Below are 71,546 nucleotides of genomic sequence, written 5' to 3'. Positions count from 1 at the left end.
AGCAGTGGTATCAACGCAGAGTACTAATCTATGATCCGTAATCACTGAATGCGTAGACGTATTGCGTTTAATGTGATTCCGATGTTCCTTCATTCTAGTTTGTAATTGTCTACCAGTCTGGCCGATATACGATGCATCGCAATTATTACACTCAATCTTATAAACAATATTATTATGTGATGACATGGTTGTTGAATCTTTACCAACTTTTATATAACGATGCAATTTATTCAGACTACAATAAGAAAGTTTGACATCCAGATTATCAATTATCCTATTAAAGCTTTCTGAAATAGAAGGAACGTATGGGATTGTGAAAAACTTTTTTCCCCCGTCATTACTAGTCTCATTATCCTTCTGAGTATTATGTGTATTGTTAATGCGATTGTTAAATAAATATTTAAGTCGATTATTATTAAGATCGAATTTTTTAGATGTTACTTTAATACGAATGAATAATAGATTGATTTTTGACTGGTATCACAAGTCTACGTTTTCAGGTAGATACCTTAATTTCCTATCTCAACATCCGCTATCACAAAAGAAAGGTACTATTATGGGTCTAACTGATAGAGCCATTTTACTTTCTCACCCGACTTTTCAACAAAAAAACTTGAGTCTAATTATTGACATCTTATTGAATAATAATTATCCGTTAGATTTAATTTTTGTAACCATCTATAATCGACTTAAATATTTATTTAACAATCGCATTAACAATACACATAATACTCAGAAGGATAATGAGACTAGTAATGACGGGGGAAAAAAGTTTTTCACAATCCCATACGTTCCTTCTATTTCAGAAAGCTTTAATAGGATAATTGATAATCTGGATGTCAAACTTTCTTATTGTAGTCTGAATAAATTGCATCGTTATATAAAAGTTGGTAAAGATTCAACAACCATGTCATCACATAATAATATTGTTTATAAGATTGAGTGTAATTATTGCGATGCATCGTATATCGGCCAGACTGGTAGACAATTACAAACTAGAATGAAGGAACATCGGAATCACATTAAACGCAATACGTCTACGCATTCAGTGATTACGGATCATAGATTAGAATTTAATCATGAATTTAATTGGAATGATATAAAAATATTAGATAGTGAGCCGAATTATAACAAACGATTAATTTCTGAAATGCTTTTTATAAAAAGACAAAACAATGGATTGAATTTACAAACAGATACAGATGGCTTACATGAAGCATATGTAAATACAATAGATAGGTTGTCTAAGATTTAAAAATAGATACTAGTCATGTTTATTTACATTTAAATAAATTCACCTCTATTATTATTTGCGGTTAAGTGGAAGTAATAACTGTCCGATATATCGATCTCATTTGGAACGAATCATTGTATAGTTAAACATGTACTGTGTCATACGATTTAATTTATTGAGTCCGTGAGATTGCACATCATAATTACCATGTGAGTTTTTACCTTGTAATTCTTAATTAATTTTTTAATTTTATGTTAATCAGACGTATGATATATATTATTTATAGAGGTATGCTCTTAACCACGACATACATAATGGTAATATATAAAAGATGGTTGACAGCTTAGCAACAATAAGACTCGATGGATTGATGACTTTGACATTACTTTGTAGAACATCGTTTTTAACTAATTGACTAATGTTTTAATTTTCTATGTAATTAAATATTATTGATGATAGTTACGCGCTGAAGAGAGTCCTAATAAGGACAGAAACGTTCGCGATGTTATTAATGTAATTGAGATTTAATAAACTTATTTTTTGCGCTTTACTAACGGCGTTGGTTCCTTTGCTCATTTATACTGTTAATTATTATTTTAATATATAATTTGCAATAAATATACACACCGATCGCAGATATATTTCTTGTGACCATTTTTGCTCAATTGCGTGTTCACAAGGCGGGATAGATTCTTGATCCAAATGTCTTGAGCGAAATGTCCAACGCTGTTGCTGTCTTGCACATATAGCAAGTTGACATGCTTGTCTTTCTTTTGCTCCGAAAGACGAATCGATGTCATTCTCAATACTATATACATTGATGGAAATATTATTTGCTAGTTCAAACTTTTTAATTTGATTTATGGTCACTGAAAACTCAATGTCTTGGAGATTCAGCACTGTCGTGTAATGAGGATATGACGATGTTCTCTCACTATATTTTGCAACTGGATGCAGAGCGGCCACCACTGACCACGCGAAACATGCATTGTCCGTTGATCGCACGTTCACCACTGCTCTCTTCGTCACAATTTGTCGCGGTAAGTTTAGATAACACCCTGCGCGCATTGAATTATACTTGTTTATATTTATAGTCAAGTTAATTATTTGTGACAACGCCCAACCGCTATCGCGTTCTTGAAACTCTTCTAGCGATGCTAGCGTGGGCTCGATAACGCGGCGCTCGTACCACTCGTGTAAATCGGACGTGCGAAAGAGTTCATAGTTTTTTGTATTGACACTTTTATTGGCGCGTTTATCACCGGATACAAACTCGCCATTAAACACGGTGTTCACTTTTACATTAATGTGTTTTTGCATCACTTTCTGCACGTGTTCGATCACAATGTCTTTGGCATCCTCGAGAAATTGACGAGGTTCGATGTAATTATTGTTTATTACCGCACCGGTCAAGATGCGGCTCTCGAACGCCGTATCAATCTCTCGCCAAACGAGTCTTTCCGCGTTATTATCGCCACTGTAATTACCACCACTGGTTATAAACTGTCTCTGCAATCGAGTCTTTGCACCCTCGAGTCGCGCGATTCTAGCCACCAAAGATTGTCTATTTCCAATCGAGAGTCGCGGACGCTTGACACGACTGCGTTCTTCAAGCAGTTTGATAAAGTCCTCGCAGCGCAGCGCCCATTCAAAATATTCGCCCAAAGTGGTGACTTGGCGGGACCGCTCCAACAGGTCGCGTTCGTTCTGCTCGATGTTTTCCATTAGTTCTTTTATTCACTATTATACCACTAACACTTCTAATACAAGAAAGTAACCACTAAACTTTTTTCACTGCTGCATCTATACGCTTTCAAATCGTACTATGGTTTGATGCGCTCTCATCCTCCTTATATATTTCACCTAACTCTGTCTCCTTTTCTAACATTTGGCGTATCTCAAAAGATAGTTTCCCGAGATATCGGTTTTATGGATAGAGGAGTAAGGACACAAGCTGCCGAACGTTGGCGCCGATACGTTGCATTCTTCCTTAAAAAATATTAAGAAAAAATGTTTCGCTCTCGTTTTTATGGGAGATTTTCCGCGAGGGTACAAAGCTGCCGAACGTCAGCGCTTTTGCACCTAATCACGTTTCAACATGTTCGTCGCAGCGTTGGCCCTAAAATCTTCATTTCTTTCCTAATGATAAAATGTCCATAAAATGAAAAACATAGTTTTATGGATTCTAGAACGCTCCGTAATAAAATTATACTAATGAGGATACAAAATTGTCGATCATCGGCGCTTGTTCTATACCTTTTTGGGAAAATGTCTAGATCCCTCATAAAAAAAAAAAGTCGTAAAGATATCCATCTACAAATATTGCACTCATATAATAAAATTCCCCCTCCTTTGTCGAAACATCCCCTCCACCCGCGTGACGTCAGCCCCCGCGCCTACGAGATACCCCCGCCCCGCGTGACGTCATACTCCTCGCCAACGAGATACCCCCGCGCCCCGCACCCCCCCTCGGAGCCCAATGGGTTAGAATTGGCATAGTATATCTACTAGGCTGTTTACAAATACAGCGCGCCGGGAGCAAGATCCCGAGTTACAGACCTCGAGCCGTGTTCTTAAAAAATGCGCGATCAGCTGACAGCTCGTCTACCGGTGCGAGATCCGAAAAATACGCCGCGCGCGCATCAAAATAAAGAACTTAAAAGGAGCTTAAATAGAGCCTCCGAGACAACGAAGGGCAGAAATCGTTTCTAGCATCTTATCAGTCAAGTCTCGATTATCTTTGCAGCCGATCTTGTCGCTCGCAGAACGCGCTTGCATTCGCTAATTATTTCGAAGTCGCTCTCTTCGACACTTGTCTCACGACGGGATCGAAGGTCACGGAAGTCTCTCGCTCCGCGACCCGCTGCACCGCGTTAGTGTGACGACCGAACTTTAATGTAAATAAATAAATTGTGTGATTTGTGTGTTGAAATAACTCCAGTCTTTTTTTTCGTCGTGATTTTGCCCGCTGCACATCCGTTCCAATCGCTCTCTCAATTCTTCATCGCGGTTCACGAAACATACTAAAATTCTTTAATTTTAGTATATAAGATACTAAAATAAAACACTATAAAATTTATAATTTAAAAACAGAAAAAAAATTAAAATTAATAAAATTAATATAGCTACATTATTTATTTATTTATAAGTTTATGGAATTTTATAGCTAAAAAGATTTTTTTAATAAAATGAGTGTTGTTATTGTTGCTCAAAAAAAGATTTGTTAATTTAGTTACTTTCACGATAAATAATTATTTAATTAAATGTAAAAATATTTAATTAAATGTAAAATATATAAAAATATAGTAAAAAGTTAAAAAAGCAATTTCTTTTACAACGTATGTCTGGCGAATTGAATGTACCTCAAAATTATTTTGTGATCAGGATATCACTCACGTTCGGGAAGGAAATTTTAGGATAAACGTTACTGAACTTTTATTCGTTCATTTGTTTTTAACAGCGCTCATTTGTTACTTATTTTATCTCTAGTTTGTTACTTGTTGCTTTACACTGCTTTACACCGCTTTACACCGCACGTATCGCGCATCCGACGTGTTTCTGAAAATCGAATTAGAAGAAAATGGCATATACTGCATCAGAATACACCGCATGATTATCATGTACGGAGTAGCCGGAGAAAATGCTCAAGCCGCGGCTCGAATTTACGCGGAGCGATTCCCCGACCGGGAGCGACATCCCGACCATAAAACAATTTTGAAGTGCATACAACATGCTAGAGAATCGGGAAATCTTTTATTTGATCGGCGAAACACTGGTGCACCAGTGCACGTACGTGTGGATCAATTGGAAAGAATTCTACGAGCTTTCGAAGAGAATCCTGGAAACAGCGTACGCCGTGTAGCTCAGATGCTTGGTTTCTCAAGATACGTGGTGCACCGTACTTTACGCCAGAACGGATTGCACCCGTATCATTATCAACGGGTACAACAGCTTTTGCCGAGAGACCAAGAGCCGCGAATATATTTTTGCGAAGGTAATTTTATTATCTTTAATGTTGTTTTTTTACAAATATTAACAATCGGCCAAACACACAGAATTTCTCGCGCAGTGTCGGCGAAATAATTTTTTCCCCGATCAGATTCTATGGACGGACGAAGCAACGTTCACACCAAACGGCGTCTTTAATAGTCATAATTTTATATTATGGGCGGATAAAAATCCGCACGCCGTTCGCGAGCGCGTTTTTCAATATCGCTGGGCGATAAATGTATGGGCAGGACTAATAGGAAACCGTATTGTATGTAAAAAATTTACTTAGTAAGTTTAAAGAATTTTCTTTCGCAGCTTTAATAAATTTTTTTTTTTCGGCGATTTTTAGATCGGACCTTATTTCTTATCGCCCCGTCTAAATGGTGAAACTTATCATAATTTTCTTCGTAATACATTACCTGTTCTTCTTGAAGATATTCCTCTTCAAGTAAGAACAGATTTGATTTTTCAACATGACGGGACTCCTGCACATTTTTCCCGTCAGGTACAGGAATTTTTAAACGCGCATTATCCGGACAGATGGATGGGTCGAGATGGCCCAATCATTTGGCCGGCGTGATTGCCAGATCTTAATGTGCTCGATTATTTCTTATGGGGCCATCTCAAAGATTTAGTCGAGTACAGGCGTGATGGTACAGAAGCTGAAGTACGAGAAGCAATTCTCGCAGCTTTTAATACCATCGTGCCGGAAATGGTGTATTGCGCCACGCGCAACATTACTCGAGGGCCGAACTATGCTTACGAGAAAGAGGAAGGCACTTCGAACAGTTTTTATATTAAAATATGAGAGTGGATTAGACCTACTGGGGATACCACTATAAAAAAAATGCGCCGTGCTATTTACCGCAAGGTGGTGTGGAAACGATAGCATAATATGTCGTTTGTCCCATACAGAGAGAATTTTTTCTTACAATTTACCCTGAAAATCATGGTAATCGTGGAACAATTTGATAAGGAAAGATTATTATGAAAATTTCTCTGATCAATATTTATCACAATAAAAAATAATATCTATCACAAAAATATAAAATATGTTTAATTTTACTAAAAGTATAGTAAAATTTATTAAAAGTATAGTAAAATGAATGAAACATATTTTACATTTTATTGTGATAGATATTATTACTTTTTATTGTGATAAATATTAATCAAAGAAATTCTCATAAAATTTTTTCCATACCATATTGTCCCACAATTACCAAAGGCTTTCAGGGTAAATTGTAAGATAAAATTCTGTCCGTGCACAAAAGAGAGAGAATGTAAAAAAATTTTTTAAAATTTTTATTAATTATTATTTAATCGTTTATACGTATTTTTTGTCCATTGTCATTTGTAAAGCGCTTCTGCCAACGCTCCGTCGCGCGCTTAGCAACGATATAACATTACGGTTTCTCTTATCGTCCGGCGCGCCTAGTGACCACGCCACAGTGGGCCGTCTCTTCTCGCCGCGCGCTTGTATTTCCCGATCTTTATTAATTAATTTCTCTCTTATTATTGAGAATATCGCAAAACGGTAAAGAACTTTTTCACTCGGTTTAACCCACTCTACCTGCTCCTGACGGGTGGGGCGCGAATTACCGGACACCCTGTATATATAAATGTGTTTGTCTGAAGATATTTTATAAAAATTAAATTTTAATATATATATTAAATGAAAACACAATATTACAACATGTTTCGAGAATAATTTTCAACTTTGACGAGAATAGAAATTTTGAATCCAAGTGTATTGAAAATAAATGTGTATATATAACCAATATTCCTTAACAAAGATATTTTTTAAAGATTAAATTTTAATATATTAAATAAAAACACAATATTACAACATGTTTCGAGAATAACTTTCAACTTTGACGAGAATAGAAATTTTGAATCCAAGTGTATTGAAAATAAATGTGTAACCAATATTCCTTAACATGTTTAGAGAATAACTTTTACTTCGACGAGAATAGAAATTTTGTACCGAAGTGTGTTAAAAATAAATGTGTAACCAATATTTCTCTTAAAAAGCCTTGAACATCAAGACATCAGATAATTAGTTTCATCGCCTTATATACTTTCTTTGACTGTTTTCTTCTACGGAAAGACTGTTCGCCGAGAAGCCACCTCGCGGCACAATGGCGGTACTAACTGTATCAGCGTAAAGCACTCGCGAGAAACTCACTTTAAATACTTGACAATACTTTAAACTCGATTAATATTTTTGACAGTCATCAGCTGATTTCAAAAAATATTAATCAAGAATAAGATATTATAACATATTATTTACAATATATTACTATTTTAATTTTTAAACATATTATTATTTTAAAATTTAATTAGCAAATTAACACTTTAATCAGCTAATTTCTGTAAAAAAAATATTAATCAAGTTTAAACAAACTTTATATTATTTTTTTTTAAATATCATCTTTTTAACATAAAACCGAAGAATGGCACGCGCGTATTGCGCACTTGTGTTATTCTAGTTATTTAAAAAATACATTTACGTGCTAAATAAAATGTAATATTTTTTCTGAAAACAGTTGATATATTTATATAGATTATTTTATTATTACAATTTTAGAAAAGTTAATTATAAAATATTAATTTTATTTTATATAATTAAGTTTAAAATTTGAAAAAATACATAGTTGCACAATCAAAGATAAAATGCTAAGAAATTTTATTGTTATTATTATAATATTAATTTAACTTTTTTAAAAATTTGTATAGCTGATTATATTGATATATATTTTTTAAAACTTTATATTTATATTTACATATATCTACATAAATTCTTTATAAAAAAGTTATTCCATTAAATAGAATTGTAATCCATATTGTAATCAATATTGTCAGTATTAACAATTCATTATTATAAATAAACTTATGCATGGTATACAGATAATTTGGCGATGTTTCGGATTTAAAATAAAAGATTGCATGTTAATTTAATGTACTTTATGCTGGCACTACTTTATGCTGGATTACAAAGCAAATGCGTCACATTAAATTTATGATTAACATTACCGCGAACAGAGAGAGAGAAACGTATCGTATATTTGAGTTAAAAATGGTAAAAGAAGCGAAATGAAAAATATACATACACATAGTAAATATAATAAATTAATGAGTAAGATAAAATGTCTTCTTATACATATCATCTACATAATATAATAGATATGCATGCTTTATTAAAGTCTTGATAATTAAGAGAGAGTTTGTTTTTTTTAAACACCATAAGTATTGAGACATTAAAAATTTCTCGAAAAAAATAAAAATTATGAACTTCAATATAAAAAAAAAAATGCGCATTTAATATATATACTTTAATAGGATTTCCAAAAATACTATATCAAAATAAATAATTTATTTTATGACATCGACTTAAACAATCTCTATGTTAAACGGAATGTATTTATAATAATGACGATTTTATGAATTTTGGGGCGAAAATTATTCAGAAAATTATTATTTTATATAAATTCTTCTAGATTATGCTGAACGTTTCCTGTGAATCGTCGTAAAATGATAGATATAATACAAATGTTTGTAAAAAATTAATATAAGAAGCTTAAGTATTACTTGTAATAAGCTTAAACAATAAATTAAATAAATAATACGATTATGCATATATAGTAGAAGATAATTGTTGTTTACAATACACATACATAAAATATATTTTTGTACTTGTGATACTTTTTCGAATAGAATTTGTGGTTGTAAACGCTTTGCAGGATTGTTTATCATATATTGTATTAATTAATAAAAAATATCATATTTTACAAATTCGTATCTTTGTATACAAAATATACTCGTACGTCACAATTATAATATTTTTTGAAAATATATATAAGTAGTATATGGGCCACTATAGTGAGTCAAAACAAACCCCCACCACTCGGCCACTGGCGCCAGAGGGGCGTGGCTAGACAGGGCTTTTCGATCCGTGATTGGTCGATCCACTAATAGGGGTCATTTGGCCCGGGGCTCTGATAGGCCTAACTATAGTGGCCCAGCACTCTGATTGGTTGGTTTTTGGGAAGAGAGTGGGAGAGTAGGCAGGGTTTTTGAAAAAAGCCGACAAAATGGCGATAAAATATCGTGGTATAGCGTAGCAGGCGTGAGGATTATGACACCCCACCCCGTCTATGATAGGCTCTAACTATAGTGGCCCAGCACTCTGATTGGTTGATTTTTTTTTTTTTGGAAGGGTAGGGGGTGAGCAGACAGCGTTTCTGAAAAAAGCCGAGAAAATGTCGATAAAAAAACGCGGTATAACAAAGCCGTCATAGAGCGGTTGGTCCCCGGTGATCGTGTATAGCGCTGAAAAAAGATAAATAAAAAACGCACTAATTTCGGCTGACCGTCGGCATCGTCGCTAATAAAGAAAACAAAAAGATATACAAAAAGTACATGCGGCTAGCCTCCGCTTTCAATTTATGCTAATTATCGTCACCTCGGGTAACAAAAAGAGGCCTAATAGAAAACACGTGCATTCGAGTTCGCATTCTAGTGACGCTACGTAAAGGTTTTATTGCTGAAAAGAATAAAATTATTTCGAGGTAAAGGAAGAATAGAGAATGAAAATGTAAGACAATTTAAGGTACAAAATTTTACTTTATGGTAATATTTTTAAATAAAATCGATATTATTACATAAACATGATACATAAAAATATATTTCTTTATAGCATATTACATTTAAAATAACAGGAATATGACATTTTATTTTTAAATTTATTGTTACAATTGCAGAGAATTATTACTAATACTATATATATATATATATATATATATATACTTTTTACAAAAATTTACATTGCTTTCTTAATAAATGTATAAAATACTTATATAAAATATTGAAGAAAATACGCGAGAAAAGAATTATTTCGGTGATAAATATCCGTACGGAATCGAGCAACGGCTATTAATAAATCTACGTTTCACCAACACTGGTGCGCATATTTTCGACTCGTCCCGCGTTACAATTTCATGAAACGCAGTGCGTCGAATTGCGCTAAAACGTAAATTTATTGTAGTTTCATCTTCTTCTTCCTTATCTTCTTGTTCTTTTTCTAGATTCTTTTCTCGCGCTAATAATAATTTTTTAATGCTATTAAAATTAACGCGCCGTGAGTTCTCGTAATTGAGGGTTATTCCCTTAACTTTACAGGTTTTATATACTCGACCCTCGGGTGTTCGCACGATGTAGGCGTAAAATTTTGGCCACTGGACACGAACTCTTCGATGTAGCTACCGCGTCCGTAGCTCTCGAGTTCGTCGGTCATATCGCCTAGAAAATTACCCGTGTGAGGTTCATATTCAGTCGGATCACCGGTGCTCGCATAAATACAGGAATCGGTATCGTAATATAACACGCGACGATCTAAACGCTCTAAATATTCGTATAATTTTAAACGTGCTTGCGCTGTCGTATATGCGGCTATCACTACGTTGGTTATCGGCGAGGGTACGACAGCCTCTTGTCGCAACCGCCACGAAACATATATTACCTCACCTGTTAGAAGTTAGCCCCCCACTTTTAGAATTAACATATTTTCACGGTTGTGCTGAATTGTGCTAGGTTTGTGCTATATTGTGCTCGAATATTATAACCATAATATGAAAAATACGAAAGAAAATGGAAAAAAAGAATTTTTAGGTCAGCCCCCCACTTCGTTTTTTTCAATTTTTGCGATTGTGCTGAATTGTGCTAAATTGTGCTAACATTGTGCTAAAATATTATTTTTAAAAAATAATAACAAAAAAAGTTATGATAATTATATTCAATATTATCCAAAATGATTTTTTTATACATATATTTAATATTTTTATTTTAAAGAAACAGTTTTACCCATATAATTTAATATATAAGATGTTTACTCGACACGTTTTCGAGATCTAAAAGTGTTTCTCAATTACAGATGGAAGTTTTGCCTGGAAGACAGAAAAATACAAAGATTTATCTATATGATGATTATTTATATCATAGAGACAGTCGCTATGACAATATTTTTCGGTGAAGTGGTCGTCGGACATATAACTGTCGTGGTTCAGTTATGCTTTTGGATAATAATAATGTACACGTTTTACATGAACATAAGCATCCAAAGTCAAAATGTCTTAAAGAACGAATGGAAATGAAAGAAGAAATTCTAAGGCTTTCTCGTGATACTTATCTTGGATTTAAAGAAATTTTTGATTCAGTTTGCAGAAGGTAAAATTATTTTTGATTATATTTTATGTAATATTTATCTATTTATTAATATTTTATGTAACATTCATATTGCACAATTTTCAGTGTTAAAAAAGTTTTTATATCATGAATATATAAAGAGATTTGTTTTGCGATTGGATTAATTAAATTTATATAATAATTTATATAAATGATTTTTCCTTGAATTATTAAAAAAAATGCATTTGAATCTTTACAGATTACAAGTAAATATTATTTGTGGTATAAGTTTATAAACATTTAATAAATTTTTGGCATGATAATAAATATTAAAATTATTGTCTTCAATTTCCGAATAATAAGACGATTAAAACGTAATAATTCTATTATAGGAAGGTTTTTTGAAACATTTCTGTTTATTTATCTCATTTAAACAAGTATATTAATGTTGTAAATACTATCTTTATAATGACAATTAAAGTAATCAATTTAATGAATTCTTAATAATTGTAATAAATTATTTCGAATATATCTCTTTTCAGAATATGTCTATATATCTACCTTTAGAATATATCTCTCTTCATCTTCTCTTTTTCTGAAATATAAAACTGTTGTTTTTTTTAATAAAATCATTTCAAAAAACTTTTCTAAAAAAGGAAAAAACATGCCAAGTATAAAAATACAATAAATATAAATTAAGTATACAATAAATATAGATTTTGAAAAATGTTACTATTAACAGAATGATAAATCGTTTAGAAAAAGAAATGAGATCAATATAATTTGCCAAATATTTGTTATCTGCTATATCAATTTATAATCGATGTTGAATTCGAGTAGAAATCCTTCCAAAATATATCTTAGAGAATGTATCATTTGAAAAAAAATTTCTCATAAACATTAAATCATATAAAACAAAATTACCAAAGCAAAATTAGCGCGATCAAGAGAGTCACATTACGGTACATTTTATAAATATATTAAATATTTTGATACTTTTTCTAAAATATTTGTATAATATCTTTAAAAAATATAATAGAAATCTTAATTTAAAACTATTTTTTACTATTTTCGTACTATCTTTGGTACTACTTACGTAGTATCTTAAATTAAATATTTTTTACTATCTGATATGTTGATAGTACTTATATATGTTGATAAGAATATATGCATGATGTGATGTATTAATGACAATATATGTATATTATATGTACATAATATATAGAAGTGTATATATATCTAGAAATTGAAATTTTAATGAGTACTCTTTGAATACTTTATAAATCATATATTCTTCTATATATTCTTTTTTAACATGCATTATATTTTTACATAAAACTAACATTTTGTATACTGTTAATAAATGTTAATGATAATTTTAATATTATATAATTTTAATGTATATAAATATATGATATAAGAACAATTTATATACAATATATACATATATATAAAATAATTAAGCAACACAAATTTGTAACAATGTTTTAATGCGACCTGGGCATACCAACTTTGCTTTTGTAAGTTTGTTTTATACGACTTACATATAGTTTATGAGAAATTTTCTTTCAAATTAAATATTCTATAATATATATGATATACTTTGCAAATTAAATGACTTCTAATCGCACACTCAACATCGATTATTATAAATTGATATAGCACGCATATAACAAATACTTGATTAGTTATATTACTCGCACATCTATTTGTAAGCAGTTTAGTAATTAGTGTAATATTTTTAAAATTAATATTTATTGCATATAAATTTGAATATTTTTTAATATGCTTGGTGTATTTTTTCTTTTTAGCAAGATTTTTTGCCAGATATCACTATCAAATTTAAATTTATTTTTAAACATTTCTGTTACGTTCTTATTCGAATCTTTTTTCATGTACTTGACGTATGTTTTTATTTTTGTAAGGTTTGTTTTCTATAGAATTTCACTATTTTTTGTGGAGTTTGTCTTAGCTAAAAGCATATATGTTATTACACTTGCTGTACAAATAATATATATGCATTTTCAACATTTCAAGGTCAATTGCAATTTTTAAATCATTTATGGATATTCATTCTATACTTTTAAAACGTTATATATTTGTGTAGTATTCATCAGTTTTACCGTGAATTGCACAGATATTTTTATGTGTACCAATACATATTTATTGTGAATATACTTTTAATATTTATTATCCTTATAGTTTTCATATTGCTAACTTTAAATAATTAAAAAATATATCGGTCAATATATATAGAAGATGACATTACTATCTCAACATTATAAAATTAAATACTTGATTAAATACTAAATATATTTATGGTAATGAATAAATTTGTATTTTTGTATGTTTTTCAACAGAATTTCTGTTTTTTATATTTATAATATGTACTTTTTCTTACTAGCAATCCAGATGCAGGACAATATTTGAGTTTTCCATCTATAAGATGTAGCATGCAACGTGAACGTATGAAGAGCCGACCACCTGTACCTGATACATTAGCATCATTACGCAATATTCTTGAAAACTGTGATATAATGAAAAATGTTTATAAAAAAAGCGTAACTACAAATGATGGAAAACTTGCAATAATTTTATCAACTAAATATTTACTAGAAGCTTTATCATCTGCTACTGAAATCTACGTAGATGGAACATTTTCTGTAAGTACAATTGTTTCCATATATATATAATTTTAATAAAAAATTGTAATAGTATCCATACAATAGAAAGATGCAGAAACATTGTACAGATCTTACATTGAAACATTGTAATTGTTCAAGATCGAACGTATTTGCGTCGCGTTATTCGTTAGCTTTAGTTCTCATGTCAAACGGCCGTGAAATTCCTGCGTGTTTACTTGTCGCGGTATCGCGGAAGGACGAGAGAGAGAGAGAGCCTAGCGTGTTCGTATGTCTTCGTTCGCTCTCTTTCTCGTATGGTTCGGATGTTTCCTGTCGCGTTCTTTCCTTCCTGTCACTCTCCGGCTAAGTGCGTGATCATGCTCTACGAGAGTGACCGGAAGGAATGTCAGTTTTTATAATTTAGTTCGTAGTTGCCGATCCTATTCGGGATCATCTACCTTTCAGTTCCTCTTGGGAGGCCGCACGCGACACATCGCATCTCAATAGCCGTGTCGCGAACGCAAGTTTCGCGTCTTTCGCCAGCAGCAGCGACATTACGAATCGCTTGCCCTGCACCAGTGCGGAAACCAAATCAACCGCGATATCATCATCATTCTCACCGATCGTGAATTTCTGAAGGCTCGCTGGCGGAGCACTTCGCGTGCGCTCGCGCGCCACGATCGACCGAACTGGGACATCGCGGGTCCGGGTGTATTGCTCGATCACCCAGTCAAAGAACTCAAACGAAAAGTGCGTGCGATTGTATCGTGCCGAGTGCACCGCCGCCGCGCTTGACTTTATATCGTCGGCCCTGCCCCGCGCTCGCGGCTCAGGGCGCGTCTCTATCTTCGGGACTCTGTGTCGCGCTCCATTAAGAGCCCATATTATTGTGAAGACCGACGGGAAAACTCGCGTCTGAAGTGCGTAACCGCGCTCGCGCTGGCCATCCCGCGCCCCGACAAGATTTCCGTTCTCGCGTTACCGCTCGGTTACCGAGCCGGACATTACGTCGCAACATCATTCGCGCGTCAAGATCTCCGTCAATCGTCGGAGTCACGCCTCAGCGTACCGTCAGTTTCAATTCCCGTCGGCCTCCTCATGTAACTGTCTGTGCAATAAATTCTTCTGTCAGTGCCTGTGATACTGTGTGTCTCGTCATTCTCGCCTCCTCTTCGTATCCGATAGCGATTCATATCGCGCAACGTTCCCGATCGCGTGCCTCTCTCGAGGCTTGTGCCGGTGTTCGCATTCGCATTCTCGCGGTGCGGGATATTCCTCCGCTCACGAACATATTGCTGGTCCTTCGAGCCGGATCGCCGGGACGTGTCGGATCGCGGGAGTTTAGTGACAAAAATCGCAAGCTATTTCGGCAATCATGCAGGATCTCCTGCAAAAGCAAGGCAGTGTGCAGCACTCGATCGAGCGCTCGCTCTCAAACTTCAAGAAGATGGGAAAGTCGAACGTGACTGCTCCCACGATTCGGAGCAGACTCTCCCACTTCCAAGAAAGCTGGATGCTGTTCCAGGACGGGCACGCTCAACTACTCAAGGCCGTTCCTCTAGCGACTCGCCCTACTGTGAGCTACTTCAAGGACAACGTCCGCGATGTGGTGGAGGACATCTATCAACAGACGAGAGACTTCATGACGAATTGGCTCGAGGAACTCGAGCCAATCGGAAGTGAAAATCAATCTCTTAATGCGAGTGTTGTCGGGCTTACGGATGCGTCCGCGTTAAATCTTTCTTATTTACCTCCCATTAAACTTCCGCCGTTCGATGGCACATACTCAGACTGGGAGAATTTCCGCGATCGCTTTCTCACACTCATCGTAAAAAACAAGTCGCTGACTGACTTCGCGCGTATGCACTATCTTTCTTCGTCGTTGAAAGGTCGCGCTCTCGACGCGATAAGCAATATTCCGGTTACCGCGGATAACTTCTCAAGTGCATGGGACGCGCTTAGTCGGCGATTTGAAAATCCGCGTCGGCTCTTGGCGCATCACTTCACTACGTTGCTCGGATTGCCGGTGTCAAATAAAGAGTCGGCCTCGGATCTTCAATCGTTAATTGATAAAATTAATATTTCCGTCGCTTCCATGAAGCAGCTCAAACGCACGCCGAGTGAGTTATGGGACGACTTTCTCGTCCACCTCGCCGTGCATCGGCTTGATCCCGCGACGAGAAAAGCATGGACAATTCGAGCGACTGACTCCGACACTCCGCCAACGTATGAAGCTCTGTGCGCATTTGTGAGAAACAGAATTCGAGCTCTTGATGAATGCACTCTTCAAGTGCATTCGAAATCCGGAAACGATCAAAAGGCCGCCGGCCATCAACGCGTTTCCGCCTCAACCGCGTCCGCGTCCTCGCCGATAACCTGCCCGCTGTGTAAATCTAAGCATCTTGTAAATAAATGTTCGAAGTTTATCGCTCAGACTCCGATCCAGCGCCGCGAGACCGTGAAATCTCTCAAACGGTGTTTCAATTGTCTAAGTTCTCTGCATTCAGTTCAAGAATGTAAAAGCCGATTTTCTTGTCGGTCGTGCAACAAACGGCATCACTCGATGCTGCACACTGGATCGGATTCTGAGCCAGGAATTTCCGTGTCTCCGACGAAAGACACTCCGCCGCCGGTTCCGTCTCAATTGCCGTCGGCTACGGTCCCGGCAGTCAATTCGCTTTCGGCATCCGCGGTTCTGTGCTCGCGACCGCGGGTCCTTCTCGCTACCGCGCGTGTTCACGTCGCGTCGGCCTCAGGCCGTTCAGTGGTGGTCCGAGCTATGTTGGATCAAGGCTCGGAAGCCACCTTCATTTCTGAAGCGCTCGCTCAGACTCTTCGTTTACAGCGCACTCGCATGCTTACGTCTATCTCGGGCGTCGGCGGATGCGCTGCCGGCACGGCTCGGCAAGCCGCTTACATTAAAATTTCTCCTCTCATTCCTTCCTCGGCGTATTTATCCGCCACCGCTCTCATACTTCCTTCGCTCACGGCTTATGCTCCTCAACGTGTCGTCGATAAATCCGCGCTTTCTCATCTCTACCATTTAGCGTGGGCCGATCCCGATCCGACCAGCACCGAATCAATCGATTTGCTCATCGGCGCTGATCTGTGTAGCGAGGCTATCCTCGAGGGGGTTCGTAAAGGACAGCCCGGATATCCCGTTGCGCAACAGACGATCTTTGGGTGGGTTATTTCCGGTCCCGTTCCGGATTCGGCGACGCGCTCCTCTCACGCAGTTTCAGTGCATCATTGCACATCATTAACGTCCCTCTCGGAGGACATACAAAAGTTTTGGGAGATCGAGGAGCTCCCTTCGTCGCGCATCTACTCTCCTCAAGACGAGCAATGTGAAGCTCACTTTAAGGAGACTCACTCACGCGACGCAAGCGGGCGATATATTGTCCGCTTGCCGTTCAAATCTCCGCCGCCTTTAGCTATAGGCGACTCAAAACGCTCCGCTGAGCGTCTTCTACAATGCCTTCTCCGCCGCTTCAAGTCTCAGCCCGATCTTTACCACAACTATCTCGCGTTCATGACCGAATACGAGACGCTCGGACACATGCGTCGTGTCGCGGATGACACCTTTTCGTCACACTCAGTTTATATTCCGCATCATCCCGTGACTCGCGCGGACAGTGCAACCACGAGGTTGCGCGTGGTTTTCAATGCATCGTACATTACTTCCAACGGGTCTAGTCTAAATGATCACCTACTCGTTGGCCCGAAGCTACAAACTGATTTGCGATCAATTATCGTCAACTGGCGGCAATTTCGGTATGTTTATATCGCGGACATTGCCAAAATGTACCGCCAAATTCTATTAGATTCTCGCGATGTAAATTTTCAGCGAATAAAGTGGCATCCGGCTCAAGGTAACGCCCCGTGCGATTTTCAACTCCTTACGGTCACTTACGGCATGGCGTGCGCTCCGTTTCTCGCGTTACGCGTGCTCAAATGTTTGGCCGACGACGAGGGTAATCGATTTCCTCTTGCTGCCTCAATTCTAAAAACGCAGATTTACGTCGACGATGTCATTTTCGGTGACAATCAGATCGAGGCGCTACGCGATAAGCGTGATCAACTCATTGCTTTACTTCGCTGCGGTCAATTTGAGCTTCGTAAATGGGCCAACAACTCATCGGTCTTACTGGCGGATCTCGATCCTTCGGATCACGGTTTAGCCTGTCATAAAGATCTCTCTGAGGGTGAGAGTGTCAAAGTGCTCGGTATCATTTGGAATCCCGCGAACGATGCATTTCAATTCAAAGTGTCAACGGAGCCTACAGCTCCAAATACTAAACGGTCAATTCTGTCGGTAATCGCTCGATTGTACGACCCGCTCGGATGGGTCACTCCCGCGACCGTCGCGGCGAAACTAGTTATGCAACAGTTGTGGCGCGCAAGGATCGGCTGGGACGAGGCGATCCCTGATGCGATCATGGCGAGATGGCAAATTCTTTATTCTACGTTACCTAATCTCAATCGTATAGTGCTGTCGCGGTGGACTAATTCTCTCTCAGATTCCTCGGCGGAGTTGCACGGCTTTGCAGATGCCTCCACCCATGCATATGCCGCCGTCGTTTATCTGCGCGTGACGAATTCCGACGGTCGGGTTTTCGTCTCATTAATCGCTGGCAAATCTAAAGTCGCTCCGATTTCGCCTATGACCGTGCCGCGCTTGGAGCTTTCCGCCGCGCTTCTTCTTTCCCGGTTGATCACGTTCGTTCGCGACGCGCTCAATTTGCATTCTGTTCCCTGTTTCGGATGGACCGACTCGACTATCGTGCTCGCGTGGCTTCGGTCTCATCCATCGCGATGGAAAACCTTCGTAGCAAATCGCATTGCGAATATTAAGACTACATCACCATATGTGGTGTGGCGTCATGTGCCCACGGCGACGAATTCAGCTGATTGTGCCTCGCGGGGCCTTTCCAGCGCCGAACTCTTAAATCATCATCTATGGTGGGACGGCCCCCCATGGTTGAGACTGCCCTCAGATGATTGGCCCGCGGCGCCGGAGCCTCTCAGTGACGATTCTCCCGGAGAGGAGAAACTTCGCGTCTGTCACGCCGCTACTCCGACCATTCCGTGGGACCTCGCATCCCGTTTCTCGTCGTGGCCGAGATTGATTCGTGTGACGGCTTACTTATTTCGCTTCATTCATTGCTGTCGGCGTCTTTCGCGCAATTCTGCTCAGTTTCCTGGGGGCAGCGCGCTTTCTGCCGCTGAATTCTCCAAAGCAAAAGTTTATTGGCTCAAGCAAATTCAATTCGAGTCATTCCCGGCGGAACTCCGCGCGCTGCGTTCAGGAAACCCCGTATCTGTCAAAAGCTCGCTCGCGCCACTGACTCCGTTTCTTGATCGCGACGGGTTGTTGAGAGTCGGCGGACGCCTTCGTTGCGCTCCGCTTCCGTACGACTCGCGTCATCCCATTGCTTTGGCCAGCCACCCCCTCGTTCGGCTCATCGCGTCACACGCGCACCTCCGCTCGCTACACGGCGGGACTCAGCTGACACTCAGTGTTCTCCGGAAGGAATATTGGATCCTTCGCGCAAGAACGCTAGTCAAGTCTATTATTCATGCGTGCGTGCCGTGTGTCCGCGAACGCGCTGCGGTTCCGCAGCAATTAATGGGCAATCTCCCGGCCGTGCGGGTGTCCCCTCCGCCTAGGAGCTTTGCTCATTGCGGGGTGGATTACGCTGGGCCTATCAAAGTTCGTTCGGCTGCCGGTCGCGGAATTAAGTCCCACAAATCGTATGTCGCGCTTTTCATTTGCCTCGCTACTCGCGCCATCCACCTAGAACTGGTCGGGGACTATTCTACCGCCGCGTTTATACAAGCTCTCAATCGCTTTAGCTCTCGCCGCGGACTTCCCCAGGCCATCTACTCGGACAACGGTACGACGTTTGTTGGCGCAGATCGCGAGCTTTCTAAAGCATATGGCGCGACGCTTCGGGATCCCCAGCTGCTCAACATCACCGCCGGGGATAACATAAGCTGGCACTTTATTCCGCCCTCCGCTCCTCATTTCGGAGGACTGTGGGAGGCCGGAATAAAGAGTGTTAAATATCATCTCCATCGCGTGGTCGGGGATCACACTCTTTCTTTCGAGGAGCTTACTACGCTCTTATGCCAAGTCGAGGCATGCTTAAATTCCCGTCCGATCGCGCCGCTGTCTGACGAATTCGACGACTTTCAGTTTCTGACCCCCGGTCCCTTTCTGATTGGAGCCTCGATAACGGTCCCTCCGGAGCCGTCGGTTCTGGAATTGAAGGAAAATCGACTCTCGCGGTGGCAAACCGTTCGGCAACTCGCGGAGCGCTTTTGGAAATTGTGGTCCGCAGACTACATAAATACTCTACAGCAGCGAAATAAATGGCGCAAACCGCACCTTCCTCTGTCCATTGGCAAAATCGTTCTCATTCGCAATCCTCTATTTCCTCCATGTAAATGGGAAATCGGCCGCGTCACTTGCGTTCATCCTGGTCCGGATGGCCTTCCGCGCGTGGCCACCGTCAAAACCACGTCGTCGGAGTTTGTTCGCCCTATCGGTAAATTATGTCTGCTCCCGATAGACTTACCAGATGATTCAGATCTTCGGGCGGACAAGGTCTGACCTCCGGTTTTCGCGTAAATTCTAAGTCTCATCGCCCGAAGGACCCGCGCTCGCGATCGCTCTCGGCGTCGTAAAGCTGGTACTTATAGTTTAACTTAAGGTTCTTCGCGATTTCTTTCGTTCTCGCTCTGCGTCTTTCATTTTCTATGCGTTTATTCGTTGCGATTACTCTTAAGTAATGCGATAATCTCGTAGGCTAAGTTCAATTCATAACTCGCGGTCATGTCATATTTCGATGTCAGTGCACCGCCTCTTTCTTTTCGCGCTCTCATTTGCGTTCATTTGCGATTCTATTGTGTTGTATTCGCAGTCACAATCGCGCGTTCTCGCGTTTCTAGTTTAAGGTTCTATTCGTTCAATTCTGCGTTATCTCGCGTTTCTAGTTTTATTTGGCGTTCTTAGCGTTAGTTCGTCAAGTGTTATTCGAAATTTATTCTTTGCGTTTGGCGTTTTCTTCACGTACTTCGCCGCGTCTTTATCTAAGTTATTTCGTCAAGGCGGGCGGCTCTTCAAAACCATGTATCTGTTGCTATCCTTCGGGGACACCTCATGTAAGCTCTCTCGTCCTTCTAGATTCGGGGATCTAACAACGCGCCTAATTAACGTGTCTTCCATTTTGAAGCTAATATTGGAACGACGTTCCAAGGCGGGCGGTATGTTCAAGATCGAACGTATTTGCGTCGCGTTATTCGTTAGCTTTAGTTCTCATGTCAAACGGCCGTGAAATTCCTGCGTGTTTACTTGTCGCGGTATCGCGGAAGGACGAGAGAGAGAGAGAGCCTAGCGTGTTCGTATGTCTTCGTTCGCTCTCTTTCTCGTATGGTTCGGATGTTTCCTGTCGCGTTCTTTCCTTCCTGTCGCTCTCCGGCTAAGTGCGTGATCATGCTCTACGAGAGTGACCGGAAGGAATGTCAGTTTTTATAATTTAGTTCGTAGTTGCCGATCCTATTCGGGATCATCTACCTTTCAGTTCCTCTTGGGAGGCCGCACGCGACACATCGCATCTCAATAGCCGTGTCGCGAACGCAAGTTTCGCGTCTTTCGCCAGCAGCAGCGACATTACGAATCGCTTGCCCTGCACCAGTGCGGAAACCAAATCAACCGCGATATCATCATCATTCTCACCGATCGTGAATTTCTGAAGGCTCGCTGGCGGAGCACTTCGCGTGCGCTCGCGCGCCACGATCGACCGAACTGGGACATCGCGGGTCCGGGTGTATTGCTCGATCACCCAGTCAAAGAACTCAAACGAAAAGTGCGTGCGATTGTATCGTGCCGAGTGCACCGCCGCCGCGCTTGACTTTATATCGTCGGCCCTGCCCCGCGCTCGCGGCTCAGGGCGCGTCTCTATCTTCGGGACTCTGTGTCGCGCTCCATTAAGAGCCCATATTATTGTGAAGACCGACGGGAAGACTCGCGTCTGAAGTGCGTAACCGCGCTCGCGCTGGCCATCCCGCGCCCCGACAAGATTTCTGTTCTCGCGTTACCGCTCGGTTACCGAGCCGGACATTACGTCGCAACATCATTCGCGCGTCAAGATCTCCGTCAATCGTCGGAGTCACGCCTCAGCGTACCGTCAGTTTCAATTCCCGTCGGCCTCCTCATGTAACTGTCTGTGCAATAAATTCTTCTGTCAGTGCCTGTGATACTGTGTGTCTCGTCATTCTCGCCTCCTCTTCCTATCCGATAGCGATTCATATCGCGCAACGTTCCCGATCGCGTGCCTCTCTCGAGGCTTGTGCCGGTGTTCGCATTCGCATTCTCGCGGTGCGGGATATTCCTCCGCTCACGAACAGTAATATAGTGTTGCATTTCAACTTACAAGATTGTAACATTGCTGTAATGTAATTGAAATATTCTCTACTGTATGGGATTTACAATGGCAAACAAATAACAGTATTTATAATAGTAAATTATTATAGTATATAATGTAATTTTGAGTCAAATTATGAAGAATGTTTTGTACATATCTTTCTTAAGGTTCTTCCACGCAAGCCTCATATTGCGCAACTCTACTCTGTACATATACGATACATGGATACGGTAAGATATTTAATTGAAATTTTTGAAACCTTATTAAGATTTTTGAAACATCAGACAAATTTATTTTTCCAGGGCATTGCAGTATTATTTATATTGTGTGATACACGTACAACTTCTATGTATGATGTTTTGTGGGATAAAATTATACAGATGGTACCACAACTTGAACAAAACATTAATTTTATAATGAGTGATTTTGAAACGGCTGCAGTAAAATCGCTTAGTACGAAGTTTCCCAGAGCAAATTTAACTGGATGTTGGTTTCATTTTAATCAGGTACATAATTGTTAAGAAAAGATAATATTTTGTGTCGTTTTTTATAGTTTTTTCGCACATGACAAGAAAATTTCTAATTTCTCGATTACATTCATAACAAATATAATCTAAATTACATTATTTAAATTTAACTACATTGTTTTTATTTTGTATAGGCTGTATTGCGTAAATGGCGCAAACTACACCTTTCAAATGTTCCAAAAACTATACTTTCCATGACAGTGGCATTGCCTTTATTACCACCAGATAGGTTTCAAGAAGCTTTAACCATTATTCAAGCTGAAGCCGATCTACTTTCTTGTGAATATCCAGATATTTTACAATTCACATCCTATCTGAGACTTACCTGGTTAAATATGGCATCAAGAATTAGTACTTATAGTTGTCCTGTACGTACTAATAACATAGTAGAAAGTTTCCATAATATTGCAGTGGATAAACTAGGTACAAGGAATATTAATATTGTTATAGCCCGAACTATAACCAGTAGTTATTAGAAATTAGAATTTACTGAATATCTTTATAGAATACTGTAAAACATTTTTGCTTATAAAAGAGCGCTCTCGACAAACGCTCGTCGCGTGAAAACGCTAACGCAGCGAGACACGCGCGAAGCACCGGAAACCGCGAGATGCAAGCGAAGACCTGCGACTTCAACCTGCTTCGCTTGCAGTTAGAACAAAAACGCGTGAATATTACTAACCAATCAGAGACCTGTTTCCAAGGACCTTTCCCGAAAGAAATCCAAGAAACAAAGAGGATATAGGACGCAGAGCCCGCCCGCGAAGGCAGTCTCGAATAAAACTCCTAAACATCAAGACGGAGTCGCTAATAAGAATCCGGAACATCAGGAAGAGACTCACTAATAAAAATCTGAATCATTAAGAAGAATTACTAATAAACGCTCGCTAGCCAAACCTCGAATGTTACGCGAATATTTAATTAAAGAAATAACGAGAAATAAAGTGAAACCAAATTTAATCAGAAATAAAAGTGTATTTTAAGAGAAAGAAAAGAGTACAACACTCCTAACTTCCTACGAAGTCCTGCACGACCCGAGGATCCTCATCCTTAATTCGGCGCAACCCCAGTGCCTTGCTCGAGGCACACAACAATATTTGGACATTTTTAGGTATATAATATTTGTATTAATATACTTTTATTGAATGTCTTATTACAAATATTAATTATAAAAGTCTTTGTTTTATTAATAACAATTATTTTATTAATATTACATTATATATAAATTTTAATTAATGTCAATCTTATGTAGAAAAATTCTCAAATTTAATTGCCGATCAAGAATTGGACTTTCGCCGCTTAACAAATGGTATTAAACCTCGACGAAGCCGCAAACGAATAAATAGAGAACGTGATACCAACATTTTTAATGCGCAAAAAGACCTAGTTAATGAAAGGTATTATTTTTTAAATTTTGTTACTTTAATGTGTTGAATCTAATAATTATTTGTATTAGTATATAATACATAAAAATTATATTTAAAGTTTTAATTGTTTTAAGGTTGCCACTAAAAGAATTTTTGTTAATGTTTACCACGAATAATCATATCTCTGAAATGAAACATCTGACATCTTTAGAAGGTAAATATCCTTCATTTAATATAATATATAAATATACTTACGAATAGATGTCTGTATAATGCATGTAATCTTATAATTTTCATTACATTTAAATATAAACTAGAGAATCATAAAGTATAATAAATTACAATAACTGTTTCTTCTTTTTAGATGCTGAATCGTTAAATGATATTATTATACAAGCTACAGACGTACAGTTGTTCACAGATAATTTGAACGAAACATTTCAAACAAGTAAATTTATTGCTTTTTTGTATCTATTTATTTATTGTATGAATTGACAACGATTTTAAATTAATTTGTTTCTTAATCTCTAATTATTTATGATGAAAGATTTTCAGTTTGTTAATTTCTATAATTTATTGCTATTTTAAATTTTATTACAATAATATTAAAAATTATATATTTAAAAATATTAATAATGTTATTTATTCAAAGAAATTAGCTCAAAATTACTTATTTATATTTATATTTTCATAAATCATCTTTTTTAACTTCAGGAGGAAAAAATATCATTAGACGAAGATCTCGACATGTACATACAAGTACATCTAACCCTAGAGATGTATCCGAAAGAAGTGCAGGTATAAATCATTTTCTCATATTTTACATCTTTAATGCCATTTTTCAGCTGTTTTTTTATCGTAATGTTAATTATGCTTGTATATCTTTATATATTTATACCAATATGTCTAAATATTTAAATAAAAATGTATAAAAATAATCTTTTATTTCCAAACTAAGGTACAGAAGATTCTTCCGATACACAAAGAACAATTACACTAGCAATAGAGGAAACATCGCATATGACGCAAAATGAAGAATCTCAAGCAGTCCATGTTATTTCTGATTCGGAAAATGAATTCACAAATACGCAAGGTAATGTTATTATTTAGCAACTCTAATTACTTTAAGATAAGAAATTCAATTCATCAAATATTTTCTCATACTTTACAAGTCTTTAATGCCACTTTTCAGCTGGTTTTTTTATCATAATGTTAATTATGTTTGCATGTCTTCACAAGTTTGTACTTTTACCAGTATATATTAAATATTTAAAAATGTATAAACATCTTTTTCCAGACCAAGGTACAGAAAATTCTTCCGATACACAAAGAACAATTACACAAGCAATAGAGCAAACATCGCATATGACGCAAAATGAAGAATCTCAAGCAGTCCATGTTACTTCTGATTCGGAAAATGAATTTACAAATACGCAAGGTAATGTTATTATTTAGCAACTCTAATTGCTTTAAGATAAGATATTCAAGTTACTCTTATATTAACATAAGAGTATATAATGATTCATAGACTATGTATTCTTAAACTTCTTTCACCCTTCTATTTCCTTACAGATGACGTATCAATATATAATGTTCCAGAAGATGATTACGGATATTTGTACTCGTCCACAAACGCAAATCAGAGAAATGAATCTACAGATCTTCCATTTCATACCGTGGACTGGACTCTGCAAAATAGCCAAAGTACATCCAAAGAAAAATCTTCCTCAGACATTTGTACAGTGTGCTACACTGACGAACGAACACACATTTTCGTACCCTGTGGTCACCGCGCTTGTTGTTTCCAATGCATTCAACGTTTAGAAGCTAATCGATGTCCGATATGTAATGTGACTTATGAAAACTATATTCGAATTATTAATCCATAAGATTTGTTCCAAGCAATACATTTTTTTGTAAAAGACTGTTCTTCATAAGTTTTACATATAAAAATGCAGTATTACTTGATACGATAAAATTATTTTATGTTAGAATGAATATCATACTTGTGCAATATGTTACTTTTTAAAAGCTCTCTTAAATATTCTTTTATGTAATTTGATTACGTTCTTGCGGACAAACTTATGAATTGTGTTCTGCCAAAATAAGTTTAAGTTCGTTAAATACATATTTATTTAAAGATTACATAAAGATAAAAAGTGATAAAAAGCAGATAGCGGTATTAAGCAGTATTATTTGAATTTACTGTCTAAAAAACTGTCGTTGCTAAAAAAAACTGTCGTTCTTAAATAATTGTCGTTGTAAAAGTGATGTGCATTATTTGTTTTATCAAATTAATTCTAAAACTTAGCTATAAGTTTATTTTCTAAAGTAGACATTGTTACTTTTCAAAAGATTATAAATATCGAAGTTCTTAAAGAAAATTTTCTCTATCAATATAAATACATAATTTGTTATTATATAGAGATTTTATTTTGTTTAAATGTATGTAGCGCCAAAGAGTGTTTGATTACCTTTTTATTGTTACATGTAGTGTACCAGGAACTGCGGTTATATTTTAGCTTTGAAGAAAGTTTTATGATGTTAAGATTTTGAAAAAGTAAATATTTTTATTTCAGTTAATAAATACTATACATAACAGGAGATAACAATTTAAGACAAGTGTTGTTTTATACTTTTACATATAACACAGATGCAAAATAAATTATACCAGGAATAATACACGTAACATAAATAAAACTTTTGTATATAATTTCCGTTTATGAGATTCAATAAAACGTTTCCCAAACTTTACTCTAATTACATCATTTTCTATTTGCCTAAAAGAATTAAATATAAAATTATATAAAATTATATACATAATTTGTTATTATATAGAAATGTTACTTTGTACAAATGTATGTCAAAAAGATTATTTGATTACTTATTTTTATATTATTATACGAAAATTTTCAAATATAATGCATTTTATTAAATAAAACTTTCGTATCGCTTCTGTTTATAAGTTTCAATAAAACGTTTTCTGAACGTATGTCCTTATTCTAATTACACCATCTTTCATTTACCTTAGCAGTGTATAAAATTAGGATAAATGCTACGTAAGAAATTCATAACATTAGTACCTTATTTATTATTTAAGAATTGACAATATTTACAATCATGAATTGCGATTAGATAGCTGATTATATTTTTCGTGTAAACGTTTACACCTGTAACATATTCAAGCAAACGATGTGCAAATTATAGCGGTGTACAATTTTTACGTATCCTAATAGACAGTGTCCATTTGCACCGTGTCCAATAAATGGTGTGCAACTGAACGGTGTACGTCTGAGCGGTGTGCAATTGAACGGTGTACGTCTGAGCGGTGTGCAATTGAACGGTGTACGTCTGAGCGGTGTGCAACTGAACGGTGTACGTCTGAGCGGTGTGCAACTGAACGGTGTACGTCTGAGCGGTGTGCAATTGAACGGTGTACATCTGAGCGGTGTGCATTTTTACGTATTCAGCTAAGCGGTGTACATTTTTATGTGTCCAACCGAACGGTGTCCAATTGAACGGTGTACAACTGAACGGTGTACATTTGAGCCGTGTGCATCTGAACGGTGTGCATTTTTACGTGTCCGACTGATCGGTGTGCGTTTTTATGTGTCCAATTGAACGGTGTGCAATTGAACGGTGTACATTTGAACGGTGTGCATTTGAGCGGTGTGCATTTGAGCGGTGTGCAATTGAACGGTGTACAACTTAACGGTGTGCATCTTTTACGTGTCCGACTTAACAATGTGCATTTATAATGTGTACAAAATTTATTTGCTTTGTGTCCATTTGCACCGTGTCCATTTGCCCCGTGTCCAATTGAAATGTGTCCAAAAAAACCGTGTGCAATGTTTCGTGTCCATTTGCAACGTGTCCATTTGCCCCGTGTCCAATTGTACTGTATCCGACTGCACCGCTCCCCTAAATAAACGACAACCAACAAACGATGCAGCATGCAATAAAAACCCAATTAAAGGTAGTAAACGCAACGATAGCACACATAGAAACGCTAGAAAATATAGTTCAACGAAACGAAAATCTATTACGCAAACAAGTACAGGCATTTTTCAAACGCGAAGACATTTCTGAACATTTTGCGATAACCACTGCAGTCATTACAGAACTAATACGCGACGCAGAAAATGTACTAGATTACCTGGCACACATACAAAAAGAAACGATACAACTAAAATTAATGCCGGTAGATATAATAACAGTGCATTTAAAGGAAGCGGTACACCAAATACCGCAAGGTTCATATTTCCCGTTCTCAATACATGCCGAGAATTGGTTACAAATAGAAAAATACATGACAGTAAGCGCATATTGCGATAAAACAAAAATTTTCACCATCCTTCATTTTCCGCTAATAACAAAGTCTACGTACGATATCATAAGAGTAGTAGCGCTTCCTATTCCGGACCATAACGCGATAATGTCAAGCACAGAAATAACAAACGAACTACTCGCGTTAAATAAGGAAACGCTAACATACGTACTAATAACAAAAAACGTGTTAGAAAATTGTAAAAGGAACAACTACGATTATATATGTCTAAAAATACATCCAATATACCGTATAAATGCGAACGCCCCGTGCGAAATACAAATGTACGAACAGCGACAACAGTATCATCACAATTGTAAAATAAAGCGAACTATTGAAAGAAAAGCAGTCTGGATCGCATTACACCAGCCAGGCACTTGGTTATATTCAACCACCACTGACCTGCAAGTAACTATACAATGCGACGGACAACATGACTACAGAGAAACAATAAGAAATACGGGACGAATAACATTATAAGGAAAATGCAAATTGACAACCACAGAAATGACGATACAAACAAGAAACACAGTTTTCGAAACGGAAACGTACCTACCAGAATTAAACATAACACTATTACGCGATCTCAAAACTAACAACAATATAACGTTAACAGACGTCACAGAACACGAAACTGAATTAACAGAATTAAGAGCCAAATTACACACGATAAATAATAACTTGGAAAACAATGAGCAAAGGTTTTCACCAAAAAATACTTTCTATACCCAATGGCAACCAACGGAATAATCCTTACCGTAGTAATAGCAATAATAATTTATATAACAAAAAAACCAGGAAAACAAAGGAACTAACCGTATACAAATCTACGACAATACCAAGACCAAAACCAATATTAAAACGTAGTCTAAGCACGCGATATTAGAAGTAAGAAAATTGTAAAGCATTGTAAATATCGCTATAGGACTAAGAAAACTACGTGCCTCCGTTTTCTTTTCTAACGGGGGAGGGATGTTATAGCCCTAAAAGCTATAACTATAATTATTAAAATCACATAATATAATTATTATTATTTTTGTATATATTACACAAAAATAAGTAAGACGCATGCTTGCAAAAGCGCTGACGCAATAAGAATTTCGACAAGCATACGAAATCAGAAAAACGAGACTAACGCTGAGTAAGCACTGCGCTAATTAAGAATTAAGAAATTACCAAAATCGCAAGCAAAGCGTTCCATTAACCTCCTTCGCTTGCGACTGGTAACCCAATTATTAGATATAAAAAGGATCCTAAGACAACTCTCGAGGTCCCAGTCAAGCTGTAGTAAAGCGCCATTACGTTAATAACAAACGACGACACGATTGTGAACAAGTGATCTATGCAACAACTGTGTAAGCATACTTTGTACAACAGACTATTTATATTAAATTTATTGTGAAACCACAAACGGAAGTGAGATTCCCCCTGACGTTCCCGAGCTTCCTAGTTCTAATTCGGTAGCGATCCCATAACTATCGTGTGCCTCACAAGGGCATAACAAGAGAAAGAGAGAGCGTGTTAAGTCCTGGAGGGAGATTTTGACGCGTTCTGGCGTGATCTATGTAGGTACGCAATAGAAAGCCTGGCGCGCGGGCCGAGCGGTAGAACATGCGTGGTCAGGACTTATGAAGAGAACGCGACGTCGCAGGACAACATAAACATGTATGCTTACGTACGTGTGCGTAAGGAAGGAAATGTAAGTAGTGAATCTTAAGTACTATATTATTGCTTGAGATAATAAATAGTGCTAACTCGATATTCAAATATATATACCAGTTGGTTTTATTTATTAATAATTTATTTATTCTTCAATAAGATGAACTAATACTGTCTTTTATTAATTTACAGGTAGAGAAGGAAGCGGTTATCGCCCTGAGAGAGGCGTGACCTTGAGGCTATAGGCAGAAGTTCACCCTTGTAGAGGCGCTCCCCGAGAATTGGGTATAGAGCTGGAAGAATCGTCAAGGATCGCTCGCCCTGTCGGAGGCGCTCTAATGGATAGGAGCGGTGCGACGCCCTGTGAGAGGCGCGCGGTAACGAATGAATTTTTGATAGAAGACAGAATTATAATTAGATAAGTATAAAAATTCCTTAAGTAATAATTATTTTTCTTATATATCAGTCTGAGCTTGTGGTTATTTTACAGATTCGAAAACCTGTGCCAATGGGGGATCGTAGTTTTACTACTATGCGGTCGATGAAGAAGATTATGGAGAGAAGAGCGAAAAGTAGTGAAACTCTGTGTCGAGTTAAATATATATTATTTTTGAATCGTGAAACAATTGTTAGTACCGTCGCGATACTTTGGTTATTTGATAGTTAAAGCGTTGCGTTAATTATAATGAATTAATTTATAATGTAATTAGTTAAGAGATGGTTAGGTAGCGCTCGAGAATAATTATAATAATAAGTTTGATTAATACTTACTATAGATTGTAGGTTTCCAGCAAGTTACTTGTAGAATAAATTTGTAAGATAGTTAAGAATAATGAGTATTTATTTTATACACTCTAGTATAAGTATAAGAATATTAAGTAGATGTGTGTAAGTAGAAGTAGAATAAGTAGATACGAAGTGAATGTATATATAATGATGATTTATAATTCTTATAATAATGAATCAATTCTGAATGATGTATTGGCTATAATAAATATGACTATTACTGAATTACAATTCTTATAATAATGAATTTGACTATTATGATAACTATAGTGATATATTGGCTATAATGATGAAGAATAATTCTTATAATAATAAACATCCCTTGCGAGCGGCGTATATATACCTCTGGGCTACCCCCAGATTACGGAAGCAGGCGGTTACAATATTTCCACGTGTCTCCGAATGATAGGGTCTCGCGAGAGAGTTTGAATATAATAACCGTTGTATTATATTTGCACAGCAACATTTGTATATCTATTTTTAGTCGTGATGTTATTATCGCTGTTTTTATAATGTATGTTCTTTTAATATTTGTATTTGTCAAACAATAGGTGTTTTTATATTGAGTAAATAAAGAATACGTTAATTTCAAATGTTCCTGTGTTTTGGTGTTGTTATTTTAAATGCCCTTGTTTCCGTATAGTTGCGAAAAGATATATACAGGGTGTAACTAAACAAACGCATACGAAGCACACTATCAGGTGCAGGACAACAAACTAAATCGAAAAGTCCTGAGCCATTTTTTTATCTGAGCTTTATTTTTTACGCTATAAATTGTTAAAGTTTGCCAATCAGCGCGTGGCTACAACGGAAGGCAGCGTAGGCGCCGCCTACTGGGTGGGGAGCGCGGGATAGGAGAGTAGCGAGACAAAGTGGGGCGAAGCGAATGTAGCATGTCTCTGCTCTTTTTTGTACGTTTTGCGTAGCTCTTAAAATTTGATTATTCTCGATACTCTCGGCAGTGTGGAATATTTAATTTTTCCATCTCGTTAGCTGTCTCCATATTTGTTTAGAAATACTTTTTCTTTGAAGAGAAAGGTCACATGAGTTGTAGTCCGGAGATCGAGCAGGCCACGGACTAGTACTGAATCCTTCCCATCCTTGAGCAAAATTTTTATCGAAGTAATGGCAGATGATACTTTTGAATAAGATTCATTGAAATTAATATTAAAAGTTCCGATAATTGGACTTAAATATTAAATTTATTTTAAGCGCAAAGTATGTTTTTATTTTTAACATATTTAACAAAAAAAAACTTTCTTGATGTATGAAAACATTATAATACATATGTATGTAGTAATGACTACTTTTATTAAGATTTTTAGTCTTGATGTGTGAACATGATATAAAAATTAAGCCCTGAGAGTAGAATACAATATTGAAACTGAGATAGCGATCTTCACAATTTCGATAGATTCTATTAAACTACGCAATAAAATAATAATTATAAACATTTGTATAATAATAAAATAAAAATAAATAATAATATAAATTATAATAAAATTAAACATATTTATAATAATAAAATGAAAAGTAAATAATAATATAAATATAATAATAAAATAAAAATAAAGATTTAAAAATAAATATTTAATTTATAATAAATATAAATTTATAATAAAAAATAAATTTATAATAAAAATAAATATTTTCATAATAAAAATAATTCTTATGTGTTAACAAAATAATTATTTAACTAAAATTAAAGAAATTGTTCGAAATGAGTTCCTCCCACTTCGATACATATTTCTGCTCTTTTTTGTACGTCTTGCGTAGCTTTTTGTATATGATGATGTTCAATTCTTTGGACAGTGTGGAATACCAATTCTCCCATTTCGTCTGCGGTTTCGATGTTGTTATTTAAAAACACTTTTTCTTTAATCGCTCCCCAAAGATAAAAATCACATGGGTTGAAGTCCGGAGATCGAGCAGGCCACGGAGTTATTGAACCTTTTCCAAACCATCCTTGTGGAAAATTTTCATTAAGATAACGGCGGACGATACCTTTGAATAAATTCATTGATATTAATACTAAAAGTGATTCAATAGATAATTAGACTTCAATGCTAACTTCTAAGTGCAAAATGTATGTTTTTACTTTTAATATATTTAATAAAACTTTCTTTATGAAAACAAATTATACACAATACACATGTATGTAATAAATACTGTTATTAAAATTTTTAGTGTTGATGAAGCACGATATAAAAATTAACCTTTAAGGGTAGACTATAATATTGAATCTGAGATAGCAATCTTAACTAATTTTGATTTCTTCTAAACTGTATGCAATAAACATTTTTATAGTAAAAATTTCTTACGTGCAGAATGGGCAGGTGCGCCATCATGCATGAATATCATAGCTCGTCTAGTTAATGCTACATCTTCCGAATTATTCTCTGCCGGAATTAATAAATCTGGCAGATCATTTCGCAAGAAATTGAGATATTCTTGAGCATTTAAACGTTCTGGTAGTATAAAAGGTCCAATCTAAGCTTAATTAATAAAGTTATATTAATAATAGGAACAATATTAGTAACAAAACAGTAGTATAATTAACGATTACAAATTAGAATTCTATAAAGAAAATGTTTATTGTATTGATTATAAATAAAAAAGATATGTCAAATCGAGAGAGACATTAAGGGCCAGTTTTTCAATAATAGTTTAAACTTATTGTTAGATCGAAGTTTAAACTTTGCGCAGAACACATGTGCACATAGTTTCAACTTCGATCTAATTTTAAACTATTATTAAATAACTGGCCTTAAGGGTCGGCAGGCGACCCAGGCAAACTCCGAATTGATGTTGGAGACCTCACGCGGTGACAACGCGAAACTCCGATTTCAGTGTTGCCACGCTGAGAAACGAACTCCCAGGTTCTATGTAGTGGTGTATGTATGTACACGTACACACACCATTGCATTGCTCACGCGGACGCACGGTAGAGAGACAAGGATCGATTATCACGTTATCCTTGTTCCTCTACCGTGCTGATCACGTGCTCATGCTACACGCGAGATACGGCCTGAAAATGCTTTCTGGCCTTCCGTAGCAGAAGGCAGTAACGTAGCAAGGCTAATAAGCACCCACGTTTTGTAAATTTTATATATGCTTATGCACATATGTGCGTATATTATATATAAATATATATATATATATTACTAAAAATTATATGTATGTTTTATAATTGTCTAATGATAAATAATAACAGTAGCATAATTGAGAGTGAATTAGTATACAATATATGTTAGACACGGGTACTTTAGACTTGACAATTTATTGCTTATACTTTTTTATCGATACTTTATGTATAGTCAGCGTGATAGAGAGACAAGAATAAGAGAACGAATATAAATTATCATTAGCTTGTAGCAATCATAGATTGACGAATATGTTGATTATTCTTCATTTCTTTTCGATTATTGATGTTATTGTATAATTTGCTCCATAAATACTTATAACGTGAAAAAACTTATGTCGAGTAATGTATGATGGCTCAATGCAAGGATGTTCAGTGTATCACCCAGTAAACTAGAGTTCAAATCAATATCAATTTTTTTATAATATATTGCAATATAGAAAAATTATTAAAAAAATATATTTCGGCGATTAATTTAAACATTTTTTTGAAAATATTTTAATTATTTTACTACACACACTATATAAATGCAAAATAATTCAGAAAATAAATTTAAAAAATTAATAATAAAAATCAACATACCAGCTATTTGTGTGTGTGTGTGTGTGTGTGTGTGTGTGTGTGTGTGTGTGTGTGTGTGTGTGTGTGTGTGTGTGTGTGTGTGTAGCTGCAATTGATTTATTACTTGATTAATTTATTTACGGAATTATTTTGCATTTAATATATATAGTGTGTGTAATTGTAAAATGATTAAAATATTTTCAATATAAAAATTTTGAAGTTTATCGCCTTAAAAAATATATTTCTATGATTTTTCTATATTCCAATATATTATAAAAAAAATTGATATTGATATATTTGAACTCAAGTTTTCTACGAGATTGAATATTCTTGCATTGAGCCATCATACGTTACTCGTAAGTTCTTACACGTTATAATAGTATTTATGTAGCAGAGAGAAAGAGATAAGAGAGAGATTATACAATATAACATCAATAATCGAAAAAAAAATCAAGAACGCTTGTCATATCTGTGTTTGTGTGTATATATATAAACTTATATATTATATATTTTATAAATAAGTTAAATATTATATGCAGACAATGTACAAGACGTTCAGTTTGTGCCATAAAGCTCAAGCTTCAATCAATAAAATATTCCAATGAATATATATAATCAACAATTATTTTTATATAATAATAAGTATTTGAATATATAAAAAAATTTTTAAAAATTTGTTTAAGATTATTTTAAAAAGAATATTTAAAATATTTTTTTAATATTTAAAATATTCTTTTTCTCAATTAAAAAAAATATTTTTTAATATTTTTATATATTCAAATATACTATATACTATAATATAAAAATAATTGTTGATTATTATATTGGATTATTAATTGATTGAGGCTAGAGCTTTTAACATGGCAGTAGCGTTGTTTTTTTTTTTTTTTTTTTACGTGGGGGAAACCTTCAAAAGGCACCCCGGTTTTCCGGGATAGTGTGAGATTCTTACTCACTAAAACCCCCACTGTGCATACGTTACCTGCTGCAATATAATGGCGTTGATTCAATGGTATGCCACGCCTCTTCATTGAAAGTGATCCGCCCTTCTCCAAATCTATCTGCAACAACAAGCAACTCTATGCTGCATACATAGATTAATACCAATATAATTATAATAAAATAAATTATTCATTATAAAATTTGCAAGGAAAACAATGTCAATTATATAATATTAAAATATCAATTACTTATAATAAAATCATAACTTTTTGCGCTTATCGGAAACACAACAATACAAGCGCTACAACATATTGTTACATATTCTTATCCCGAAAATCGTTATATATAAATATTTAGTACAAAATATTGAAAAAAATATGTAATATAAATATAAAAATATAATATAAATAATAAGAAAATATATTTTTTATTTAATCGGCTCTCAATATTAATAAATAATAAATAAATAAATGTGATCTGATGTTCTAGATGTCGGCCAATAGAGCCAAGCGCGTTTTTCCATTGTAAGTACGAGGTTAATTGATAATTAATCAAATGGAACTCAGTGATCTCAAACCAAGAGATACTGTTCCGAAAAATTAGAAATTAATTTTCGCGCTTGGCTCTATTGGCCGACATCTAGAACATCAGATCACATTTATTTATTTATTATTTATTAATATTGAGAGCCGATTAAATAAAAAATATATTTTCTTAAGTTTACGCCGGGGCCTAATCATGGCGTTATTTACAAAAACATCTAATTTAGAAGGCAAATGAAAAATATAGGATCGAAAGGGTCTGAATAGCTTAGTGGTAAGAGCAGTCGCCCGGAAAGCGAAAGACGCGGGTTCAATTCCCGCTTCAGCGACTTTTCGGACCTATATTTTTCTCGCCTCTTTTTCCATTGTAAGTACGAGGTTAATTGATAATTAATCAAATGGAACTCAGTGATCTCAAATCAAGAGATACTGTTCCGAAAAATTAGAAATTAATTTTCGTGCTTGGCTCTATTGGCCGACATCTAGAACATCAGATCACATTTATTTATTTATTATTTATAAATAATAAGAAATGTAAAAGTATGATATATGCAATTTTTTCCAATGCAATCAAACTTCTATTAATTATATATTTGATTGTATTATTTTTGAGATCTTTTTTATTTTAAAGTTTTAAATGCAGTACGATTACTCATCTCATGGGATAAAGATATATAATAATATGTATACAATGTACAGTAAACAATAGCAAGCAATGTACATATAAACATACATTTAAATATCTAATATCTTTTCTATAATTTGAAGTTAATAAAAATTTAAATTTATGTAATTGCTATTGTTTCTGTACATATTTAATAAACAACACGAATAAATAATTCGAGTGGATCGCAATTTAAACTAAGTTAAATGATTGCGTCGCAAAGTGACCTCAACCATATTATGGGAAGTATACTGTATAAAATATTTCTTGTTATTTTACATGCAACTTTATTTATTATGTGTTTCTATACTTGTAGCTTGTAATTTGTTTAATTTTCATCTACCTATTACTAAATATTTTTGAAAATAGTACATTGCAAAACAAAACCTATCTGATATTAACACTTTGCGACGCAATCACCTCAGTTCAAATTGCGATCTAATTTGCAATGCACTATTTTCAAAACAAAAGTATAACATAAAATTTAATTGTCATAAATAAATTTAATATTACATATATAAAATATAGAATGGGCCCCTCCAACGCCCATTCCCGTGAGAACGCAACCAATATTCTTTTATCGTCTCTCCGAGATTTTTATGTTACTATATGTTCTATACAATGCCGATTGCAGATAACTTCTACCATCTTATTTTATCATTGTTTATTTTTGCATAATGGCAGCAATAAAAGCTTACAAAGATGGGTTAAATAATGAAAAATATTAATTCGGAAAAGGCAATAATTTGTTGCTTTCTAGAATTTTAATTAAATGACGTCTCATGCATTTTATGTCACTGGAATATTTTTCATTACAAGGATTTCCTTTCAAGGCTACAATTGTAGCGAAAGCCGGAGAAAAATTCCACAAGAGGTGCAATCCGGTTGTGTTTGCACTTCTTCGAAAATTATATCATATTCGTTTATCTTGGGATAACGAAGGCGAATATATTCTTTTTCTTTAGCATACAATTTATCGTACGTAGTATCAGGTAAGCTGTCGTACACGTGAAGTTTGGTGCCATCAAAATAAATGCATCGCCAATGATCTGTGCAATTTCCGCCAATAATTTGTAAGCTTTTATTGCTACGACTAGCTTCACTTATGTGCGGGTATTCTAAATATAACACACTTTGTGTTTCAAAGCAAGAAGTCTCTCTTACAATGCGTAATAATAAATCTAACGATTCATCATTTAATTTACTATCTATGGGCAAAACATTATTCTTTACTAATAAAAGAGAAGGTATCACATCATCTAACATTTTTCTTAGTCTTTTTATGTCATCCTCAGTTACATCTCGTTTTTCATTCGAGTAATCAGTTATAATGCAATCGTCATCTTGCTCTATTTCTGGAATAGCAACAGTGGTAGTAGTGGTAGTAGTGCTTTCGATAACACTTTCCACTTTTATGTCATTTTTCCGAGCCGCTTGTGCTTCGATGACATATTGCAGTTCCTGAATAGGCATATTTCTTGCTACTCTACTATCTATTATTTCAGCAACCAAGCAGTCCTCGTAGAATCGTTTAAACAGTGCTGACATTTTTGTTTCCCAAAATCTGTCATCACGCTCGACAATCGTGTACTTCAATCCAAAGGGTGTCCACACAGCAAAAATGCAATACTTTCTTTGCGTTATGTGGAGTTGTCCCTGCACTTGGAAGTAGTACGCGTGTCTTTGATTCATTCGAGTGTCATCCGTTTTATCAAATATTCTATAAATATGTGAAATCTTATTGAGCATTGCAGTGATAGGAGACACATGCCGCGCCGCATAAGGACATTTAATCTCAACGATAGTATCGTCTCGACAATGCCGTCACGCGTCGCGGCAAGATATGGGATAGTTTCATCTATAAATATACCACAATTATTAATTTCTATCCCTAATTCCACCTGCAATTGCTCTCGTGCCATCATCTCTTTTTCTTTACCCCACTCAACAGCCGCGCCCGTCAATCGAGGAGGATAAAGAATTGCTTTCACAAGATTTTGGCACGAAGTTGTTTCTCTTCTGCTACAAACTTTTCCAAAGTTTGAAGCAGTGAGAAGATTTCGCCGTATGTTGTGCCACTCCGGGTTTTCATGCTGACCCCGTGTAGCACACTCCAATACAGCATAATTACGTTGTTGCTCTAATAACATTTCATAATGATTAAGTCTCAGCTGTTCGTACATATTACCTTCGATATCTGGCCGTTCTACATTTGGTCCATAATTTTTATCAGCCGTTATTTTAGCGGAAAATTTAGATGTACGAACAGAGAGACCTAATTCTTTCGCCGCACGTGTTCGTTGAAGTTGGTTGGAATTTTTTTTTATATTTCTATTTTCAATGATTTCTGTTCGTTTCGGTGGTTTTTTATCCATCGCACGACAAACAGAACTCAAGGCTTGCGAAGTATTACATTGCAATACGGCTGCTTTAACGCGTGTTTGATAAGAGCCTTTCATGGCATAATAAACGCGCTTGCCACCAATAAATTTACTTATAATTGCATTACAACTTTCAACAGAATTACTAGTAAATTTATATAGTAAGCTATCGTCATTTTCTATTATGCGTTTCATAGCATTTTCTACTTTTTCTAATAATCCTGCACGTTGTAATTGGAACACAAGATTTTGCTCGCCTTCTTTCTGTTGTCCATTACAGAAATATTGAAGCGAAGCACAATCTTTATGTTCACCAAATACATGGCTAGGTATATTATTTAAATCTTTAATTAATTCTGAAATTTTTGTTTGCCAACTAACTTTACGATTGCGACGAAAGTCGACAGCCTTTACAACAGCGTTTCGAATTTTCATAACGGCTATCAACGGCTTTCTTCAATTTTGAAATATTTCTACCACCGGTACTACTCGCTTCACGTATTTTATTACAAAGATTGCGGAGAAGATGATTCGTGCATTCAATCTTCTCCACAACAATATTAGGATACGGTGGAAAATCTCTCAATTTTTTTAATACATTACTATCACCGTCACCAATATATTGACTATAAATAAGGCCATGCATTTCTAAACTAAGTCGGAAGCCTTCGAGGATTATATCACTTTCCATACTGGTGGAGCTCTGATTACTTCCCCAATTTTTAAAACATGTATGCTCTTTTGCTACTACATTAATTTTAGCTGCTCTGGCGCAGACAGTACAATATTTATTACGGACACCAACAAATAACACTTTTTTAGAATGATATCCCGTAATAATAGCTGCTCCGGATGGAGAATCGTAACTACCAGTACGGTAGGATCTCTTCATCCACGAGCCGTCTGTTATCACGGGTATATGCGGAATGCCGTCTATGACATCTCCTCTTTCGATTGCCAAACGTTTTTCCTCTTCGCCAGCCACGCGCATTTCTTTTTCCGCGGCGGCGGCGAAGGCTTCCGACATTTCATTATGATGTCTTATATATTTTTTATTATCCATGCATAGAATATCTACAGCAGCAAGAAGTTCTTCAAGCTGCTTATGACCAGTCCCTGTCAATATAGTACCGGATACGATATCACTATTGACATCCAATATTCTGTCATCTGTCGGTTCACTACAAAAGTCGAATGACCTGTTACACATTCGACATGTGACAGAAAAATTGCTTTTCAGACCGTCAGACTTCTTTTCGCGTAATACAAGATCAGCGAAACGACATTCGCCGAGCCAATAAGTGGATATTTTCTGCAATTCAGCAAAAACATGCCCAAAATCAACGATACGTCGCCCATTAATCTCTTCAGAATATAAACGATATGCGTCGATATTCTCATCAGTATGCAAAACAAAATTTTCTATATCTTCGACATCTTCGACATTTTCGATGTCTTCAACATTTTCGACGTTTTCGACATTTTCAATGTTTTCAGTGTCTTTGATATCTTTGATATTGTTTTGCATACTTTCCGATTCCATGCATGAATTTGCAGAATTGTCAAGAAATGTAAACGACTGCGGTGACAACGCATCATTATCTGTCATAACATTTGCCTCATCTGTGTATGCGTACGGCTTGTTTATCGACAAACTAGTCAAATTTTCACAAAATTCACGAACATCTGATAGTGATCCCACAGAAGCATCATCATCGAAAATATTTATATTTTTTTCAGATAATAGAGAAAATGTATCCATAGATAATGATTGCGATGTCGACATGTCATCATTTACATTTCTTTTATCCTCGCATGCATATAATTGGTGTAATTTACCTGGAATTTCCATGAAATCCGATACGCATCCCAATGATCTTTTTCTGGAGTCCTCATCAATTCTTTCTTGATTCACAACAAAAGAATTGTCACAAAAATTTGTGTCACGCGCTTGTCGCATGTGACGCATTTTTTGTGATAAAGACACACGTTGTGCCGAAGCTGTTTTCATCTTATTAGTATATTTAGGCATAATGAATGTATATGCTCTCTAAATAATACTAATAATACTAATAATACTCTAATAAATACTCTAATAACACAGAACACTCTGCACTGACACCAAAACAATACTCTATACTCTATATACTCTGTGCTACTGAAACCATATGGAAGCTTAGATCGCGTGATATAAACGATATAATTGCACTCGATAATCGATAGTACATGTTAGCATAATGGCGAACCGTGAACGTGGTAAGTAATTGTTCTCTTTATTTATATATGTATTTATATATGTATATGTATGTACGTATTATATATGTATATATATGTACATATTATACCCAAATATAAAAATATTGCACATTTTATATATTTATATATAAAGCATTCATTTATTCATTTATGGCGTAACATTATTTTTGTACACCATGATTTTTTCTAACCTGTAATAACCTCTATTTGACCTTTATATATTTATCGATGTATATACATGTATGTATATAAATACATGTGCAAATATTGTATGCATTATATATATAAAACATTTTTTGCAGCAATACCGCTACCGCCACCGGGACTACCCGTGCCGGTTGAGCACGTGCCGGATGAGCACGGCCTACCGGTGCACGGCCTACCTGTGCACGGACTACCGGTGCACGGCCTACCGGTGCACGGCCTACCTGTGCACGGCCTACCTGTGCACGGACTACCGGTGCACGGCCTACCGATGCACGGCCTACCGCCCAGGCCGCCTGGGCCCGGATGCATTATTATAATGCCTAACGCACGACAACAAGCAGTAAATATATAATGGGTGCTTTCCAACAACGACACAGAGCGACACAGAGCGACACAGAATATCATTCTATCTTTGTTGTTCACTGGTATTGAAAGAAGATAGAACGATACTCTGTGTCGCACTGTGTCGTTGTTGGAAAGGACCCAATTTGTAGAAATATTATTTTATATACTAATATAATTAATATAATTAATTTAATATCTACTCGAATCGGTTTCATTAATTTTATACATATTAAAATGGCTAAAATAATAAAAATTAAAATAATAAAAATTAAAATAATAAAATTAAAATTATTTTATAAAATAATTATTTTTTTTATAGTTGCCTCAATCAGAGCGAAGAAGGCGGTATCGCCAACGCTGCCGCGAGCGACGGCTCCAACAGCCGCTGCCACCACCGCCACTGCAAGCACCACCGCCACCACAAGCACCACCACCACCGCCACCGCAAGCACCACCGCTACCACAAGCACCACCAAGTTACCAAAGAAGTCAGAGAGGCCGGGGAAGAGGAAAAGGGAAAAAAGTTTTTATTTGGAATTTATATTAATATAAATTCCAAATCATATGCGTGCTCAAGCAATTAAATCTAATTTGGTATTGAAATGTGTCCTATTCGTTCATGCACCAACATTTACAATATGACTTGCATTTGCTCTTTGCCTTTTTTCTTTAATTAAAAATTTAACGAATCTTAATCTTTAATTAAATATTTATAACAAATAACAGATCTTCTTAAGTATATCCACATATTATATACAAAAAACTTCTGTTGTAACTTAAAATATAAAATATTATATTACTATAAAAATTAAAAATAGTGAAGCCTATATCTTTATTTTACAATAAGATCTTCAATAAAGACATTCTCATTAAAAGTTTTAATAAATAAACTTCTACAATGTCCTTTGATTCTTATATTGAAATAGAGCTCCCTGGTTATTTAATATTTAGTAAATATATGGCGTATTTGATACATTATTTAAGATATTATATATTATTTAAGAATATCAGTCATGTTTTTTTATGAAGACTTTTATAGAGGCCACATATATAAGATTGAGAGTGTGTGACTACGTATTGAAACAGATAAGTTTAGATTCAAGTAAATCCTACATTTGAACTAAAGTAAGTCGTTTTTAATATTAGTCTCAGAGAAATCAGTATTTTGTTGGCTGGTGCTAGGTTCTAGTGTACTTACATATGTTGTTTCAGCCTCGTTATTAGAAGCGATTAGAAGCATTTTTCATGTTAGTTGGAATTAGCATAGACGCAGTGGCATTTCCATTACTTTCTAATTCTGATTTCTTCTTCAACTGTCCCACTATAGTTACATAATTAGCAGGCACTAAACCAACACTCTTATTGTCAGTGGCTATCCACCAACCTGGCATACTTTTTGATTGTAAGGATCGTGGCGCCAGCCATATTTTTTGACCAGTTCTGAGACTCAATTCTTCATTGGAAATAGCCGTGAAATCGTATATTGCAGTTGCTACGCATACAGGATTCTCACACTTGACCCATTCATTTGGATCATTGACTGTAAGTTTGTAAGTTGATATTATGTTTGTACATTTATAAAAAGATATTAAAACTAAGCACTAAAATATTAAAGTATATCTTAAAAATATCAGGAATTGTAAAGAAAAAAATTTTTTTAAATTGAATGTTTTAGAAAATATTATAAAAGGTATAAACTTTCATAAAAATGGTTTGATTTTTTTCAAATGCAAGAGTTTAATGATGAGGGAAACTATACATAAATTATTATTTTAAAAATATATCATATTCATTTTATAAATTTCATATATGTAGATATAATAGAAAAATATAATTACCTTTTATTTCAGTTTGCCTTATACTATTCAATATCTTGTGAATTAAATATGGAATAGCAACAAATATACCGAGAAACAGAATATTCATCCATGAAGAAATCCGTCCTTTCGACGTTGTGTGTTCTCCGTTCGTCGTTTGTACCATTGATTGCTGCCACAAATCTTCTGCTGTAACTTTCTGCGTATTTTGAAGACCTAAGAGTAAAGAAATAATTAATTATTAAATATAAATTTTTATTATTAACTGTTATATAAATTATGGGAAAACGTTATGTAAATTATAGAAGTTTCAGCTACAATAAACTCTCACCAAGCATAAATAAAATTTTTCTATAAATCCATTTCATAACTCGAATTAAAGCAAATGTGCTCAGCAATTGCCCAAATGTCGAACGTAATTTGCCAATATTATCTGCCACACTTAAAAATGCTCTGAAGGAACGTGTCAAGGCAAAATATGTTGAGTCCAATAACATTGTGATAGATGAAAATGTATGTAATACTGTTTCCACTACACGGAAAGTCGACCTCGTACTTTCTTCTGCGTACTGTTGAAATCTGTAGCATGTGAAACAAATTATTTATTAATTAAAGAATGTTGTTGGATAAATTTGGATATTTTTTTAAGCAAAAATAAGACTCTATGGTATTCGAAAAGAATATATTGACAAACTAGTTTATAATCAATAAATTAGATTTTATATATATGAATTATTTTTCTTCCTTTGTTTTTATAATTTCAAGTCTTTCTTTGTAACAACTATAGCCACCTTTTTTATTTAAGATTGTAACCATAAATAAATAAACAATTGTGGAGCATGATGCCTCCAATTATCTAGAATTTTTGTTATCAAGAAATTCTTCATTTTCATTCATCTCTCTGGATTCTGATTTCTTCAAATCTAAATCTGGATATCCGTCTTCGATATACTTGGAATCATGATCCATGTTATTGTTTTCTTTGTTTTCACATATGTCTATTAACCATCCTTGATTGCTATCAATTTCTCTAGAAACAGCAAGGAATTGCTCTTTTTTCTGGCTATCTATCTGGTCCTTTAAATATGAGTAAATCGTTGTCCTAATATAAGAGAAAATATATAATTAATATTGCACAATACGTATATAAAAAATATATCTTTCAACAATATTAATTTCATATATGACCTTTCCTATTAATTGGGGTGAGTCCAGTTTTGAATCAAGATTATAAAAGGCACCGTGAATCTTTTTTAGAGCAATCCAATGACGTCGTTTCAAAGGAAGTAACACAAAACCTAGTTTATATTCAATTGGAACAAGTATAAAACCCTCAATGTTGTCTAGACAAAGACACTTAGGATCCCTATAAAATAAAAAATGTAAGAATTATAATCATATATGTAATCATATTTCTTAATACAAAAGTATAGACCTACGCTTGTCGAACCATACAGCTCTTCTTTGAAGAGCAGCCATAATAACATTTATCATAATTGTCAAGTCCTAGTAATGACTTATGATTAGGATTAATCCATACATCAGGACACTGTAACAAATCTGATCCAATTCCTGTTTGCTAAAGCCACGCTCTTGAAACAAATTGTTTAGTGCATGTAATGCACATAGCAAAAAAAAATAAATAGAAATAAATAGCATAAATTCCAAAACAGTATTATATAATTTCTTATATTATTCATTTTATTCTTTATATTGCTTTTATTATTAGCTTATATTATATATATATCTATATATATATTATTTATTATATTTATATTTTACTCCGATAGGAAAATGGCTCAAATATTGTACAATAATTGCATCACACAAAGAAGGAATTTCAATGATTGCAAAAATGCTTAGCTATAACGCAACAGTTTTGTCAAAATAAAATTTCTAAATGACATTTTGCCAAAAAATAATTTTATTCAATTTAGGGACTAAATTATGCATAATTATTGTTATATTTATTCTATAATGATTTTGTAATATTTATCATTTATAATATTTCATAATTATAATTTCTGAATAATTGTGCACAAACTTTTATATATATATATAAGTTTGTACACAATTATTCAAAAATTATAATTATGAAATATTGTAAATAAAATATTGCACAATCATTATTGAATAAAATTATTTTTTGGCAAAATGTCATTTATATATATATATATATATATATATATATATAAATAAATATACATATTTATTTACTTCATTTTATAAAATATTTTAAAAATAATAAAACTCAAATATATTTATCAATTATATTAGGTAATTTCTTTCCAAATTATATTTTGTAAATATTTCATCTAGATGATTCGCCATAACGCTACTGTTTTGCTGAAAAACTATTTAGAAATAAATTGTGCAAATATATATTCTTTTCTACATGTATTGTTTTATATATATATATATATATATATATATATATATATATATACATAATTGCAGCATTTCAAATTTCATTTAGATTTTGTCATAAAATGTTTTCCTATCGGGGTATATATTTCTAAAATAAAGAAATATAATAAATAATATAATTATAAATTATAGGTATACATATTTCTAAAAAGATTATTTCTCATTGTTAGTCATATTCGTGATACAAGAGAGACAAAGACAGAATGCGATAATCTCTCCTTGTCACTCTTTCAGTATGTTACCACGAAAATTCCCCATGAGCTGCTCTTAGATATAGATCTAGTGAGATTCTTTCATATAAGATTTTGCATCGAAGAAGTCACGTAGCTTCGTGAAATTATTTTTTTATATATTCTTTATATAATAAAGCAGCCCGCCTAAGAGTCGGATTTTGCATTTTTGCTCTGAAAAATTTATAATAAATTAAATACGGACTCCTGGCTAACCCAACCTTACCCGTTGCTAGCTGCGTATTTCACCAAATTTATTATAAATTTTATTTTTACGTTTTTTCCAAAAAATAGCTCTTTAGCGGGCTGCGGACAATTCTACTGATTAGAAATATCGTAAATTTAATCGGATTCATTTAGTATTTTGGCTAAAATCTTATATAAACGAATCCGTAGTTCCCGGCCGGCCGACAGGCATCTCCACCGTGTCGCCTGCCGACCCTTAAGAGAGATATTAAAAAACAAGTTCCATTGAAAAAAAAAGATTAAAAAGGACTGAATAAAAATAGTTTTAATTCAATTAATTTAAATTTCAATTAAATTATAATCTTAAAATACTTACGATTTGATCTCCCAGCAATCCACACCAAACATTTACGGAATATCGGTATTAAAATGAACTTGACCTAGTGAGAAATGGATTTCCATGGCTCCAGTAATGATAATTGTGGGTATTAAACATTCCGTTTCTCATAAATGTACATTCATCAGTATACAAAATCCGACTTCCGTAATTAGGTCTCAAATTCATTTGATTTAAATAATATTCAGCAAAATTCACACGAAATGGATAATCTCGTGGAAGTAAATGTTGTACTTTTGTATAGTGATACGGGTGCTGCTCATTTTCTTTAAGCACTCTATAAACACTCATATGCGATATATTAAACTGACAAGCAACAGATCTTGTACTTAATGTGGGATCATTGCGAAAGACAGCCATAACAGCATCTTCCATCACAAGATTGCGTATTTGACGTGGACGACCTCCGTTTCTATTATTCGGTAAAACATTGCCAGTTTCTTGTAGTCGTCGAACAGCACCAGCTATTACATTTGGACTTGGATGATGTCGATTCGGGTATAAATTAGCATATTGCACTGCGGAAGGTGCAGCCTGTTCTCCGTTTATAAAATACAAACGAATCATTTCGTAATAATCTTGTGCGTAATAAACGGGCATGATGAGGATTATTAAATGGTCACTTATAAAAGATCGTTCACTTATAAAAGCATAACAATGAATAATTGAAATGATCAGAAGATTTTGTTTATAAGAACCTTCGCGCTTGTGCTTTGTTTTCATACATACAATACATAAAGATGAACATACATACATACGTATCAAAACAAAGCACTAGCAAAGATTCTTTATAAATAACAAAAATATTAAAGAAAGAAAAAATATAAATCTGATCTTTTTTTTGAACATTTCAACTATTCGTTGTTACGTTATAAGACTATTTAATAATCTCATGCGCTTTTATTATACATAAGATTATTGCGATATGATTCGTTTATATTTTACAAGTGGAGAACAGGCTGTACCTGCGCTCTCTCTTTCTCTCTCTCTCTCTCTCTCTCTCTCTCTCTCTCTCTCTCTCTCTCTCTCTCTCTCTCTCTCTCTCTCTCTCTCTCTGCAGTAGAAAATGTTAATTTATATCCGAATTGACATCATCCAAATTTAAACGTAATAGTTGATGCTGTTCGACGACTACGAGAAACTGGTAGCGTTTTACCGAATAATAGAGATGGAGATACACAATCTTGTGATGGAAGATGCTATTATAATTGTCTTCCGCAATAATCCCACATTAAATACAAGATCTATTGCTCGTCAGTTTAATATATCGTATATGAATGTTTACTGAATGCTTAAAGAAAATGAGCAGCATTCGTATTATTATACAAAAGTACAACATTTAGTTCCACGATATTATCAGCCTCGCGTGATTTTCGCTGAATATTATTTAAATCTAGTAAAAACCAAATTATAGACGTCGAATTTTGTATTGTATGTCGATAAATGTACATTTACAAGAAACATTTTAGGAATGTTTAATATCCACATTTTCTTATCATTACTGCAGCCATTTGGAAATCTATTTCTTACTCGAGAGAGATCTTTTCAACATCGAATTCCGTAAATATTTGGTATGGATTGCCGAGAAATCAAATCGTAAGTAGGTATTTTAAACTGAAATAAATTAAAATTTAATTGTAATTTAAATTAATTAAATTGAAACTATTTTTATTGTTTTCTTTTTAATCATTTCTCTAATGTAACTTTTTTTATTATCTTTCATCTGTCTATCGATTTGAATTATTTTTTTATTTAATCAATGCAATAAACATTTTCTCTCTAGAAAAATAATGTGTAATCGTTATATTACTGTTTACTTTTATTACTAGTACTGTTCTTATTGAATTATTTTTCCTATTAATATAAACTTATTGACAGGAAATCTAGATCGAACTTTTTATATTATCACGCTTGAACTCTCAAAAGTAGTCTCGATTTCTTACAAAATGATCTGCCAGATTTGTTAGTTCCGGCAGAGAATAATTTAGAAGAGGTAATATTAAATAGATGAGCTACGATATTCATGCACGATGACGCACTTGCCCATTCTGCACGTAAGAATTATTTTTATTATAAAAATATTTATTTTTAATATGTATAATATATCTTTACTCTTATTTTATTATTATTATATTTATATTATTATTTATTTTTATTTTATTATTATACAAATGTTTATAATTATTATTTTATTGCGTAGTTTAATAGAATCTATCGAAATTGTGAAGATCGCTATCTCAGTTTCAATACTGTATTCTACTCTCAGGGCTTAATTTTTATATCATGTTCACACATCAAGACTAAAAATCTTAATAAAAGTAGTTATTACTACATACATATGTATTATAATGTTTTCATACACCAAGAAAGTTTTTTTTTGTTAAATATGTTAAAAATAAAACATACTTTGCGCTTAAAATAAATTTAATATTTAAGTCCAATTATCGGAACCACTTTTAATATTAATTTCAATGAATCTTATTCAAAAGTATCATCCGCCATTACTTCGAATAAAAATTTTCCTCAAGGATGGGAAGGATTCAGTACTAGTCCGTGGCCTGCTCGATCTCCGGACTACAACTCATGTGACCTTTCTCTTCAAAGAAAAAGTATTTCTAAACACAAATATGGAGACAGCTAACGAGATGGAAAAATTAAATATTCCACACTGCCGAGAGTATCGAGAATAATCAAATTTTAAGAGCTACGCAAAACGTACAAAAAAGAGCAGAGACATGCTACTTTCGCTTCGCCACACTTTGTCTCGCTACTCTCCGATCCCGCGCTCCCCACCTTGTAGGCGGCGCCTACGCTGCCTTCCGTTGTAGCCACGCGCTGATTGGCAAACTTTAACCATTTATAGCGTAAAAAATAAAGCTCAGATAAAAAAATGACTCAGGACTTTTTGATTTAGTTTGTTGTCCTGCACCTGATGGTGTGCTTCGTATACGTTTGTTTAGTTACACCCTGTATATGTATATATGTAATTATTATTATAGAATTTAATAGGGAATATATGTATATATATATATATATATATATATATATATATATATATATATATGTATATACATATATGCGTATGCGTGCCTTTTTATATGAGTATGTATGTACGCGAGTGTATTCGGTAAAATATAATATAGAATTAATAATTACATATGTGTATATATAATTATATAGCCCTTTTGATGCTTATAATACTTATATCTGTATTTAATAATAATATTACTATTGCAAGACTGTTTGTTAAAATAATATATGCTTATTACATATTTTCATTATATATATTTATACTTTAGTATTTAATTAATTTAATACTTATCAAGTTTTATTTTAACGTTTCAATCCTGCAATTGACTTAATGCTAGTGTTAGTATTAAAGATAATATAATTCTTAGAATTATCTTAATTTAACATAACATAATTGATTCTCTTAATATATATATATATATATATATATATATATATATATATATATATATATTTACAATTAAATATTGTTAAAAAGGAAACGTGGAACGTAAATGTTTCTTAAGCGGTTTTGGATTTCCCGCGCGAGAGAGAGAGTTTCGAGATCTCAGGAGAGAATCGTACAGCTGTGCATTATTGCGGCGGCGCTGATATACGTGCAGTGACAGGGCGCTACTGGCTGTCTCTTTAAATCTGTTTACGTGCAGCGTTGTGTTTACGTTTGATAATTGTCCAAGATAATTAATTCCGTGTGCTGCAGGTGCGCGTTGGGTGAATGAAATTATTATATCCAAGTGATAAGATAATTGTGCGCGTTGCCAGTGGTTCGGGAAGAAGAAAAGAAAATTTTACGTGACGAGCGGCGGTGGACGTCAAGTGGAGTCGACGGTCGTAACACCCCCCTCGTTAAGTTGAGAGCAGCGGTCTTTAGACGATGCGACGGTGAGCCTGTTGAACCCAGCTTGCATCGGGAAAGTACATTTGTTTATTCTTGTCTCCAGATGCCGGTAAGCAGTTTTGAGGTTAAGTATTTCCTTTGACAGATCAAAATGTTCCTTGTGTAAATGTTGTGTACGATGAAGTACTTCTATGTGGCTTTTACAGTTGCTGTGAGAGGATACTTCTGGAGCTTCTGCATCGTAAGAGTCGATAATTATATGTCCAGGGTGTGTTCTGGCGTGTATGCTGTTATTTGGCTGCTGCGGTACAGGTGAGTGATGCTTGTTCTTATATAATTTTTGTACAAGCACGTATATAAGTAATACAGCAGTGCATATTATTGTGTTTTGCAGGATGATCCTGAGTATGTATGCTGGAGTCGATTCTTCATTTAATTCATCATCTTCAACAGTAATTTCTTCTGTATCGAGGATGGAATTTGCTGTAGCGATGCTGTTGGCGTCAAGATTTCTGCCCCATGGCATTGCAATGAGATTAATAGGCTCTGGTGCTGTTTTATATTCTTCTGGCTTCGGTATGAGTACATGCCATTGGCTTTTTATTTTATACATGGCAGTAGTGAGAGGATGTGATTTCGGTTCCTCTGTTTGTAATGGTACGCGTCTTTGGTTGCAGGTACATTGGTTTGTCATCCACTGTTACTGGGAGTTCCATGAAACAATTTCTTGCGATTCTCATTCGTGCTGGTACAGGAGTGCAGCGGAAAAGTTGTGCAGCCTCTCCTCTTATGTGTGTCGAGTATCCAGGCATGCCCATAAGTGTGTGAGTAGTGATGGGTCCTTTTGTGCCATTATTATTGAAGTACGTAATTCCATTTCCTTTTTATTACATTTTTGCATATTAAGAGATATATAAATATTTCTAATATCTAGATTATTGTTAGTAATTACATTGACATGACCGTTTATATTAGAAAAAGCGAGGAATCTTATTTTATTAATATATTTTTGATTTTTCAGGATATCGTCGCTTATTTCTTGTACAACGAGTCGTGGATGTTCCGTTTGAAGTACGGTGGCATTACATATAGAATGCTGAGTGTGAACGAAGAGGAGTATCCTCGTATTACTATGCGTGAGTGCATAAGCAGTCGGATGTCCCGTGGATTGCATCTTTTTGGCAATGCCTCTATAAACTACGGAGTGTGGCAAATTCTTACATCCGTTAAAAAATACTGGGAACCAATAATTTTGATATCCCTCTTCATCTATACACTCGAGGTGATTATAATTACACGTAGTGCCTATAGGCAGCAAAAGCTTATTAGTAAGTAAATCTATTTTTACTGAAGAGTGCTTAAAAACTATATGAATGTAAATATGTACATTTTCTTTTGTTTTCAGGTCTTCTGATGGCGGAATATCGTTTCTATTATTATTATTTAAAGGAATTAAACGGCTATTCACGTCGTTTACAGAGAGACCATGGAAAGTAAAATTTCCGAACTGAAATCTTTTATATGCGTGTATATATGCGCATGAAGTTAAACTTATAGGTATGTAATGTCGCTTATTTCTTACTGTATTTTTATAATTAATATCTTTATAATCTGAATTGTTTATAATATATTCAATTTCAATTCTGCAGGTCAATACATCTACCGTAGTGACTCTGGGGTATCAAGTGATGCAGCAGTTCCATATATACATCGCGGTATAGAAGATCTCCTTCGTTTATATGACAAGTATTGTCATCGAGCAATGACACTGTGGTGCCATTGTCATACGGTGTTTCGCAGTCGTATCCTATTAGAGCGTTGCTGAAACGACCCAGGAGGATGAAATAAATTAGAGGAAACATCTGTAACAGAGAAGGCATCATCCTGGTTCGCTATAGTAAGCTTTTCTGATCCTATTCGTGTGTACAACTTCCATCGTATTTCCTATCTGTATTTTTATATTTCCGTTTTCGAAAACTTCTATTATGCGGTACGGACCGAGATATTCTTTACTAAATTTGTTACATTTTTGTTCGTTTGTTAAGAATACGTAATCGTCTACTTTAAATTTTACAATATTAATGCGTTGATCATAACGAACTTTAGATTTTTCTTTTGCTTTTATTAAATTGTTTCTGGCGGATTCTTGTAAATCGCGAGTTTTTTCAAATAAATTAGCTAAATACGAATTATATGTTTCTAATTTCTGTTTCGTAATTATTTTGTTCGTCAACGGTTTCGGCAAATCTGACAATTTTGTCTTGTTGTTTGTCAGGTGGTTTTGCAGGTGGACGTTCTCGTGGAACGGTGAAGATATCATCTGAGGTGTCGGATTCTTCTGTTATATCGTCGTGATGCTGTGTGTAGAGGCTACTCGATGGCATCTTTAATGGCGGTTCGAGAGCTTCTTCGTCAGTGTCGTCGTCGGAATTTTCGAACATTCCAGTCTCGAATAGGATTCGAGGTCGTTTTTCAACAGGATACGAGGAAAGATAAGTAATATTATTTATTGGATTTCGAGATAATGCATCTGCATTTTTGTTAGAAGTTCCTGTTTTGTATATCACTGTGTAATCGTATTCTTCTAATTTCAGACGCCATCTCATGAGTCGAAATGTGGGATCTTTGACCCTGTGTATCCATGTGAGTGGTTGATGATCCGTTACGAGAGTAAATCTGCGCCCATAAAGGTATGGTCTGAGCTACGCAATATGCGATAGCGAGAAGTTCTTTTTCAATAGTTGAATAACTTTTTTCAGCGGCGTTAAGTACTCTGGAGGCATATGCGATGGGTAAATCTTGCCCTATTTGTCCTTGGCTTAATACACCAGCTATTGCGTAATCGGATGCGTCTGTGGTGAGTACAAAATCTCTATTAAAATCGGGGAACTGTAGTATCGGTTCCTTACATAATGATTCGCGTAGAGTGTCGAAAGCGTTTAGCATTTCGGTTTTCCATATAAATTTTATATCCTTTTTCAGAAGATCTGATAATGGCTTGGCGATCCGTGAAAAATCAGGGATGAAACGGCGGTAATATCCTGCTAAACCGAGGAATTGTCGCACGTTTTTCGTGTTGCGTGGGACTGGAAAATTCTTGACAGAATTTATTTTCTGAGGATCTGGACGAACTCCATCATCGGTGATAATGTGTCCGAGGTAAGCGACTTCGTGTCGTAAAAATTCGCACTTGTCTGGTTGTAACGTTAAATTTGCGGCTCTGAGTCTTTGCATTAGTTTTTCCATTTTGATATCGTGCTCGCGTAATGAACTTGCATATATTACGATGTCATCCATGTAAACTAATAATTCTATTCCTTGCAGGCCGGTCAGTATTTGATCCATCAATCGTTGGAACGTTGCGGGTGCGTTTCTGAGACCGAATGGCATTCGTGAAAATTGATAGTGGCCGTGTGGCGTCGAGAAAGCTGTCTTGTGAGCATCTGCGGTATCCATTGGTATTTGGTGAAATCCACTGGCGAGGTCGAGCACTGAGAAATATTTCGCTCCGCCGAGTTGATCGAGTATATCGCAAATATTTGGCAATGGGTAAGCATCTCCTAGTGTTTTTTCGTTTATTTTTCTATAGTCGATAACCATGCGCCATTTCTTGTTTCCCATAGAATCCGATTTTTTTGGAACGATCCATACAGGTGAATTATACGGTGACGTCGATGGTTCTACAATCTTCTTTTGAAGTAATTCGTTTACTTGGTTGGTGATTTCTTGACGGTGTATCGGCGGAAATCGATACTGCTTGGTATGTACAGGTATTTCGTCGTTAGTGATTATTTTATGTTTTACAATATTTGTTTTTCCTAAATATTCGTCCGTTAAATGGAATCGGTCGCTATTTTTTTGAATTAAATTAATAATATTATCTTTTTCAATGTCATTAAGGTGATCGAGTCGTAATAAATGTATAATCTTATTTATTCTATCGTTTTTACAATGTTCTCCCGGATCTAAATCGTGTTTTGTGATTTCGATTTTTTTATCATGTAAATTTTTATAATTCTCCTTTAACCTTAATTCGTTTTGCCAATTTTTCGTCATATATGTTACTAGTAAACAATGATTCGTTAATATTGTTGATATTATCGTTTTCATTGTTATTGTTTTGCAAAATTCTTTTATAATTACACGCGTTGATATATTGATTTGAATTTTTATTTTTATTTATTATGATATTAGCACCCTTGTCGCTGGTGTTAATATCTGTTGGATTTGGTTCCGATTCGTTTTCGACGATCGTTCCTGAAAAAGTATGCAAATTCTCATTAATATGATTTCTTTTTTCGTTTGTTGCAGCCACACATGAAGAAGAATAGTTCGCGATTGCGAGTAGAGGGGGAGAGTAAGAGATAAGATTTGTGAGAGGAGTGCCTGGATTCATCAGGTCATCACCTTGGAATAGAGTTTGCACCAGAGCGAGTACGTCGGAGTCGTCTGCTGGCGTAGTAGAGGATTCACCTTTTGTGACGATAATTTGTGAAGAGTAAGTATAAATAGAGGAAGATTCATTTGCATGTGTGGAGACAATTGTTGATTTTGAAATCATTTTTGTTTTAGGGGAGGATGCAAGGAGAGGAGGGGATGTCGATCGAGATCGACGACGCACCTCGATGCGCCAGACGGAAGGCAGTGCTCCTGCCCGTGAGGATGCTGATCTGACTCAGCGGCTCGCGTTTGCGCGCCGATAGGAGAGAGGTGAGAATTGTATTTTAAAGAATTTTTGTAAGATTTTTCGTTGCGTGGTTGCTCAGAACTATTTTTATAATTGTTTTTGTAATTGTTTATAGGTTGATTGGACGCGATTTGCGTATTAGAAGCGGATTCAGCGCTTTTGGATGCAGTCTCTGCTGCGGATTGAGGTAATATTTTTGTTTTATTATTATTATTATAATTATTGTTATTATTATTAGGCGGATTCTTTGAAATTTCCGTTATTTCCAAAATTTTGATTGTTGATATGAAAAATTCGATTGGATCATCTAAAGTGTTGATGATCCTAATGTATGCTTTATCGTTTATACAGGTTACAACCGATTCTCCGGCGTAAACTCCATCGCGGTTTATTCTTAGGCGAGTAATGTAACCAGTTTTGATCTCTGGATTCGAGATACGAATTGTGACTCCTGAATTTGTACGCGGAGGTACGATTATTGATTCTTTATTTTTTAATTGAAATGAGCAATTATGCCATGTGATTGATTCATTGCCGTAATTTATACATGCATTATGTTCTGTAAAAAATGTTGATCCTAGAATTCCTTGTGTTATTATAGGAAATTCGTCGGGTACAACGTGAAACGTCACCGGTGCGTGCGAGATATGAGCAGTTATGGAGTCTAGAGTGTTGACAATATTTTCAGTGATACCGGTGAGTTGAATTATATCGTTGTTATTAATTTGAATATTGGAATTAATACATCCTTTTTTTATTATATTAGGCTGTGCTCCTGTGTCGAGCATGAAAGCAATGGGTCCCCGGAAGGATGGAGATTCGAGTTCGACAGCGGGTACTGTTCCGTCGTCTCCCCTGAGGATATGGAGGGACCTGGGTTGCTCTCCATGTGAAGAGTTGACAGGGCTTTGCCAAGGTCTCGGGGTGCCCTGTTGTCCGAGACCTCTGAGCGGTTTCCCGTATTTCGCGGAGGTATATTATTTGTATAATTATTTTTATTGTTAAAGTTATTATTATTTCCAAAGTTATTATTATTATGGTAATTATTATTATTGTTGCTAGAGTTATTATTGTTATAATTATTATTATTGTTGCTAAACCTTTCGTGGTATTGTTTTGTGCGACATTCGTGTACTAAATGTCCGATTCTTTTACAGTAACTACATATTTTCTGGGCTCCGTTTGCTGGAGGACTGGATGGTACGTTCGAGGAAATAGGAGAATTACGTTGGAACGTTTGCATTGGATTCGAAGTTGCGGAGTTGTCTCGAGAATTGCGGGGAGGTTTATTTCTCGCATCTTCTCTTTCGAGGCGTTTGTGAATCACGAGCACTTTTGAGCAAGCGTCGAGGAAGCTGTGGTAACCTTCTGCACGAAGTTCTGTCCTGTATTCGCGTGGGAGGCCTTCGTAAAAACCTTCGAGGGCGAATGATTCGATGGACGCGATTTCTACTTCGTTTAATAATCTATTAAGGTTAGTCTGATCTCCTTCAATTATTGCTGTTCTTAAATCTTTAATGCGACCTATATAATCTAAAATGTGCTCGTTTTGTTTTTTATAGACTATACTCAGCTGTCCGCGGTAGTAATTCGAGCTTCTACCGGATCCGAAGGTGCGTTTCAGACAATCGACGAATCTTTCTACCGTTGTGTGAATTTCATCTTCTACGGCGAGATACGCGTGGTGAGTTAATTTATTGCGTAACATGCGTACAAAGAGTGCTTCATCTACCAAAGGTACTGATTCTTTTGCTCTTTTACAGGCTCTTGCGAACTGCCAAACAGGAATATTGCGCCCATCGTATTTTGGTACGAGTTCAAGAGCGCTTTGGAGATAGGATTTCGGATATCCTGCTTGTTGCGGAAAACCATTCGTTGCGGTTGCTGGATTTGGAAAACTAAAGGTAAGATTCGAACTTGTGGTTGCTTCTGTAGGAGTAGACGTGGTAAAATTATTCATTAATGTACGCATCATATTTTCGAGCATTTCCATGCGTTTACATAATTCAGCTTCTTTTTTGCGCATTTCTTTAAATGCAATTTCGTAATTGACGCGATCTTCGTTTCTCGCGACGTGAGTTGAGGGTTCCCCTGAACGATCCATTTTTAATATTTATAGTTATGTAAAGTTTTATTTGTAAATGTTACTAAATATTCGAAGTGTTTGTGAATGTTAATAAATAATCGATGTGTTTGTAGTATAATAGTAATATTTGTTAATAAATATGTTCGTAAAATCTAATTGTTTCGTATAATGTATAATTTCGTAAATAATTTTGTGCGATGTGTAATAAATAATATTTATAATAGTAGTAGTATGTTCGTAGAATGCTAAATTGTTTCGTAAGATGTGTATTTTTATAAATAATGTTGTGTAGTTTTATGAATATATAATAAATATATAATAATTAATTTTTGTAGTTTCGTAGTATAGTTATAATAAATAATAAGATTCGTGCTTCGTTAATTTCTTATTGTGTATAATTAATATTATGTGTGAAGTATTTGTTCTATATTTATATACATATGTGATAAATAATATTTGTAGTTAATATTTTGACTTACAAAGTTATATTAATTGATATTCTTAATTTGTTTGTTTCAGAGCGCTTATTATGAAAGTGAACTTGTGGAAGGTTATTCTTATTGTGTCGATCCTACCACGATACTACCAGTTTATATGAGTGCTACCTATTAGCTAATGATGGTTGTCCTAATAAAGTCGGATAATCCCACCACGCTGTCACCAATTTTATTTATTTGATATGTTACGTCCTGGAGGGAGATTTTGACGCGTTCTGGCGTGACCTATGTAGGTACGCAATAGAAAGCCTGGCGCGCGGGCCGAGCGGTAGAACACGCGTGGTCAGGACTTATGAAGAGAACGCGACGTCGCAGGACGACATAAACATGTATGCTTACGTACGTGTGCGTAAGGAAGGAAATGTAAGTAGTGAATCTTAAGTACTATATTATTGCTTGAGATAATAAATAGTGCTAACTCGATATTCAAATATATATACCAGTTGGTTTTATTTATTAATAATTTATTTATTCTTCAATAAGATGAACTAATACTGTCTTTTATTAATTTACAGGTAGAGAAGGAAGCGGTTATCGCCCTGAGAGAGGCGTGACCTTGAGGCTATAGGCAGAAGTTCACCCTTGTAGAGGCGCTCCCCGAGAATTGGGTATAGAGCTGGAAGAATCGTCAAGGATCGCTCGCCCTGTCGGAGGCGCTCTAATGGATAGGAGCGGTGCGACGCCCTGTGAGAGGCGCGCGGTAACGAATGAATTTTTGATAGAAGACAGAATTATAATTAGATAAGTATAAAAATTCCTTAAGTAATAATTATTTTTCTTATATATCAGTCTGAGCTTGTGGTTATTTTACAGATTCGAAAACCTGTGCCAATGGGGGATCGTAGTTTTACTACTATGCGGTCGATGAAGAAGATTATGGAGAGAAGAGCGAAAAGTAGTGAAACTCTGTGTCGAGTTAAATATATATTATTTTTGAATCGTGAAACAATTGTTAGTACCGTCGCGATACTTTGGTTATTTGATAGTTAAAGCGTTGCGTTAATTATAATGAATTAATTTATAATGTAATTAGTTAAGAGATGGTTAGGTAGCGCTCGAGAATAATTATAATAATAAGTTTGATTAATACTTACTATAGATTGTAGGTTTCCAGCAAGTTACTTGTAGAATAAATTTGTAAGATAGTTAAGAATAATGAGTATTTATTTTATACACTCTAGTATAAGTATAAGAATATTAAGTAGATGTGTGTAAGTAGAAGTAGAATAAGTAGATACGAAGTGAATGTATATATAATGATGATTTATAATTCTTATAATAATGAATCAATTCTGAATGATGTATTGGCTATAATGAATATGACTATTACTGAATTACAATTCTTATAATAATGAATTTGACTGTTATGATAACTATAGTGATATATTGGCTATAATGATGAAGAATAATTCTTATAATAATAAACATCCCTTGCGAGCGGCGTATATATACCTCTGGGCTACCCCCAGATTACGGAAGCAGGCGGTTACAATATTTCCACGTGTCTCCGAATGATAGGGTCTCGCGAGAGAGTTTGAATATAATAACCGTTGTATTATATTTGCACAGCAACATTTGTATATCTATTTTTAGTCGTGATGTTATTATCGCTGTTTTTATAATGTATGTTCTTTTAATATTTGTATTTGTCAAACAATAGGTGTTTTTATATTGAGTAAATAAAGAATACGTTAATTTCAAATGTTCCTGTGTTTTGGTGTTGTTATTTTAAATGCCCTTGTTTCCGTATAGTTGCGAAAAGATATATATATGTATATATGTAATTATTATTATAGAATTTAATAGGGAATATATGTATATATGGGTGACCCATTTTAACTTAGGCAGCCAAATAACTCGAAAAATAAGCACACTACGAAAAAATGTTTAGAATCAAAATTTTGTCATTTCGAGGGGGACGTACAATGACGTTAAAATGAGCCCCCCCACCCCTCCCCCTGGGCGGTGAGGGGGGGCAAGTTTGAAATCTTAAATGGGAACCCCTATTTTTTATTGCATATTCGGAATCTTTGGCTAAAAACACATACAATTTGTCTGAAACATTTTTCTCGATTCATGATAGATGGCGCTGTAATCGACGAAATTCAATTTCTTCGATTTCTCTTACTGAGAACCCATGCTTACGATTCTGCAATAAATTAACAATAAAAATACCACGTTTTCATTGTTAATACTCGAAATTAGTCTTAAAACAAACTTCTCATTATTTTTTATTACTCATTAATTTCTTCTCAAGAAACTGCTTTTAGCGTAACCTGCCCTTTAGGCAACTTGAATGGTCCAAAGTACCGAGACATTTTGAACTTTCCATCTGATGGAGTTCCTCTAAGTATCCCTCCAAAATTTTGTCCATTTAGTGCCAAAGTCACAAGTGTTTATGTATTTTTTTAACATTTGTACTCTGATAAAATTCTGGTAAAATGGCAAATTATACGCCTACAGAAGTAGTCGATATTCTTATAACCTTTGGCGAATGTGGTAGAAATTACAGACTTACTGCCCGTACTTATGCGGAGCGATTCCCAAATCGCCGCCATCCTACTGATCAACAAATTATAAACATTGAAAGGAGATCTCGTAATAATCCACTTCATCGCGAAAGGCGAAGGAATAGACTTCATAATAATAATGACCCTAGATTGCTCGCAGTTTTGGCTATGGTTCATCAAAATCCCCATATTAGTACCCGTCAAATAGAACGAGAACTGGGAATCCCTCAAACTACGGCACATAGATTGTTACGATCAGTCAATTACCATCCGTATCATATTACTCTGGTACAGGAATTATGTGAGGCCGACTACGTACTCAGAGTACAATTTTGTAGATGGGCTCTTGAGATGTTAGATCAGAATCCAGATTTTTTTAGTAATGTTTGTTTCAGTGATGAAGCAACATTCATCAGCAATGGTAGTCTCAATAGGCATAATTGCCACTATTGGTCACCAGAAAATCCACATTGGTATCGTGAGGTGCTTAATCAACATCGTTGGAGTTTATATGTATGGGTAGGCATTTGCAATGGCCAAGTCATTGGACCTCATTTTTTTGAACGTCCAATTAATAGTCCAATGTATTTAGAATTCCTCGAAAATGATTTGCCAGCATACCTAGAGAATGTTCCCCTTGCAGTTAGACTAAATTTATGGTATCAACAAGATGGTGCTCCTGCTCATTATGCTCGTATTGTACGGATGTTTTTGAATCAAAGGTTCCCAAATCGGTGGATAGGGCGGGGTGGACCAGTTCTGTGGCCTCCGAGATCACCGGATTTGAACCCCCTTGATTTCTTTTTATGGGGATACGTTAAAGATGCAGTGTATAGTAAAGCTCCAACGACAAGATTGAATATGATGGAAAGAATAAGAAGAGCTTGTGAAGCTGTAACTCCTTTAATGCTAGAAAATGTACAACGTAACTTTCGCTGTCGATTATTGTTATCCTTAGAAAATAATGGTGCACACTTTGAGCATCTCCTCCATGCGGAGAGAGCTGATAACAATGCAATCTTGCCTTAACTGGTTGGGTCACCACACGACCTTGCCTTAACTGGTTGGGTCACCACACGACCTTGCCTTCACTGGCTGGGTCACTACTTGACCTTGCCTTAACTGGTTGGGTCACCACACGACCTTGCCTTCACTGGCTGGGTCACTACTTGACCTTGCCTTAACTGGTTGGGTCACCACACGACCTTGCCTTCACTGGCTGGATCACCACACGACCTTGCCTTCACTGGCTGGGTTACCACACGTTCAAGCACCCCGAATTGTGAGAGGCGAGGGGACTCACGTTAATCAAGCACCCCGAAGGGAACAGAAAACTGCTACGTCCACGACGTTGTTCCTGGGTTACGCTAAAAGCAGTTTCTTGAGAAGTAATTAATGAGTAATAAAAAATAATGAGAAGTTTGTTTTAAGACTAATTTCGAGTATTAACAATGAAAACGTGGTATTTTTATTGTTAATTTATTGCAGAATCGTAAGCATGGGTTCTCAGTAAGAGAAATCGAAGAAATTGAATTTCGTCGATTACAGCGCCATCTATCATGAATCGAGAAAAATGTTTCAGACAAATTGTATGTGTTTTTAGCCAAAGATTCCGAATATGCAATAAAAAATAGGGGTTCCCATTTAAGATTTCAAACTTGCCCCCCTCACCGCCCAGGGGGAGGGGTGGGGGGGCTCATTTTAACGTCATTGTACGTCCCCCTCGAAATGACAAAATTTTGATTCTAAACATTTTTTCGTAGTGTGCTTATTTTTCGAATTATTTGGCTGCCTAAGTTAAAATGGGTCACCCTGTATATATAATTTAAAAAATTGTATAGATAGATAGATATCAAAATGTAAGATGTGATTGCCAGTCGAATTTTAAAAACAAGGTTAAGAGTATTTTATTGACCAACACTGGCTAAAGCAATAATTCTTTTATTACGACGTTTCGACCCTAAATTGGGTCCTCTTCAGGCTATTCTTTAATGTAACGTGGTAAACCCTATACGCACATGATGTTATGTTAGAATGTCAATATTCTAACATAACATCATGTGCGTATAGGGTTTACCACGTTACATTAAAGAATAGCCTGAAGAGGACCCAATTTAGGGTCGAAACGTCGTAATAAAAGAATTATTGCTTTAGCCAGTGTTGGTCAATAAAATACTCTTAACCTTATAGATAGATATATTTATTGTATCTCCAAAGAGATTACATAAGGGAGTTATCTCCGTTATCCGTACAAATTCTTTTCCCCGCGTGGAAATTACAAAAGAAATAAACATAAAAAAAATAAAATTATAAAAATATAATACTAATAATCATACAAAGAAAATAACAGTAAAAATAAAAATAAAAAATATACAAAAATTATAAATAAGCTATAACTAAACGCTCGCTTCTTATTTCTTCGCATTACATCGCTTACTCGCCACGCAACAAAGTAAATCTTTTACAACACGCCTCCTAACTATACGCATACATACACATCTCCGCCCTAAGCTAATCCAAGCTAATCCCTAAACCCTAATCGGACTTCCGTTTCCGTTTACATATTTCAGTTTTCCATCCGTTCCTTCATTCATCCCTCACTCAACCACTCCTTCATTCTCTCTTACCCTTTCCAGTTCTTTTAACCATTCCTCTCCCTCCCCTTCTTCTCCTAATATCTCTCTGACCTTCTCCCGCCATGGTTCCCTCATTTCCCTTACCATACATTCTTCCCTCCCCCCCTTTTAATCTGTTTCTTCTCTCTCTCTCCTACACTTTCCCTTACTCCACTCACTTCACTCTTTCACTCTTACTACTCTCACTCCTTTCTCTCCTTAATCTCGCTCCTTACACTCACAAAATTCGCACCGATTTTACTCGTGACTGTCACTCTCACACCGGAAACGGAAGTCCTAAAAAAAAAGAAAAAAAAATTATCATTAAATGTATTTATTTTAAAATTCCTTCCTCTCCTTACATCCCTAATATTAGAATAGCATAAGAATTATTATCATTAAATTATTATTAATAGAAAAAAAACTCTCTTGCGAACGCCTCTCGCGTACGCCTCGCGTCATCTTGTCGTCGCGCTATCTCTCTCTCCTCGTTACCTCTCCATCTCAACTATCTCGCGGACGCTATTTTCCTTCGCTGCAACACCTCTCTTGCGCTATCTATCTCTCGCTCGCGTGCGCCTCGTATTATCTCTCTCACGTGCGCTCTCCTTCGCGTTTCCCTCTCCCCGCGGACCCCTTACCAACGAACCTCTACGCGGTCCTCCCCTCGAACCCCTCGCGGACGCTTCCCCCTCCCCTCGGACCCCACGCGGACGTCCTCCCCTCTCCCCGCGGAACCCCTCGCAGACGCTTCCCCCTCCCCGCCTTGACGTCATTACCTCGCGGCAAGTTTCCTTCGCCCCTCACCCCCCTCAGAGGATCTGGATTAGAATTGGACTAATATCACTACTAACACAGTATTTACTTTTACACAGTTGTGTATTTTTATAACGTCTTGCACTTGCTCCACTATTAGCGTCTTCCAAAAATACTACACTATTAGCGTCTTCCAAAAATTGTCGCGGTTCGATATAGTCTGCGTTAATCACCGCATCGGTCAGTATACGGTTTTCGAACGCGGTATCGATCTCTCGCCAAACGAGTCTTCCCGCGTTATTTTCGCCACTGTAATTACCACCACTGGATATAAATTGTCTCCTCAATCGAGTTTTTGCACCCTCGAGTCGCGCGATTCTAGCAACCAAAGATTGTCTATATCCAATCGAGAGTCGCGGACGTTTGACACGGCTGTTTTCTTCGAGCAGTTTGATAAATTCCTCGCAGCGCAGCGCCCATTCAAAATACTCGCCCAAGGTAACGACTTGATGGGACCGTTCCAACAGGTCGCGTTCAGTCTGCTCAATGTTTTCCATTTTTTTTCTCACTACTATGTCACTGCGTACAAACTGGGCACATATCACATGGAATTATTATATACAATGGATTTTTACAATTGCAGCACCATCGACTATCCACTGCATCATGTGATTTAATTACATGCTTCCGAACAGCATACATGTGCCCGAAGTCTTGAGATCATACACGAAGTACATAGAGCTAGAGCACCACCCGTCGAATAGTAAAAATATATGGTACAAACTTTAGTATGTCCGTTTAGCGCAAGGATTTGTGAATTGTCCACTATCTTGTTGTCTAAAGACCCTCTAATCAGAGTCTGGCCAACAAGTATCCGCCATGATGTTTTGTCAAAATCCTACGAGAGAGAAAGCAAATATACATATGATATATATCTATCATTTCTCTCTCTCTCTCTCTCTCTCGCTGTCATCCATATGGTAAACATAACCTCCGGTCCGTGAATCAAAGTGTTTATTACAAAAATGGGTGGATGTGCAGCTCCATTTTGTAATAATTCATCCTCCAAAGGATATATAATGAAAGTATTCCCGAAAGATCCGCAACGTCGAGCTGTATGGGTACAAAATGTTGGTCGTGAAAATTGGTTGCCAACGAATAATTCATGTCTTTGTGAAGTAAGTTTCTAATTATTTTCTAATTCTTTTATAACAATAAAAAATGATTTTAAAAAATAATTAATATAATTTCTATTAAAGGTACACTTCAAACCAGAAATGTGGGAGCAAAGAGCTGACCACAAACAAAAATTAAAACCAATTGCAATACCCACAATATTCGGTTTTTTTTATAAAAAATAAAATACAAATGCAGAATAAAATGAATAGTAACACACAATCTAGTTCTAGTGCATCCTCGTGTAATGAACAAAATACACAATAACGACGCTGGAAATAAAAAATATCAAGTTAGTATTGAAATAATGAATCGTTACAAAGTTTATATACTTCTATATTAATATGTAAAATATTTTCCAGATTATAGATGACATGAATGTGACTGACAGAAATAAGGCACAGCAAATAGAAAATCAAATTGATGATAGTACTTAATTCAGTTCCAGTGTATTTTTATGTGATGATCTAAATAATAATGCTGAAAATAAAAAATATCAAGTTAGTATTAAAATAATGAATTGTAACAAAGTTTATATATACTTATATCACAGGTAGTAAAATTAGTCATTTTGACGTCATTTTAACATCAAATTACATCAAAATGACTAATTTTGCTACTTGGGATAATATATTATATATTATATATTAATGTGTAATTTGTTTTTCAGATTATAAATGATACAAATATTTCTGAACCTAGTACATCTTCAGCGACATGTGCTGTTTCTACAGATACATTAAAACTTAAGCAAAACGAAAAATTACAATATACTATTAAAAAACAACATTTATATTTAATGAGAAAGCGAAAACTAATTAAAACATTAAAATATAAAGTACAAATCCTACAAGATAAAATCAATAATGATAAATATAAAAAAGCATTAGATTCATTATTTACAAAAGATCAAATTAATGCTTTATTATAGCAAAACAAAATTATTCGAAATTGGTCTAATGCAACAATTAAACAAGCTCTACAATTAAAGTTTGCTTGTGGAGTTAATGGATACGAGGAACTCCATCGCCAAGGAATACCACTTCCAAGTTTACGAACTTTGCGACGTAAGTTACAAAATTTTAAATGTGAGCCTGGAATTTCCGATAAAATGTTTGAATTTCTGACACATAAAAAAGAATATTTTAAAGAAGAAACAGATCTAGAATGTGGATTAGTATTCGACGAAATGGCGATTACACCACAAAAATGTTATGATCCTTCAATGGAATCGCTAATAGGCGACATAACATTTCCTAATGAAAAAGGTAATGCAACGCATGCCCTTGTATTTATGCTTGTTGGAATTGCTACTAGGTGGAAGCATGTGGTGGGATACTATTTTACTGGAAATAGTTTTAATAGTGAAACTTTAAAAGAACTTATTTTTCAGATAATATGTAAAACAGAAAACATTGGTTTTCGTGTGAATTTGATCACATCAGACATGGGTGCTGGCAACATTGGACTATGAAGGTTATTAGATATTAGCACTGGAAAATGTAGTAAAATAGTCAATTATATTGTACATCCATTTGATTCGAGTCGTTTTTTATATATCATTGGTGACCCACCACATATTTTCAAAAATTTTAAGCAATCATTAATTAATAATAAAGTGATAACCATACCAGACAATTTAGTATTACAATATAAATTATTTTCGAATAAAATAGAAACAAGACATTTCAACGAACTAAGTATTCAAGATAATTCAGAACTTTTATTAACGCCCAAATTACAAATAAATGACATCAGATGCACTAATAATTTTAACAAAATGAAGGTGAACAAGGCTAGAAATGTCTTTTCAAATGATGTGAGCAGTTCATTTAAATTATTAGCAAATTAACATAATATAGAATTTTCCACTACTTCATGGTTTGTTAAAATAATTTCTAAATGGTTTTTCCTTGTAACCTCACGAAGTTGTAAATTAGCACTTGGTACAGAATATGAAAATACATATAATAATAATATTGATTTTTTAAACGAAGTTATTAATATTTTTATGCAATTAAAAATAGGTAAAGGTGAATTTAAGCCAGTACAAAGAGGTTTTATAATCACTACAAAATTAATAATTGATTTAACTGAATATCTCATTAAAAAAAGAAAATTTAAATTTATTTTGACTTCCCGATTTATTTAAGACTGTATTGAAAATCTCTTCTCTCAATTAAGAATGAAAAATATCATACCTAATCCACTACAGTTTAAAAATAATTTAAAATTAATTGCAATCGCAATGTACATGAAACATGTAAGTAATAGTAACTATGATTATGATGATAAGGAATATTTCTCAGAATTTCTTGAATATATATCAGAAGAAAACCCCACCAAAAATATCCAATCTAGTAATATTATAAAAGATATTAACAATAATATTCCACCTTTTAATAAAAATATTGTATGAAAAAGATGTCACATCTTGAAATGAACTCTTTATATAATATTGCGGGATATATTATACAATCAATAAAAAAAATATGTGTAACATGTACAAATTGTTTAAAATCAGTCATATCAGAAACTCAATTGCACTATTCATTTACAAAATTAGTGCAATTTAAATGTTACACACCAAATTCTTTATATTTTGTTAATATAAAAACGTTCAAAATATTTTTTAAATTGGAACAAATGTTTCGCCATTATTCTCAATATTTTGATAATATAGGAAATGACAATTTAAAATCTTTTTTAACAAAAAAATTTCGTGAAGTTAATGCTGATCATATTTTAAATTGTCATCAATTATATACTAAAATTATAAATCGATATGTAATTTTTAGGTTGAGAATTTTTAATAAAAGAAAATGTACCTCTAATAAAAGATATGATAGCAAAAGTGTAGCCATGCATACTATGTTTAATAAATAATATTGTTTAATTTCATTTATTTTACCCCTTTTCTATTTTATCTTCTCCTTTATATTATATGTTTAATTATATTTTGTATACTCGTATATACAATTTAAGAAACATTAAATGCAAAGAATTTTGTAATAACTATACTATCTAGATGTATAATATACAAAAAATAGTTTATAAATTTATTTTATAAATTAAATTAATTTTGAATTTTAAATAAACAAAAATTTTTATTATTATATGACATTCAGTTTTTAATTACATTGCTAAAATATACAATTATTCAATTTACCATGATTCAAATTTCAGCGGGAATTGACAAGAAATGGCGGACCAATCAAAAGTGGCTACCTTATGGCCAGACTCTGATTAGAGATTAGAGGGTCTCTATTGTTGTCAATATCGGTATCCTCACTGCGATCACTAATATAATTACTGTCATCCGACAGCGCGTGATCTTCGTCAGACGACTCGTCTAATATCGCTTCGAAATTATTATTATTATTATTATTATTTTCCATTTCTTTTTTACTCATTACTATGCCACTAACACTTCTAATACAAAAAAGTAACCACTAAACTTTTTTTCACCGCTGCATCTATACGCTTTCAAATCGTACTATGGTTTGACGCGCTCTCATCCTCCTCCTTATATATATATTTCACCTAATTCTGTATCCTTTTTTAACATTTGGCGTATCTCAAAAGATAGTTTCCCATATCGCGCTGCCGTTTTATGGATAGAAGAGTAAGGACACAAACTGCCGAACGTCAACGCTTTTACATTTGCACCTATAAATAACGTTTCGACATGTTCGTCGCAGCGTCGGCCCTAAAATCTCCATTCCTTTCCACAATATCCTAATGATAAAATGTCCATAAAATGAGAAACATAGTTTTATGGATTCTAAAACGCTCCGGTTACAAATTCGAGCAGCCGAACGTTGGCGCCAATACGTTGCAATTCTTCCTTAAAAAGTATTAAGGAAGATGTTTCGCTCTCGTTTATGGGAGATTTTCCGCAAGGGTACAAAGCTGCCGAACGTCAACGCTTTTACATTTGCACCTATAAATAACGTTTCGACATGTTCGTCGCAGCGTTGGTTCTAAAATCTCCATTCCTTTCCATAATATCCTAATGATAAAATGTCCATAAAATGAGAAACATAGTTTTAAGGAAGATGTTCCGCTCTCTTTTATGGAAGATTTTTCGCGAGGGTACAAATTCGGGTAGCCATAAATCACAAAGATAAACAGTTGCAGAACATGCTTAGACCCCCCCCCCCGGTTCTGCGATAAGCGTTCCCGCCCCGCGTGACGTCAGCCCCCCTCGCCGCGGAGAACCCCCCCCCGCTCCACGCTCCCCTCGGAGGACCTGGGTTAAAACTCTCATAGTATCCCTACTTTAAATAATAGCAGACATAGTGTCCAAGTTGTTGGAACAAAGAAATTGAAAGAAGTAAGCATTATTTAAAATCTAATCAAGTTAGTAAACTATAAGTATACTTATATAAAATTATAACCTAGTAACTAAACACATTCTTAGCTATTATTAATGTAATATTTTATTATTTAATCACCTATATATATAATTAGTTATCAATAATGTATTATTAGGTCTTTTAAAATTTATATACATGTATAATCTATATACAGTTGAAAAAATTTGTTTTTAACAAAAATTGTATATAAAAATATCTGTACAAATTTTTATGTTAATTTATTAGTAAGATGGCTATGTTAAATAGTAATATATAAATCCTATTACTAATAATGCAAAAAGCATGCCTATTGTGCAAAATTAAAGATATACAAGCAAAAATGCATATTGTTTTTAATTTGACTTTCTTTCAATATAGTTTTAATAATTTAACATATAATTCAACTTGAATACAATTAACACAAGAGAAATATAGAAAATTAATAAATATTTAACACAATAAATTATACGATTGTTTTTTAAAAGAAATATATAAAAAGTACACAAAATTTTCAACCGTATATTTAGTTGCTAATAATATTTTATTTTATAAGTCAACATGTAGGCTCCCTGCATTGATAAATTACAAATTCAGAAGGAGGCTATATGGAGCCACGCGTAGGGTGTAGGTACGCAAATACTAAAAACAAACTTGTTGGAATAACAAATTTATTAAATCTAAACGTTTCGGTCCTTTCTTTGGACCTTCTTCAGTAAATCTAATACAATAAATTATAATGGGGAATCTACATACTGCCGCACGCAGCGCAAAAGCCGTGAGCCCCCCGATCGATACCCCACTAAATAGACAAAGTGAAATAATATGTCATGAGGTACTCAAAAGTGGACTCTAATGAAGAGTATAGTGAGGAATTTCCGAAAGGGGGCTCACTCTTACTCACACACTCATCCATCGCACGTTCACACGACCGTACGCGGACGCGTCCGACGCACGAGTGAAGAAGATATTCGGTTTGATGCTATTTATAAGGCGCCATACAATGGCTCATAGCCTGTTATCGAAGTCAATGTCAAACACAATGTGTGGAATTTATTTCTCTCCCTCTCTCTCTCTCTCCCTCTCCCTATCCCTCTCCTTCTCCACTCTCTCTCTCTCCCTCTCTCTCCCTCCCCCCTCCGTCTCTCTCCCTCTATCCCTGTCCCCCTTTCCTCTCGCTTCCCCCTTCTCTATCTCCCTCTCTCAAACATACAATGTATGGAATTTAATGTTACAAATGATTTATGGCTCTATAAAGGAATTCGATAACAACTAAACGAAGACCGTCTTTCAGGAAATTTGAGGCATATTTGTCACAACAGATATATATGCTTGACTTAGACACTCTGTGTCTTCTGGTCGGTTTAGGCCATTTATCTGGCGCCTGATAAACAGCATCTCTGATACAAGTCTCTTTCTTAGAAACGGTTCCTCATCCAAGATCTCAACGTTATCCCAATCAAATTCGTGGTTATTCAGCCGTGATCACGGATTTTTGCGCGGTGTTTCTTTTTATGTGATTTCTGTGCTCCCTAATGCGTGTTCTCAACTGTCTGCTGGTCTGACCGACATAAGAGGCATTACAATTTTGACATGAAATTTTGTATACAACGTTATTATGCCAGTCTTTCTGCAGTGTGTCTTTATGCACGCGGATAAACGAGCGTAACTTATTCAAACCTGTGTAGGACATTTTTACATCTAGATCACGGACCACATGGCTAAATCGCTCGGACAATTTGGGTATGTATGGGACATTAAAATATGCAACGCGAG

The 71,546-nt window shown here is 35.1% G+C and overlaps 2 protein-coding genes, 1 long non-coding RNA gene and 2 pseudogenes across 3 annotated transcripts; 3 read left to right on the top strand and 2 right to left on the bottom strand.

Annotated features, from left to right (window-relative positions):
• The first annotated feature begins 11,153 nt into the window (after positions 1–11,153).
• Positions 11,154–27,825, top strand: LOC145942143 (uncharacterized; annotated as a pseudogene).
• A 15,452-nt stretch (positions 27,826–43,277) lies between these two features.
• Positions 43,278–44,821, bottom strand: LOC145942141 (peroxisomal membrane protein PEX13-like). The gene is given in 6 exon segments (XM_083048619.1): positions 43,278–43,397; positions 43,399–43,703; positions 44,002–44,196; positions 44,312–44,559; positions 44,631–44,673; positions 44,809–44,821. Coding segments are annotated over 6 exon segments (918 nt in total). The 3' UTR covers positions 43,278–43,283.
• An 11-nt stretch (positions 44,822–44,832) lies between these two features.
• On the bottom strand, positions 44,833–45,639 carry LOC145942140 (josephin-2-like; annotated as a pseudogene).
• Positions 45,640–55,919: 10,280 nt separating this feature from the next.
• Positions 55,920–56,472, top strand: LOC145941592 (uncharacterized). The gene is made up of 3 exons (XR_014426187.1): positions 55,920–55,962; positions 56,127–56,244; positions 56,377–56,472. It is a non-coding gene; the product is annotated as an uncharacterized LOC145941592 (long non-coding RNA).
• An 8,792-nt stretch (positions 56,473–65,264) lies between these two features.
• LOC145942139 (peroxynitrite isomerase THAP4-like) lies at positions 65,265–66,889 on the top strand. The gene is made up of 3 exons (XM_083048617.1): positions 65,265–65,417; positions 65,499–65,591; positions 66,809–66,889. The coding sequence occupies exons 1-3, from the start codon at positions 65,265–65,267 to the stop codon at positions 66,887–66,889; spliced, it is 327 nt and encodes a 108-aa protein (XP_082904743.1).
• Positions 66,890–71,546: the final 4,657 nt, after the last annotated feature.

Source organism: Prenolepis imparis, unplaced genomic scaffold, assembly GCF_030444845.1.
Source record: "Prenolepis imparis isolate NDT839.2.m4 unplaced genomic scaffold, iyPreImpa1.0 SCAF_10, whole genome shotgun sequence".
Lineage (NCBI taxonomy): Eukaryota > Metazoa > Arthropoda > Insecta > Hymenoptera > Formicidae > Prenolepis > Prenolepis imparis.
The sequence above is the reverse complement of the archived record's forward strand: the minus strand, read 5'-3'. Positions and strand labels throughout refer to the sequence as shown.

Excerpts from the sequence above, each read along its gene's own strand:
- LOC145942139 (XM_083048617.1), top strand. The coding sequence starts at position 65,265 with ATGGGTGGATGTGCAGCTCCATTTTGTAATAATTCATCCTCCAAAGGA. Across the intron at positions 65,418-65,498 it reads ATAATTCATGTCTTTGTGAA|GTACACTTCAAACCAGAAAT; the intron begins GTAAGTTTCTAA and ends TTTCTATTAAAG. Across the intron at positions 65,592-66,808 it reads CAATATTCGGTTTTTTTTAT|ATAATATGTAAAACAGAAAA; the intron begins AAAAAATAAAAT and ends CTTATTTTTCAG.